Source organism: Lygodium microphyllum, chromosome 23 (genome assembly GCF_053477565.2).
Source record: "Lygodium microphyllum isolate KBCC chromosome 23, Lygodium_microphyllum_v1.1.10, whole genome shotgun sequence".
NCBI lineage: Eukaryota > Viridiplantae > Streptophyta > Polypodiopsida > Schizaeales > Lygodiaceae > Lygodium > Lygodium microphyllum.
Genome location: NC_141157.1, coordinates 108,068,420 through 108,140,508, shown reverse-complemented (window position 1 = coordinate 108,140,508; position 72,089 = coordinate 108,068,420). Strand labels below are relative to the sequence as shown.

Below are 72,089 nucleotides of genomic sequence, written 5' to 3'. Positions count from 1 at the left end.
TGACAAGTTTCTAGTCATTATGGTCATGAAGATAAAGGGAATTTTATAGTTCCCTCTCCTCAAAAAGAGCAAGGAGGTGAGGGTGATTGATGTCACACCCTCACATTCCCACAACATGAGGCAAAATCCCCAGAATGTTGCCTAACAAGAAAGGGAGGCTCGTGAGACAGAGGCTGAGAGAGAGACATGCAAAAAAGACAAAGGCATGTTAGCATGCATAAGGAAAATCATGAGCTGCTTGAGATGCTAAGTCCACTTTTTCATATTGTGCTAACTCTAAGAAGGCCACACCAGCAACAGCAGCTTAGTGTCATCTGCTTTAGTGCAGAGGATATTTGAGTCCTCTTAGACCTTCAAAAGGAGGTCAACGATTGTCTAACGATTGCAGTATTAAGGTATTATGAAACTCTAAAAATTTTGCATGTTTTCCTTACATGCATATGGCCCAAATATTAGTATTTATTTGCTTTTGCAACTTAATTCTTGTAAGCCTTCCCTCTGATGTTCAAGAGAAGATTTTTGTCATAGATTCTCTCCTGTTGACAGTTTTGACCAAGGAGAGAACATCATATCTAGATGTGTGCCTATGGTACCGAGATTGCAATTAGGATCTCCTACAATATCTGGTTATTGCATACCATGAAAGGTAAGGCCTTTTTTGTATGCTTCGTTTAAATTATCTCAAATACTTTTTTTTTTGCCAAACTTTATTGTCCTCCTTGCCTTGTAGATCTCATTGGAGCCTAATTGTTTATGATATTCCCACATAGAGATGCTTTTTAGGCAACTCAACTGAAGGATACCATGACAATGTGAAGCAGTAAGTTCCATGAGAGGAAGAGGAAGAGGGGGAGGGGAAGAAAGAAAAGAACTAGTTGTGTTTTCCTTTACCAAAACAGCTCTTTGGAAAAGCTAGTGAAGGGCTTCAAGGCAATGGTTCAAGACCATGAAATGTTGGATAACACAAGAATTATTCTTTGCAGTGCTTGGTGCGAAAACATGCTTTTCTCTTTTCTTGCAGTACAAACTTAGTGGAACACAAGAGTGAAGTGCTGATGCAGAAAGCGTTTAATGCGAACTCCACTCTGTTTCTCTCCACATTCTTAGCCTGATTTGAGTTCTAAGCTCGGTTCCTGGCTATTTTATGGTCTTTCTGAAGGTTTGTGCTGCGTTTTCTATTCGGCTCTAAGTTTGATTGGTCTCTGAGGTTCTAATGGTCCAACTGGGTCTTGGGGGTGGATTCCCATACCTCAGAGCGGTCTACTGTGGGGTCTAGTACCTAGCGGATGGGTAGAGCCTCCAAACCGACCACTATGCACGACCCTGCCTCGAGAATGAATATTGTGTCCTGCATCCTGGCCTCATACAGAAGGTGGTAGCCCTCGCTGACTGCCTGCCACCAGAAAGCTCCCCATGAGATACATCCAAGGCAGGGTGCTATACGGTGAAGGATGCGGCATGCACCTCTCCACACGAGCTGCGCCGCCTCACACGACCAAAGGCAGTGCTTTGGTGTTTCCAGAGGCTGTTGTGTGCAGCGCATACAACCTCCCTCTTGCATCTGGGCAAGATAACTTCCCTTCGCCAAGCCTCCATGTGCCACTAGCCATAAGAAATACGACACCCTCCTTGGCCTCCAACTATCCCATAGGCGGCGCCAGAAGGTCCGTTGGAAAGGCTCCGTGATGTCGTGCTCCACCCGGTGTCTGCTGTGTGACGGCACCAAAACCAGACTGGCTCCGTCCCTAATCCCCCTAGCCCTTTGTACATCCCCCACAATTATTCAGGGCACATTAAGGGCAGTGGGTTCGTTTCTCAACTTAATTCCCCTTTCGTGTGTTCCTTGTTAATGAAATTACTTCACTAGTTTATGCCTACTCACACACTCGAATGGTAGAATGTAAGATAAGCTATGCACAATCAAGCTTTTCACTTTTTTCATGCACCTAAGTGCCTACAATGCAATGTACAACCTTCAATGAAATCATTCACACACACACTGAGCATTCAAATAGTGTCTCTACTTGGAATAAGATGCAAGTGATCAGTTGATTTGGTCAACTCTTAGGTATGTTGTGTCAAAACATGGATCTAGGACATGGCAATGTGGAAGCTATGGAGGTTGAAAGGTGAAGACCAAACTCATGAAGACATAGATACTAACAAGACCAACTATCACACAAGTGAATTAGGTTCCAAGATTGAGACTTGGACTCATAAACACAATCTTGTGTGTGGACAATGACACAGACACTTTACTGGAAAGAAAACAATACTATCATTGCATTAGAAAAAGAGTGCAAGTACAATGCTTTATAGGAAACTGAATGGTAGCACTTCTCCTACTGTGCATATGGGATTCTAATCTTGAGCCCTCACTGCTCCTTACAAAGAGACTGAAGTAGGTGTGATTGCTAACATCTCAACACCCCTCCTCAAGTTCTGCCTTCTGTGAGGCTGAAGCCCAAAAGCTCGTCTTTTGGAAAGATGAAAAAATTCATGTAGATGAAACTGGATATAGAGGCTTTAGTGAAAGCAACTCTTGCAAAGTGTGGGTCATTGGACATACCAAATTTGAGGACCCCTAGGTGTGGTGTTGTGATCGTGTGCGTTTTTCTTTTTCTTTTTCTTTTTCTTTTTTTCTTTCTTTCTTTCTTTCTTTCTTTCTTTCTTTCTTTCTTTTTCTTTTATTTTATTTTCTTTTCTTTTTTCCTTTTTTTTTGGTGGGAAAAGTGAATACAATCAATGCCATACATTGAGACTGTTAGCCTTTCATTTGGATTGAGAAATGTTGGGATTCAAAGGCTATGAAAAATTGATAGTACAGAGATGATTGTGTCACCAACCTTGATGCTAGAGGAACTATTGTTGAGATGAAGAGAAACACTTGAGATTTTGCAAACCTCTTTGTAACCTGTGAGACATCAAACAATTGAGGTAGCACTTGGAGTGAGCTATGCATGGACAAGGGCAGAGCATCTCGCAAATTGAATCCTGGATGATGAAGAGATGTTCGCCCTTGTTGAGAGCATGGCTCCTGCCCGAACATAGAGTTTAGCCAAGAAGGAGGAGGTAATCGATGATTATGCTTTGACCATGCTCAGGTGCCATATGTGCTTTTTCTGCAGAGGTGTCCTTGGGTTCTCATCCAATGGCGTTTCCATCATGACTTTTGTTTCTTGGTATTCCTGTCACTTCCTCCATAATGGTTCTTTGTGGGGTTGGTGGTCTTGTGGTGACTTGGATATCAAACACTTCTAGACCTTGACCTATATCATTCTACATCAACTTGTCACTTCGTGAGAGTACATGCTCGCTTGCGTTAAGTACATCGGACCAATGCAATCATGTTGAGACATAATTGGGATGCCTATTTCATTGCTTGTTAAGGTCACATACATTAACGAGAGGTAACAGGAATATGTACAAGTGGGGATCTTGCCCCTTTACTCATCAAAAAACAAAATGTTCTGGCATGCTGACTTATCGTGCTACTTGTACATCACAGGGGTTTAGTCGATAGATACGAGGCGGGGTGAGTCCGGTTGGCTAAGCGACCGGGGTGGTGCTAGTGTAGGGCTCCCGTTAGGCTGGGCAGGGAACATGTCGGCCGGGACATGAATGGTGTAGTCCCGGGCCGCTACCATTTCCAGAATGTCTTTAAACAATTTATTAAATGTTGCCCTATCCCTAGTTTCCTTGTTTCTTCGTGAGCACCTGGTGCCCGAGCGTGCATTGGGGGTCTGTGAGCGTCCGCTCCCCTGGCCCATGGATTCTTCAGCCTTTGTCCGGGGTGGTGTCGCTTGGGGCCGCATTTCTTGGTGTACCTTTTAAGAGTGGGCATGTAGCGCACCGGCGGAGAGGCGTGTGCTGCATGTTCCTGTTGGCTGCAAAGAGCATCCTTGCAAGCTAGCTGCCCTTGGTTCTCCATGCTTTCCTCGCAGGGGGACTTGTAAGATGCGAATCAAGGATTAGGATTTGTTACATGATAAGACCATTCATATGTAAGGGATTACAGTGCAGGTTATCAAGCGCATAGGATGAGAAGGGAAGGGGTAGGGCATGCAGTGCTTGTTGTAGAGGGATGGCCCCCGTGATGCATACTTAGCCTCCTGCCATTAGTAGATCTTGGCTCATGCTGAGTTACATTTGTTGATGGTCATGAATTTAGGCAGGGCTCAGCCTTGGAAGGATAGATCGTGAAGGGAAGAAGGTGTATAGAAAAAGGGGCTGCACCCTGTCTACACCATCAGAGTTGTTGGTCAAGGCTTCCTATGGTGGTAATGTGGGTTGCATGCCCTTCACTTGGAGATGGGGATGGTCACACAGCTTTTAAATGCGTGATGAGAGGAGGACTTGAGGAGCTTAGCCTGTCAGACCCAACTCTTCTCCCTGCGCTTGACTATCATTGCTTGTGTGTATTGATATTGTTTATACATGGTGACGCACAATTCAATGTTTATTTATATACATATTTATGAATCCATGTCACTTCATGAGGATAAGAACCAATTGTAGAACTCGGGGTTGTACTGGAGTGTGACACAAGCGTCCAGCACTCGTGGCAGCTTACTCAGTACCAATAGATATTTTGTCACATCGAGTAGCATGGAACCTTGTCCAAGTCTACTGGCAAAGTGTAACTCCTCCTCAGTGAGAACCTTATCAATCAAAGGGCTCTCTAGGCTAGTTCCAGCTAAGTCCGTACCCCGAATGGCAGTCAGCACTCGAAGGGAAGTTGGTGCCACATAGGTTGGGTCCCTTTGGGATCGCCATTTGGCCAATCGCTCCTCAGAGACTGTCATGATCTGAGCCCCTAGTTTGGCCATTACAACGTGGCGTTCACACCAACGCTGCTCAAATTGACTCTGGCCTGCTGACAGTCGCTTTAGTTGCTCTATGTCTACGAGATTCGGTCGGCAGAGCACTTCATTGAACGTGATGGTTAAGCATAGTTCGTCAGCCTCCTCGTCAGAGATGAGTCGCATGCGTTCATGTAAGAGCTTGTTATAGTGCTCTTCAATATGTTCCTGCTCTTCCCAAGATAAAGGGAAGGGCAAGTAATCTCCAAGCTGCTCCTTAGGGATTGTGCCCATGTCTGCAAGGACGTAAATGCGTGCGAACACCTTGAGCTTAGCATCCAACTCAGTTAAGCATTCTGCGACACTTCTATGTTGAACGAGAGCTTGCTGGTCGCTATTTCATGCAAGGTTCTAGGAGGTTGCTTAGGCTTTAGCATAGCTGGGGGTTCAGGCCTATATGAGCAAGATTGGTCAACACTAGGATTGCTCATGCTCTTGGGGTTTCCTTGTTTCTCTTGAGGCTTCGTTATTGCGTCATGGTTCTCCTTGGGTGTGACTGGTGTGAATTCGTCATCCTGTCATGACAGTGTTGTATCCACTCTTGATTTGTCAATGCGAGTTCTATTGTCAGTGGATAGAGTTTTGCAAGCAAGCCATTAATGGTAATGACTGCTTTGATTTGTCGGAGCACACGGATGTGTCCGAGATTTCACCACTATTAGGAGAGGCATCAATGGGCTCATTGGTGGATGGACTCGATGCTTTATTCATCAGCTCTCACGCACTACTGTTGTTTTCGTTGTTTTCTCCTCTTTTTCTTGGTCAGTGTAGGTGCATCTCTCAATGACTCAGGACCCTGGACTAGGTCAACCGGTGATGTGCTTGGTTGGGCCTCAGCATTTCCCTTCTCTAGTGTGTCCTCATGGGACACAGCTGTGGCCTGCTGAATAGCCTTGCCCGGTTGTGAGGATACAACTGCCTCCCTTTTTGGAGAGTCTAGCTCTTCAGCCAACTCCCTTGTGTTTAACTCCTCCAGCCTAGGCTTTCGCCACTTTGAAAGTGCTGGAGTTTTCAATGAAGTTGGTTGTGACACCTCCTCCACAGGTAAATCACTAAGGACACGTTCCACAAGGGGCATTGTCACAGCCAAGGGTTGTGACTGCTGTGAACCCTGATTGGAAGTAGTGATGGCTAGTCCAGTGGGCTAGCTACTCTTGGTGGATTGCAGTGTTAAGTCCTTAGGTCGATTGGAAGTGGTCATGCCTTTTGTTGCCCTTAGAGCATTCACTTGAGTATCAGTTGAGCTAGCCACGGTGGATTGCATAGGCATATCCTTAGGTTGAGAGCTAAGGGTGGTGTCGTGTCCTACCTCTTGGACATTTGGAAGCTCTGATGTAGGTAGAGATTGGGATCGAGTAGCCGCACTTGATGACTGTTGTGCTTCGTGTGTCCGTTTAGGGGAAGAGGGTGTAGGAGACTTGGGACTCCTAAGTGGCTTTGACACTGGCTGCGAGATTTGCTCGTGACTGTTAGATGTTTTTGCTATTTGGTTTATTGAGCATTTAACCTTGCCATGAGCAATGTTGTGCCTATGATGCCTGCTATCCTCTTGGGGAATCAAAGGCTCCTTGGGCACTAGTGGCTTTTGCGTATCCTCAACGATTACACTAGGCTGAGCATCTACCCTCCAATTGGTCCCGTTGGGTTTCTTGTTTTCGACCCTGAGGGGCTCGATCACTCCACTGTTTTTGACTTGGGACTTCGTTTTTCGTTTAGATCTCCTCCTACGCTTCTTTGCTCTTAATACGTCCTGGCCTTCAGTCGGACAAAGGAGATTTAATAGGGAGTTTTGGTACCCAAATCCATCGATTGCCTGCATAATACCCTTGAGCACGTAGCAACGCTTTGGATATCCATCGCGGCGTTGTGCTGACTCTCCATCGATGCCTTCGTCTATAAGGCTTGGGCTTCTTTTGCGGTCTTCTATGATATTTGTAAGTCCAAAGTCTATCCTCGGCATTGTCTCTTGATCTTCTTGTTCCAGGCCTGGCCTCACTCACTGGTTCCCGTTGTTCGACTTGTGCTTGTATCAACTCTTTCAACAAGTCATTTCCCTCGTTTGTAGGCTTGACTGTTATGTCATCACCTTCCTTGCCTTTCCCTCGAGGCTCAATGAGGTCACCCTTGCTAAAGGTGGTGACTATCCTCACACCCGGTAGTGTCAGGTGTATCCTGTGTGCTATATAGTCAGCCTCACACTTGGTCGCCCTTTTGAAGGGTCTTCCTAGGAGGGTTTCTTTCCCACAACTAGCACTTTTTGGAGGAACATGTAATAGGATGGGCAAGCTTTCCGTTTCAATTGTCGCAAGGATTTTGCACTTTCCTATGAGTGCTTGTGGGTGTCCCCCATAAGGGCTAAGAGTTGCACTAGTCGGTGTGAGCTTTGCTTGGCCTAGTAGGGTCCATGATTCATAGGTCAAGATATTAAAATCAGCTCCTTCATCATTAGAGCATCGATAGTATGCTCTCTTTTCGTGGTGAGTTTGACCCTAAGATAAGTAGGTGGTACTATGTCTTCATCTTCCGAGTCTTGGCTTGTAAATTTAATCCTTTTGACAGATGCCCTTGAGTTCTCAACTACATGACTAGATGTGGATTCTCCACTGCTGTCTTGGATCGTCAGTGCAGTGCTATTCAAGGTACATCTCTCGTCAAGAGTGTCATGTCTAGTCATCTTCGCATTTGTAGCTTGCTGAAGTTGCATTTTGCTCTAACTAGACACAGTCTGAACACAATGTCTTTGTGTTCTCATGGCGTGGCCTTTTTTCCCTTGATGGCTAGTTTGGCCCATTTATGTTCTAGGGTCTCTGTTTCTCTCTGTTCGGGTATGGGCTTTTGGTTGCTCTTTTGCAAGTGAGGATCCATACTCGTGTAGAGCCATTACTACACTAGGGTTCAATTTAGAGGACCTGTCACTGCGCGTGTTTTCTATCCAACCTACTTGGGGGAGGTGCGGAGGGGGCAGAGCCCCCTCTGCGGGGGTCTGGGGGGGCAGTCCCCCTGGCCCGCAGGGCCGTTACAGTAAATACCATACGCAATTTGGAGGACCGTTTATAGCCAAATTTTGAACTACGTGCTCTAAATTTTAGCCCGGTGATGGATCTATGATGTGCCTTTAGCTCTACATAGCCTTTGGGGTCAATCTCGGGGTTTAGATGTGTAAAAATTTGTGTTCTAGACACGTGCCCGATTTTGACAGTTTTCTGTTTGATTCTCAGATGTCCGATTTTCAGGAGTTCGATTGGTCTAGTGGTCCGATTTTGGTCACGTATGATTCTGGGAGTCGGATCGAAAAAGTGGTCCGATTTTCGGAGTGGTCCGATTTTGGAAATCAGATCAGACAGAGTGGTCCGCTTCTAGTAGTCCGATTTTGGACTGTTTCGATTCTGACTGGTCTGATTCGGACAAGGGTAGGTCCAATTTCCTCGATCGGATGAGGTGTCCGATCGAACAAGTTGGTCTGAGTCCGAGTGGTCCGATTTCCAAAATCAGACGGCCTAGTCCGAGTGGTCTGATCAGACAGGATGGTTCGATCGGATGGTTGTCCGAGCGTCCTATTATGGACTGGTTCGAGTGGTCCGAGTCCGAGTGTCTGAGTATGGAGTGGTCCGATTCTGGGACTCGGATGGCCCGGTCCAACTACGTGGCCGACGGCCCGCAAATTGCATGCGATGCCTCTAGACTGACGTCTACTACACCAAATCATCCAACGCCTTCCAAATACGACGGCCCGCGAGTTGCACGCGATGCCTCTAGACTAATGTCTACTACACCGAATCGTCCAGCGCCTTCCAAATAGGTGCAAGACACTACAAGGGACTGCCAGACATGCTTGGAATCACTGTGGTGCTTGAATCAAACGACACTCCAAGGATCTGTGCCCCTATTTTCCTATTTTAGCCTGTTATACAGCAACAGAAGACCCTACTGTTTGCTTCTTTTTCTTTGTTTTTTCCTATCCTAAATACATATAAATCACAAAGCAATCACCTACACTACTTCATTCCACAACATAAATCTCAAGAAAGCAAAAAACCTACTTGCCAAGGAGATCGAATACCATCTTCAACCCCCTCACTTCCTACCTATCTCAAGCACCGGTTCGGGGAAAACCCTACTTCAATGCTCGATTCGAAGCGCGCAAGCACTCAAGGCTTGAATCCGTTTGTCCCGGCACAACGGAACCAAAATGTGGGAGCTTTCTCTAAACCGCCAAGACCCACGGACCGTTTATTACTTCAAGCATTCCAAGCCGAGCACTAATGGCTACCTCTCACATAACCGACGCGCCATCCATATCTACGGGTATAGTGAGCTTACCTCCGTGCCATTCGAGTTACCTCCTCTCCCGCACACTCCGATAGCTCCATGATCCAAGTGCAAGCTTCAACCAAGCTCCATCCTCAAGCTCCACGCTCCACGCTCCAAGCTCCATTGCCGCAAGCAAGACAAGAGAAGGAAAGAGAAGATAAGAAGAGAGGAGAAGATGGAGAGCTTCTTCTCCTCGATCCCTCACCCTCACACACTCACTCCCTCATACTCTCACACTCCCTCTCTCAAGCACAAGCTCAAGCAAGCAAGAAGAAGAAGAAGAAGAAGAAGAAGAAGAGGAGAGCTACTTTTTGCCACACACAAGAATAAGCTTCTCATTCACTTTTCAACTTTATATACAAAACCCTAAATCCCTTTTTGGGCGGTGATCCCCTTTTCCCCTTTTTTACATGGCCGGGCCGTAGCCTAGGCCCTTTTTCCCATTGTCCTTCTATCTTCCTAGCTTCCTTTCCACCGCCCGTCTACATTTATAAATTGCACGGGTGAGAGCCCGGCGCTCTTTTACAAGATTTCAGGGTGTGCCTTTTTATTTTAAAATGTGTCTTTCCCCTTTTGCATTTTCCTTGGACTTTTAAGGTTGCCCTTGCGCTTTTGGCCTCTTCTCCTCTTCTTTCTTCAATCAGGCTACCTTTTTTCGGCCTTTGCCCTGCGTCTTTTTCATTTCCTTTTGCTTTCTTCGTGTTGGGGTTAACAGGGGCTCTAAGCAAAAGCTTATTTGCAACTACATTAGACCTAGCCATCTTTCTTGCACAAGAGATGTGAGAACTCAATGAATAAGATAGAAAGTGAAACCCTATTTTATATAACCCTAAACTGTAAGGCTTATTCACATAGATGCACACTCTCTCTTTCTCTCTTAAACTATGAATTGCATTCACACTGAATACATTGTTTATCTTATTGTCTTAGCTCTCTTTGAACCCATTTACTGCCTTGTCGAAGCCTTGTTTCTAGCCACTCGGCATGCTTTTCTTTGGTACTTGAGGCTTCATAACGCACTCTTTAAGTGACATGACATGATTCCATCATCTCTATAGCTGATTTATCATCACTTTCATTTGCTCTCTTTTGTGAGAGTTTAGCTTCATCTGCTACTATAATCCTATACCATCAAGATAGCAATTGGATCATTGGATTGCTACCATTCACCCCTCCACCATGATCAGTTTTTCTTTGGTATATACCACGTGCTATCCAATGTGAATTTTCCATCCCTTGTGTGGAGAAAATTTCTATGCTTCCCTTTTCTGCAAAGTATGGCCCATGTGCCTCAAGGATATGCTACAAAGACACATATCACACATGAGTAAAACTATGCTCTATAGTTTATACAATTCATACAATTTTAAAATATTAACTTAGTACGCACCATACAATGTGTGATAGAGCTTTTGCCCCATGCATTCACCATGTTTTCGTAGAAGCTATGCAAAATTGATAAATTCTTGCTTATTTTCATTGTTAAACACCATCTTGTGAAGTAAGGGAGCCAATTTGATAAGACTTATCCAAACCTTAGCTTTGGTCAACCTTGTTTTTCCTCCATTACTTCGATCAGGAACTGCAAAATGTAACTTTTTTCATCCATCGTAGTCGTGTGCGACCTATGAACCATTACATTCCCTTCCTCGTTGATGGGTGCTTAGAGAAACTTCCTAGCCTTTGCTCCTCAAAAGCAAGGATTTTTTGGAAAGTTACCAGATTTTCTTGATCTCTTCTCATCTTTTTCAATTGTCACTTATTTCTTATGTAGCCCAATTTCTGATAGCACTCACTCCACATTCCTACAAGTTGCAATGGCTTCTTTTTCTGGTTACATCCTATAAGCAAAGCAAATGTATTCATATACAAGTTTCTCCATGATTTTGACAATAGTATGTAATGAACAAATATGAATACGATCCAATGGAATGTTGAACATGGGCCTCCAAGTGGGATCTTCTCTATTGTGCATCGGTCCAGCACTTGTTACCCTTTGCCAGTTCTTATTTCTGTCCTTTCCTTCCACCCTCTCTATCAAGCAATATAGGCATGGATTATTTGTATTTGCACCATTGGAGATTCCACACATGCATTTTAAAGTTTTCAAGTCTCCTACAAGATGCCATTCAACCAAGTATTGACCATACCCTTCAACCAAGAGCATCTCACCATGTTCCTGACGATCTTGGAATGCTTTTGCATATAAAGAAAAACTGCAGCACCTCAAATGTTTCCTTAGAAACTTCAAATGCAGCGAGCCACCACACATGGCACTCGAATTGAACACTAAAGTTCACTAGGTTATTCTTGAATTGTAAAGCTCTATTCATCATAGTTGCACTAACTCTTTCAAGCTTTACTCCTTTGACGATCTCACTTTCATCTAATTTTATAACAAACCATTATATTCCTCAACATACATATTGTAGTACATTACCATTGCCGACTGCACCTCGTACAAATCTAAATAGTAATTGTTGAGTTCAGTGAACTTCACCTCATATGCATTTTTAGTCCCAAGCTTTAGTGTTTCCATACATTGAACATGCATGGGATCTCCTATCAGCTTCAAAACCTTTGTATTAAGTTGTTGTCGAGCCTCTATTAACTTTAAAGGTTGAGGAAGAGGCACGATTCTATATCTCTTCAGCACACGACCAAACCCAGTCTTCACACCTTTAAATATCTTTGAGTAAGGTGTTGTGCTAATACCGGCCCTGTTACAAATTGATTGTGCATTCACAATTGAGAACTCATTTGACACATCTTTTAATGTGCACTCAATCACCTTTTCCTTTACAGCCTTAAACTTAGGATCGCTCAAAGCATTTTCCAATGTACTTGCCTTTAGCAATCTACTAATACATGATCCAACCTCACCCTCACCTAGGTTCTCTCTCTGAGCTACCTTACATGCTTTGATACATCGCTTCCACTGGCCGCTATTCAGAATTAACTCATTGATTAGCTTCTTCTTTCGTTTGTGCTCCTATGTTAGCTTGTTGTTGATCTTTCTCAAGTCGTCCAATTGTGCCTTTGCCTCCTCATATGAGATACCAATGTCATGGATAGTGTCCTGCATTGAAATAATTTGATTGTTTTATTGAAATTTAGTATCATTTAGCTATACCACTTGTCCTATGAGCTGTTATATATGAAGTTGATACGCAACGATCACATCATGACAATTTTTTATGGTTGCTTGGCAAGTTGTGAATACTTTGAATGCATGATCATTGAGCCGCTTGGTGTAAGCAAGCAAGCCATTTTCACCCTCACACACATACTTCAGCAAACTTGTGATTCTTGAGGAAGTTGGAGGTCTATTGTTTAAGGGGTCAATTGGATAGATTCCCCCATCAACCCACAAATCCACATGTTTCAATCCCATTTGCTTGTAACTCTGTAAAACTTGAGGGTTAACACTAGTGCGTTGGGTTCTTTTAAATAATGGCGTGTATTCAATCTCTACCTCAATATATAGCTCCTTCTTTCTTGTATTTATTTTACTATTAATAGAAATGAGGTGCCTACTCGATTATCAAAGAAGGTAGAGTGGAGATGCACAAAGAGGCACACAAAGATGCCAAGGGAAAGGAGGGTATAAATAATTCACTCTGTTAATGAAGGTTGCATAAACACAGAGAAGAGGTCACAATAGAGCCATGAGAGAGTATAGATATGGGAAAAAATAGCTCAAAGGGTATGGATGTCCAAGACTTTTCGTATTTTTTACATTTCTATTTTACCTTCAAAACCATTCCCAAAAAACGCGAAATTTGACCAATTGGTTTGTTTTGAGACCAAAAACTAGAATATAAAAAATCCCCAAAATATCTTTAAAGGAACTTTCAAATTTTCATTTTCCTTGTTCTTGATTAAAGAATCAATTACCTCATATCTACTAATCATTTTGCATTGAAAATGAAGCACCACATTCCAGTAACTAACTCCTTTTTTAATATAAAAATTGGTTGAAAAAGAATTCTTGAATGAGGAGAGAGAAGGAATCTAAGTATATCTTTGTAGGTAATATAAAAAAGGTAAAACAAAATTATAAAAGTGGAGAGAGAAGAGGATTATTTTACTATTCTTCTCTCCTCTTTTCCTTGTTTTAAGGAGGAGAGAGGGGGGGGCTAAAAGGCCCATTTGTGAGTTCATTTTTTTCCTAATGTCTTTACCATTTCCTCTATGGAGAGGGTCTACTGCTTGTGTATTTAAATGAATATATGTATCTTGTTTAGATACGTCAATACATTTTTCTTATGCCCTAGAATTGAAAACACCTACTTAACATTAGACTTCAATCATTGAATTTTCAAAAGTGCAAGAAATTTGGTCAAAAAAACTCTCAATTATACAAATTAAATACAAATGAAAGCTATTGAAAAAATTAACAAGTTTTGTTTAAATGCAATTCTCTTAATGGGAATGCATGTCGTACATATCAAAGTATTTTCCATGAAAGTTTTAGCCTGATATACCAATGTTTTCGATTAGAAGCACTAAAGATTTTTTATTTTCTACAAAAATGATTTCAAAGGTAGATTAAGAACTATACACTTTTAAGATTATCTTGGTCCCTTCTACTTTTCTTCAACTAGTATCTTGTGTTGGTCACATTTTCCTAAAGGCATTTGGTCTTGATCTTTATCATTGAGGAGAAATTGAATTTTTTGTAGAGGGTCCAAATTGCCATAATTAAACTAGCTTTTCTTTGACAAGACTGGTCTTAACAAAGCTATTAAAGATTTAAATCAAAACCCACATGAAACCTTTGAGTCAAGAGAAACACCAAATGTCTAGACCAATCAAGCATCTGATGTATGAGGGATTCGAGACATAAATACCTAGTGCTAGCCACCACACTCCTCGAAATGATGCTTCCTTCTTGTGATGGTCTGTGCTAGACAATGGAGAGAGAGAGAGAGAGAGAGAGAGAGAGAGAGAGAGAGAAAGAGAGCGGTATGAGGGAAGGGAGTGTGAGGCTTGAGCAACCCCATGTCTCCCCCCTACCTCCATGGTGGCCATGCCACATGGAGCAACCATCATTTTTGCCTCCGACATGCAAGGTTCTCTATCCCTACCCAAGTTGACATGACTCTTAGGAGTTGAGACTCGGGATTGACCCGTGTTGCTCCCACACCACCTTGGTCCAAGATGGTTGAAAGTGGATCCTTGTGAGCTCAAAACTCTTCCATGGTGCAATCTGAAGACTCCAAGTGCCGAGTTACCCAAGTGCAAGTTAGAAAAACGTGTTACCTGTGTTGTGAGTGATCTGCGATGTGGGAGGGATATCAAGGCGTGATGGCCTATGACACGACACAATGCAGAGGGTGCATGTTGTGACGCAATGGTGTCTTCTTAGCATATCTTGTGAGTTGGCTTTTGTTGCGTGTTCAAGACATGACAAGGTGCTACATGCCCACAAACCATGTTACTTGTGCGGGTTTCCGTGTTGCAAACCCGTGGGACTAGGGAACCAACATGGACAAAGAGAGGAAAACACTCTGAATAGAAAGTAAAACTACAAGATGCATCTAAACGCAAACAATTTGTCATGAGAGGCATCGATAAATGATGCAATCTTGTGAATGCCATTTACATAATATTTCAATTTTTAGACATTTGTAAATTACATCCCAAAATGAGCCACATATATGGTGCTTCAAAAATATCACTTAAAGATGCTTTAAAACATTTTTTCAGGCCCCGTTGCTAACCTCTCTCTCTCCCCTTTTCTTATATTGAGTACATGTATAATATACATACTTTAAGGAAGAAGTTACATGAGACTTTTGATATAAAAGATTTTGGTGATCCTAATGACATTATTGGCATGAAGGTACTTCAAGATAGAAAGCATAAATTTATTTTCCTATCTTGGAAACATTATTCTAGCAAGGTGCTCAAGCATTACAATACGAAGAGGGGAAAGATGTTGAGTACTTCATTGCCTCCACATGAAACTCGGTCGAGAGGATTATCCCAAATTCAATAAGAAGTTTGATGCACGTATAATAGGTACTTGGCCAAACATTTTTTTGCAATGAGAATTGTTAGTAGATTTATTATACTGATTCTAGCAAGAAATATTGGAAAGTAGTGAAGGGGATATTGCGATACTTGAATGGTACAAAGGGGTTGTGTACTTTCTGTGGGAGGAAAGGAATGTATACTACTAGGAGGTCTAGCTATAATATACTTGTTGGCAAGTGCTAGATGTAGATTTTCTTCAGTCTCTAGTCTATAGCAGTGTATGACCTTATCTACAACAAAAGATAAGTATGTTGTTGCAAAGAAGCCATATATCTTACTCATCTAATGGGAGATTTTGGTCATGCAAGAGAGGTTCCCATTCAACATAATGATAGCCAAAGTGTTATCCAGTGAGCATAGAATCCAATTTTTCATGCAAGGGCAAAGCATGTGATATGAACTATCATTTCATCAAGGAGGTGCTCAAGGACAAGTGTATGCAGCTTGTCAAAATATACATGGATGAGAACCTTGCAGATTTTATTATGAGGAGTATAACCTCCAAGCAGTTCATATATTGCTACGAGGTGATAGGCATTCGATGAAGTTGTTGTTGTATCATATTCTCCCTTAAAGACACATTGTCCTTTAAGTGGGAGGTTGTTGGGTTAAGGGCCAAATGCCTACATGCCCATTTACACTAGCACCAATTAGTGGGTATATACATATAGATAGATGTATCATTCTTTGTTCATTAGATAGAGGAGAACAAGGAAAACAGTAGCTTGTGCGTTCCACTAAGATTATGTGTGCTCTCTCTCATTCTCTTCCATTGATTCTCTGTTGCCTCCATTCCTTTACCCTTATGTGCATTTTTATTTTACCTAGAATTAGCATTAAAGAATGTGATCCAAATTTGCATTCCTTACATCTCTAGAAAGTTCTTTGTAATTTCTCTAAATGCTCTAGCATAAAGGTGATCCACAAAGACTTCGAGGAAGTTCATCAACATGCCTAAGAAGATTGTACACATCAATCATTGGAAAGTTTTTGGTGCATTCCTCGAACGCAAAGGCACAACTATATGCACAACACTCCCCATTTGATAGTAAAGGTTGTTTTTTGCATGTCATGTGGATGGAGATGCACTTGGTTATATGGTGAGAGTTCATCTAAGAAATTTTATGCTTCTTTGCCTACTACTCATTCCAATATATGCCCTATGTAGAGCAAGCATTAGTTGTCTTGCTTGGCTATTACATTTAACTTTTGATAATTGATGCACACTCTTATGTTTTCCTTCTTAAATATTACCATGATTGGTGATACCTAGTTAGTGTACTTTGTCTCATAAAATAACCTAGCTTTAAGGATCTTTTCAAGCTCATCTTGAGTGGCTTGCATGTCTTGGGTTCATACCCTATGGTCTCTATTTAATAGACTTTATCTACAATAGTACGAGGATTATGTATATTACCATATAATGTGATGTACATTTTAGATCCAAATGGTTCCATATGGGAAACACATTTTTGAAAGAATATCTTTCAATTCAAGCTCCAAAGTTGTAAGAGAAAGCACACTTAGAGCATACTCTTGAAGTGATTTCTAAAAATATGCTACATGAGGTGGTTCCCACAAAAGCTTCGTAGGGCTCTCTATGCTCCCCCTTTTCAAATGTTAAGAGAAGCCTAAAACTTGGGATTCCCAAACTACTGAAATTTTGCAAACTATCCAACATCGTGAGATTAGGTATCATGCTTATTATCCATTTAGATTTATACATTATTACATGTATATAGATTAAGTTTTAAATGCAGATTAATTGTGAAGAAGCACAATATTTTGGAACGGATATTATACATGCAATTTAATCCTTGCGCTATGGCAACAATGCAAGCACTTTTCAATTGAATCAACCTTGAAACTCAATGCCTATCATAGTAGATACATAGATCTAGCTCTAAGAACTGTGTTGTCATTATTATACTTGACATTTGCCTCTGTTGAGTTTATGCAAGGTGTTGCCTTAGAAGTTGATTTTGTTGTTATTGATATTGTAACAATTGTCATGCATTTGTTTTCAAATTCTCCTTATTGTTTTCATAATTTGAAAATGTAAGGTGAGTTGTCATAAAATTTATGGATGAACATTTATGCAACCAAAAAAAGATAACAAAATTTAGCTTACACCCTTCCTATGTGCACAATAAAAATAAACATGCACATAGACTAATTGCGTTATCACTTACACACTTTCTATTTGACAACAATCTAAACAAGTTCATAAGAAAGTCGAATTGTAGTGATGAGTACTGATACATTTCAACACATCACCATGGTGAATTCTTAGCCTATAAATGGTACCATAATGCAAGCCTCGTGAAGTTGCTTTAACCCAAAGAAAATGAAGGAGCCAAACAAGTCATTGATGTTCATCCTCATATGTGCCAATGCTCGCAAATTTCATACATGGTGAAAAACTTCCCTTCAAACTTGGGAATCCCAATTGGCCATCTTGGCTACTGACAGCCCTGACAAATTCTTGTGGTAATGTCAGTTATCTTCTTAGACCACCCCAATTGTTGATCTTCACCCGTTTTCAAAAAAGATGCAAGGAGAGACTCTTCACCCAAGGATTTTAAAAAAAGTGAAAAGAGGTACTCGCTTCAAGGTCTTACTAACACGTAAGATTGTGCTAGAGCCCTTTAGGGTGGTTACATGCATTAGAGCTATCAAATTGTGTACTTGTTATGAGCATAACCAATGGTGAAGTGACAAGTTCTTCTCTAAAAAATGGTTACAAAGTAGGATGGTTGGATCATTTGTGCAAGTTGCAACCATCATCACATGATGTTTGCCCAAGCAATGAATGACTTATTTAACAAATTACCCTCAAGATCTTGATTGTTTCAAAGGCCAAACATCCAAATTCATGTAGATGTACAAGTATGTATATTAACTCTAGATCTTTGATTTTGTTCAAGAATCGCTGTGTGTTCTTCGACGAGGCATGGCTGACAATGGCAATTTTAAGCAGAAACATGGTTGACAATGGCATTTTAAGACTGAGATGATGGTTGAGGCTGCCGTCCATAGGTGAGAACCATCATGTAGTCCTCGGCAGCACTGGCATGAACATGACCCCATTGGTGGCCTTTCAATGCATCCTTGGAGAAAGGCATAGAATTGGAACGTGGCATGGTGGCGTACCACATGCCTCGAACACTTTCGAGGGGTAGGTGTGAAATAACCGGTTGTCCCCTGCAACTTATCTCCACCTAGCATATTGGGAATCATTAGCACGTCTCACTAAACCATGCAAAGCTTAGGAAACCTACACAAAATATCCAATTGTAATAGCTTATCTCCAGAACTCATCATGAAAAGCCTGACAATCACAAGCTCACTTCTGGCACTTTCATAACTTACAGCTTGCATGGAAGATCTAAGCTGGGAATAACCTAATAGTAACCTCATTTGGTATTAACAAACCACAATCTGGCAACACAAACGAATTCTCCCTCCACTGTCAAGTGCTGTACTGGTGACTGACCTCGTTTTCATGCTTTAAGCCAAGTTTTTTAACAAGGTACTTCTTTACAATTGAAACAGGCAGCTTCCCATCTCTGCAGGCCAACAAAAAGCCACTGTTCTGACATTTGAAATGAAACCACCCCAAAAGCACATCAAAAGATCCTTAGCCATTTTCACCTATTCACATTCAAAGAAAAAGTAATCTACCTTCCTTAATGGATTCCAGGAAGAGAATTGGCGAATGATTCAATTATAAGGAGATAAACCACTAAGAGATTATGCACTTCTGAAAATCATATTTTTAGAACGAGTTTCATGACCTTTACAAAGTATGCATTGACCAACTGTTGATAGCTGCAATTCAGTACATTATGATAAATCATGAGTATTCCTTGCCACATTAATTTTCAGATACCAATGCCCGTCTAATGCAAGCCTCTAAATTCATAATCCCCCCCCCCTAAAAAGACAACTCAAAAGGTCTAATGCTTGCAAACTTCATACACCCATAATGCAAATTATAAACATATATATTCATAGATTCACCATTCCCATACTGCAGCGGGAAGCTTCTCAATGGAAGGGAACCATTAATATGCAAAGAATGGATATACAAAGAGTCCTGGGCTGCAAAACACAGCAGATAGCAGCCTTCAGCAGTAGCAAACAGTCCTGAACAAGCTCAAAGAGATCATCAGCAGTCTGAACAGTAGCAGATCCACCAGGTGATGAGGAAATATGATAATTAAGACATGCTGATGGTTGCTGGGTAGGGACGAGGCAAAACACAGCAAGCAAGGATGTTGATTGGTGGCTAAAATGATGGCAGATAATGATGGCAATAAAAGCCACAAGCTGGAGATAGGAGAGCAAGGAGTGAGGATGCCACAACTGCCTTTTAAAGGATATTTTGAGTATTTTGATTTGCCACTCTATAAAAAATGTTTTTTTAAAATAAATCTTTTTGGATCTATTTTGAGGAACTAAATTAGGCCATACATTCATGATAATTTGAGATTGTTTTTGGACTTAATTTTCCTTGTTTAACGCCTCCTCAGGACCAAGAAGGTGCCCAAGGGGAGAGAAAACATAACTCCATCCTCATTTATAGGAAAGGTCCCACCCAAAAGAGAACAAGGCATCAGACCAAAGGTGTCACTCTCGACTACCAAAGGGCTGTTGGGTGGTGTATACATAAACCATCGGATGCACCGACCGCCAAAGTCCCTACTACCCCCAAGGATCCGCAGTCCCCCCAAACAACAGCAATAGCAACAGTGCGGCCATGACCCTCCAGCCCAGCTAGCTTTTGATGCTATTGGTCGCATCATTGCTCCATGGGACCATAAGTATCTAGGTTCTTCTTCCCACCCTGAAGATGGACCCTCCTCACGAGCTGCACCTCAGAGGCCCAACCCTTTTGCGGTGCTAGGAAACTTCTTTGAAGATGGTGTACTGGGGACATTGGCAGCAAAGGCCTAGGCCCATGCAGCAAAATATCATTAGCACTCTTGAGCCTGTGTGTCTATCTAGTCATGGGATGCCTCTTGCACAATTCATTTTTTTGTGTTTGTTGAATCCATCCATAGTGACATGGGATGGGTTTTGGGAATTGGAATGGGAATGGGGATAGGGACTAGAATTGCCATTCCCTGTCACACTATCAGAGGGGGCTTTGACAAGGGGATGGGATTGGGATGGTTTGAGGATTAGGCTAGAACTGGGACAGGAAGCTAGGAAATGGCCATTCCATGTCACTATGAATCCTGTAACGTACCGGCCTTGATCTCTTGATGGATAACGTTTTAGTAGTCGCCTAGAGTTTACCTTCTAGCCATCGCCATCTGTACCCTAACCAGAATGATCGGATTTTGTCTGGTTGGTTAACCCTAGGTCTACCCCGCGGGGGAAGTATCTTGCCGTTCCCCACGGAGGACCGACCTAAAGGTTCCGAATTGACCTAACAATCACCTATCAACAACTAGCTCACATCCGGAGGTGTCCTTTGAGAGGCTTCTTGTCCGAAAGGAGCGATTGTCATTACCCTTGGTTCATGGAGTACAACGCTTTTTTTCCAGTAGCAGACTAAGGATTTATGAAATCCTTTGTAGTGCTCTAGCATAGCCGCCGTACCTTTCCCCTAAGATAATTTACAGTTCGGGTTCTAAGACCAAGCCCTAGGTAAGTCAGTGAATCGGCCATTCCTAGAGTTTCTTTCTAACGTTTGTTTTTGGAGAAACCTCTCGGCTAACCAAGACCACCCTGCCATAGGACTGGATTCATTGGGAATCCATCCACCCGCTTCCCTCTATGGAAGTTCTTAGTTATCTAATTACCTACCACAATACCTGAAACATATAAAAGCAACTTCATTAATTAAAATCCTTTTATGCAGACTTGTTTGTTTACGTAATTTACTCACGGACATACAATTAGAATAAAACAAATTCATTGATTATATTCCATAATGTATGTTCTCCCATCCATACAGGAGAAAAATTACAATTTCTCATGCTGGCTCATCCGGTGCCTCTGCATGTCACCAAGATCAAATCCATCTATAGCTAGCGTTATAGGTGTCCCAAGTAGAACTCGGGCCATACAGGGGACCAAGTAGTTTCTAGGTGCGAAAAAGGGATTTACTAACCAACAGAGCCCCCCTGGCATCCTATCCACCTCCTACTTAATATGATCCCTGCTGGGAGACCTCTCGCCATCGGAGCGGGTCCATGCTTCCGCGGTGGTAAAAACATCTCCTCTTGGTATGGGGATTCAGCACCTATCCTTGGGGGAGGTATAGGGCTCCTCAATTCTTATCTGTTCAATACTTAATTCAATCAAGATCTAATCTAGAAAATCACAAACAAGATTTATGTCTGCAAGTAATTATGACTTCAATTAATCATGCAACTTCAAGTGATGCTTAATTCTAGTAGCAATCGACACTTGAGTTTCACATAATGAAATCTTCCCCTTGGAATTTAACTAGGGATATCTAGATTTTGGGGTCTTTAATTTCCCAGTTTTTGTAACCAAGTTTCTTGGCCTTAAGTCAGTATTTCTCAAAAGACTTATCAATTTGAATATAACTTTTTTAGAAAAACCTGTGGTATCGCGATTGGTACGGAGGTAGCCATCAAATCGAACGTGGGGTTAAATAGGAACATGGCATCTGCTAGAGGACTGTCAAACGCTCTGCAGAAAGGCACAGGACACAGCGTACCAAGGGAGGCAGCTTCGGAACTGGATCCTGGGGATGTCAATTGATGAATCCACTTTCAAGACTGCTGGGTGTTGCCACCTTTTCCACAGGCAACTTCCCGCCCAAGGGTGGTGGCCACCTTTTCTTGGAACGAGGCCTGCTATGACAGGGAATTGCTTCCTTTTCTCCCATAACAGATTTTTTTCCTTTTTTTTTTCTCTTTTCTTTTTCTCCTACTCCCGAGGGTGTTTCCACCTTTTCTCGAAGAATAGGTCGGCATGACAGGGACCTAAGTCTTTTCTCCCATGACTGATATGTATATATTTTTTTTCTTTTTTTTCTCTCTTTTTTTAAAAAATTTTAGGAAAGGAATGGTAGAAAGACCATATGTCAGAACCAACCTCGACTGTCGCTGGTGGAAAATAGAGGATAAGAGATCAGGGCTGGAAGGTGGGGCTGAGGGGACAGAGGGTTGCGTCCACCGTGTTCAGACCTACTTGCTTATTCGACTCATGTGGTCCCTGTTGATGACCACAATGTAGTGCTAGAGGAGCTAGGATGCTATGTAGATCAAAGAGGACATGTGGCTTTTGCTTCTCCCACTTGTTGGAGGAGAGAGTCACTTGTGAAGCCTTTATTTTGGTGGCAAAACTTTGGCTACGCACTGGGGACCCTTCAGCCCTTAGCCATAAGGATCCTTGCCCAAGATTGCTCTTCGGGTGTATATGAGAGAAATTGGAGTTCCTATTCTCTCATTCACACAAAGATTCGCAATCAGCTTAGCACACGACAGTTAGAGCGGCTAGTCTATTGCCGCACGGTTATCCGCACCTGTAACTCCGTTGGTGACTCCCGTGCTTGCAAATCCAATTGTTGCTTCCACGTTAGTAGGGCCATTTGCGATTTCCGCTTTTGAATTCCTTTTCTTCAAGGCCATAAGAGAAAGAAAAACACGGCAGTAATACTAGTTGGCAAGGATGCTTATCGATGATGATGATAGATATTGCGGGATTTAATGATGTAGGCCTCGCGGATGATTCTTCTTGCCTCGTGGAGAGCAAAACTTCACTCTCTCTAGTAGACGAAATAGAGATGAGAGTAGAGGTATGATAGAATAGGATAGAAATCTTCAATGCCTTCTCTTCTTGGATCAGAGTAGAAGAGAATGAGAGATCTTCAACGTATCCCCTTCCTTGGGTTGAACGGAATGATGTCTCTTCATCTCGTGGAATAGTCTCCTCCTTCTCGATCAACGTCTCGTCCTCGTCTCTTGTCGCTCTTCTGGTCATCCCCAAGCCCTCAATTTATAGTTTTGTAGAAAGGGGGGGGGGGGGGGGGGGGGTAGAAGAGAGGAGCTTGCTTTTTTAGCGAATTTCGATGACATCATCGATGACAAAGAGAGAACACTTTCTTTTAGCGCTTATGCTTTTTTTCACTATTTTCGTTTTTTTCTGCCCTATAACTTGTTTGGATCATAACTTCGTCGTATGAACTCCAAATATAGTTGTTTGGGTACTCAAAATGATTGGAATGCATCTGATCGACAAGCTCTCGTAGGCAGAATTGTGAAAATCCATCAAAAATAGACAAAAATGACGATTTTTGTAAATCACATTATTTTTATCCATCTTTTGTCTTGGACGACTTATTCCCTTCAAAATAAGTCATAGTATATATTTGGATCCATCTAAAGTGGGAATTAAGTCATCTAAACATGATACCTGAGATTTTATACTATTCTAGTAAACCAGTCCTACTTCTTGTAAATCCTCTAGAGATTCTGCAGTTTTTTCATGTGTGGACGTGCAACACCACGTATATGCACATTAAAATAAAGTAACTAATGGGGACATTACAAATCCATTGTACTTGGTTCATATATGATGGCCTAGAGTCACACCGTGTTTGTAATCTTATTCTCCTATACTTTTTTTTGTAATTAATATAAATAACCCATGATGGGGAGAGAGAGAGAGAGAGAGAGAGAGAGAGAGAGAGAGATTTCTAGGAGGGCATGGTCTCTTGGCATACGACAATCTTTGTTGCTTCTTTGCCGTGACTTTTGTACTCTTTTAGCCATCTGACTTCTATAAAAGAGAGCTGAGTTTATACGTGATGGCCTAGAGCAATATTGTAATCTTGTAGTCTTGTACTTTTTCGGTAATTAATACAATTACCTATTAGAGAGAGAGAGAGAGAGATCTTGTTGGTACAAGGCAAACTGAATAGAATAGATTGATGTGATAGGTGATATGAAAGTACAAGAACTAGGGCCTCAATATATAGGCCTACGTATTCACCCAAACATTTGACCCTTACTAAATGCTGAGTGGTGCAGGAGGTGTTCACATCTAAACACATTGTAACATATACTAGGGTGTCTCCAAACACACAGATGATGAAATAACTAACAATCCCCACTTTAGGTCATGGGTGGCTAAACCCATGACACAAAACATAAAAAAGAAAATGGGAAGAGGGTCTTATGAGAAGCACCGTCTAATTCCATACAAAAGAAGCACCCCCTCAAACAAAGATATAACTCCTTCAGGAATCTAGAAAAATACTAAGAATAACAATTTATTTTAGATTTAAAATATGGGCAAAGTAACCCATACTTGAATGTGATGGAAAGATCTTAGCACATGTGTGCATGGTCAATGTCTAGTTCCATGCACTTTTTTTTTTAAACGTTTTTAAAGAAAATAAGTTTTAAAAAATAGTTGTATTTTTGTTCACCATTGTCAAAAGACAATGATTGAATTGTGACTATCATTGTTTTGTCAGTGGTCGATACAAGCTCATCCTTTACTCTGGTGTAAGACATGGCATCCACATAAGTTTGCATGTTGTTTCTCTTGCTGCTCCCCTTTCTTCTTGTTGCATCAGTCCACTGTATGACCAATTCACTCACAGTAGCTGCACTTGAGCAGACAGTTTTTTGTGCAGAAGGCACCAGGGATTGATTTGTATCTTTGCTTCACCATTCTTCATCCATGAGAATGGCGACCATCTGCTACTAGGGCATTTCCCATGCTACCTTGAGAGCTATAATAGTGTCTTTCAACTTGTCTTCTTCTGTATACTATTAACAAGTCTAGCCTTTTTGTCATCATCATCTAGACAACTTTTTAGAGTGGTGAGTTGTTCAAAGAGAAGATAGAGGCCATCTAAATGTTGTGTAAGAGAGTTATATGGATTTTAGGCAAGGCTGTAAAGTTGCATTCTAAACATTATTTTGAATTATTGATATTCCCTCCGAAATTATTTTCTAGATCTTCCCATATCTCTTTGGCCATCTTGGTGAGGTGAAGATGATGAAGAGGGTTGTCCAAAAGAACGAGCACAATGATGGCAAGTGTGCTCTCATTATTCTCTAACAAGTCTTGATGGAGTCTAGGATTTCCCCAAACATTTTCTCGTTTGTTGGTGTAGACTACCTTTCATGGGTCTTCTTTCATAAGAATAAGCTTGATGTTAGTTTTCCAGATTGAGAAGCCAACACCTGAAAATTTTTTCTGGTGATTCCATGAATCAGCATGCTAATGGAGGATGACATTTTGCACACAGAACTCCCAACAACTGAGTGATGTTCCTAGAAAATTTGCAGTTGCAAGTTGCTAGCAACTCAACAGAGTAGCAGTGCTGCATATAGAAGGGCAACATCACCACTCCAAAGGCAAAGGTGGCGACCAGCTGAGGTGCTAGAAGTAAGGCGATATTAGTCAAAGTTGGGCAATGCTTCTGGAAGAGGAGGTGGTGCAAGACAAGTGTCGATGAACTGTCCAAGTGGTGGTGGAGCAAGCAGATGAACAGAGCTCAGTGCTGCCGATTTGGGTGGTAGCGAGGGGAAGTAGGTGACACTACAGGGCTAGGGGGTGAGTTGGGATAGTGTGACCTGAACAGCTAACATACACCACTAGGCTAGACCAAAGGGCAAGTGACATGATTGCAAAGCTGATGGGGTGGCGCTGTACAGGTGCAGCTGGAACTGCATGGAGGCAAAGCTAGAGGGCGTGATAGGATAGGCTAGACACCTGGTGGTGGAAGCTATGGAGCAATCGCAACAAGCAACAGTTCAAGCAAGCAAGGCAGTGCTAGAAGTAGTAGCAGTTGCTAGACAGCACATGTCAGAGGCAGTGCTAACGGTGGACAGCACAATGGCGTAGCTGTAGTTGATGATGTGGCAACTATGGAGGTAGTGTACAACTGGCACTGGTGGAGCTGAAGATGGCAGCGGCCGGTAACATGGCTCTGATACCATTGTTGGGTATGCAACCATGAGTGAGGAGCAGCTATGGAGGATGCAGCTCCATGAGAGAAAATGAAATGAAATGAAATGCTTTATTAATGTCTATAAGAGGCCAAAATGACCTATGAGATCAACAGTTTCAACTAGAAAACCATGGTGTTACAACTTTTTAATAAAGGAGAGAGAGAGAGAGAGAGAGAGAGAGCTAGGACCTCAATATATAGGCCTAAGTATTCACCCAAACTTTTGGCCCTCATTAAATGTTGAGTGGTGTAGAAGATTTTTCATAAACAGAGAACACACACAGCACAACACAGTAACACAATCTAATGAATTCTAAATAAAGGGAGGAGTGTAAAGAAGAATGAAGAATAATACAGAGTGGCCTCAACCCTCCTTGTCTCAAGAATTAGGGGTTAGTGAGCTGATGGAAGTAACAAAGGTAAATGTTGCATCTATTGTGGTCACTGAAGAGCTCTCTGACACTGAAGAGATACTTATTGTAGCCTCATGCAATGATGTAGATATTATGGCAGTAGCAGGTGATGTGCACATCACCAAAAGTGAGGTAATTGATGCTTTACTTTCAGCTCATGATGGGCTGTCCCAATCATGGATAGTAGACAACGGTGTCTCTTTTCATGTTACTCTCTCTTTGGAGTCATTTTCAGAATACACTACAGGTTGCCTAGGCAAGGTTTGCTTGGGCAACAACTACACATGTGAGATAGAGGATGTAGATACCATTCACTTGGCACTTGAAAATGGCCAAGAGCTAATTTTACAGGATGTCAGATATGTACCTGGCATAAAGAAAAGTCTATTATCAGTTTGACAACTTGATGCAAGAGGATATTTTACTACATTTGGTGGTGGATCTTGGAAGGTCCATAAGGACTCTATGCTGATTATTAAAGGCATCAAAAAAGGGACTTTGTACTATTTGCATTGTAAAGCATTACCTGGCAAGTTCTTGGCTGTGGCTAAAGTTCATTCACAAATGGAACTTTGGCACAAAAGACTTGGCCATATGAGCCAAAATTTTTTAATGATTGCATATATGGAAAACATGTGTGGTCTCCTTATTACTCTGGTGTCGTTAAAAAGCCCAATGCTCTTAATTTAGTACACTTTGATGTGTGCACTACGCCTATTTTATATGGGGATGCACAATACTTTGTTACTTTTATTGATGCTTTCAATAGAAAGTCATGGGTGTATGTGTTAAACAGCAAAAAGGAAGTGTTGGATGCCTTTAAAAGGTTTCATACTTTTATTACCACACAGAAAGGGCTTATATTAAAAGCTATAAGAATAAATAATGGGGGCAAGTATGTTTCTAAAGAGTTCAAAAAGTTTTGTGAGATACATGGCATTAAGAGAGAGTTGATAGCCCCTTATAATCCTACATCAAATGGCATGACTGAAAGATATAATCGCGCACTTTGTGAGAGATTCAGATGCATGCTGTCCATAGTTAATCCCCCACAGCAGTTCTAGGGAGAGGCTCTTAAAGTTGCAATTTATGTATGCAATCGCTCTCCCAATTGTGCATTGGAAAATTGGCATTCCTGAAGAGGTTTGGTCTAGCAAACCTGCTTCATATGACCATTTGAATGTCTTTGGTTGTGATGCTCTTGTGTATGTTCCTGTAGATCAAAGGACTAAACTAGATATGAAATCCATCAATGACATCTTTATGGGATATGGAGATGAGGGAGACATGGGTTATAGAGTTTGGCTCCCTCAAGGTAGAAAGATGGTACGCAGCCTAGATGTAGTATTTAATGAGACAAAGTTGCTAAAACATACTACATAGGATGACTTTGACAAAAAGAAGGTCAAATTTCAGCATGAACAGCCAGCCATTAGCTGAAGATTCTATTCCTTTTGATGCTGAAAATGAGCAACAACCCATTGTGCTACAACCAGAAGATAATGGACAGCAAATAGATGCACAGGATGGAATAGGACCGCAAGAAGAACATGCTGAAAACACGTTATAGCAGCAAGGAAATGCTGAAAATCAGCCATCTAGTGATGGTGTGTATATACCTGAGGATGTAGGCCCATTACCTAATAATACAGATCATTGGGTAAGAAGATCTACACATGTCAGAAGGCAGATGAGGATGAGCCTCTGACATTTAGAAAGGCAAAGTCATGTGAAAACAAGAGGAATTGGAAGCTTGCTATGCATGGAGAGACGAAGTCTCTATATGCAAATAACACATGGGAGCTTATACCTTTTCCCACAGACAGGAAAGCTATCCCTAATAAATGGGTTTACAAAGTGAAATGTATTGATGGGAAGCCTAGGTACAAGGCATGTTTGGTTGCTAAGGGCTATACACAGAATCACCACATACAAAGCTTAGCAAAGCTAATCGCCCAAAGGATGATGCAGCTACTAGTGCTATGAAGGGCATACCTTATGCATCAGCTTGTGGATCTTTATTGTACGCCATGGTTGCAACTCGCCCTGACATTGCTCATACAGTGGGAGTTGTTAGTAGATTCATGTCTAACCCTGGCAAGTCACATTGGGAAGTAGTGAAATGTATCTTCAGATACTTAAAAGATACACAAGAGAAGTATATATGCTATGGAAAGGGTACACTAGAGTTGCACGGATTCTATGATTTGGACATGGCAGGAGATCTTGAGACTAGAAAATCTACTAGTGGGTATGTCTTTACTTTGAGTGGTGGGGCTATCTCTTGGTGTTCAAGGTTACAGAAAATTGTGGCACTGAGTACTACAGAGGCTGAATATATTTCAACCATAGAAGCTTCTAAAGAAGCTATTTGGCTTGGCCATCTAGTCAAGGATTTTGGTCTTTTTTCACATACTCCAATGCTTGGTTGTGATAGCTTGAGTATAGTATGTTTGGCTAAGAATACCATGTTCCATGCACATACCAAACACATAAATGTTTGGTACCACTTCATTCAACAAGTCTTGGATGATGGTCTTGTCACACTAACTAAGATCAAAACCCAAGATAACCCTGCAAATATTCTCTAAGAGTCTTGCAAAGGCTCAACATGAGCATTGCATCTGATTAGTGGGAGTTGGTTAGCTTAAAGGTACCACTTCAAGCCTTGAGTGGGAGGTTGTTGAGTGTAAAAGTCCCTTCATCTCCGTGTATAAAGTTATACGGGTGTGAGCACACCCTTATTGTATCCTAACATATAAATACATTCTTTATTCGTTGTGTACCATCACAATCTATTACACCTATCTTTGCGTTCACTCTCTCCCACACTCAACACTACTGCTCACACTTCTAACTTGCACTTCTATTCCGCACTCTCCACTTCACATGCCCATCCTATGCCCTTTTGTCCTTGATGTCCATTTTTGGTAGGAGTGCTTTACGATGCCTTCAATATCTCCTCACTATCATCTTTTGGTCAGGCCAATGACTTGGTCCATCCAATCCCTACCAAATACATTCGGTGTGACTCGTTTGAGGCCTCTTTGGCTTGTCCTTTCTACCTATGTCATTCAAGTTCTCAACTAGAGAGGGGGTTATACTACTCCATTGGTTGTCTTCATCCACAAAACTTCATCGACATTGACATGAAATTTTATGCTTCTTTCATCTTCGTCCACACCTAGGACTTGAGAGGGGGTGTTAGTAAATTTATTTTATTGTGTCTAACTTCTTGTGTTCATCTCCTACTTGTGAGCCTCAATCTAAGTCAAACAAGGACACATTTGGAGCTTTGACACTGTTATTGTCTATCAATCTCTCTTCTATGACAATTGCCTTCATTTCAAGCACATTAAGTGGAGATTAGGGTTTCATGGCCTTGTTAAGACATATATTTAATCTTAGCCTTGTTAAGCCATACATGTAATTTCCTTTGTGGGTTTTTATGAGAACCAAATAGTTTTCCAATAATTGTGTAATTCATTATGGCCTAAATTTTTACTACTTAACACCCACTGATGCATCGCGATGCAAATTAAATGGACCCTTGCCCTCAGATAGTTTTTTTTTTTTTAATTAAAGCATAGTTATAAGTTATTGTACAACATTTTTGTCCAGACTCCACTTGCTCAATGACAAAAGATGGATCTTTAGAAGGCTCTTAAGCATACTTTCATAGCTTTTAATATAACTTATATCATACAAAGTGTTGGTTAGGGTTTATAGCGTACTCTCTATTTTATTTGGGGATATTTTGCTTATAAGCAAATCAGTGGAATTTTCTTTACATGTATATTCAAAAACCCTAACCACTCAATGCTATGGAGCACGCAGTAGATTTACCTACAGTCAAAGTCTCAAACCCTTTTGCTGCCCACATGATACTCAATGATCAATAATAAATGCAATTTGAGAAGCATATCAGTGTAATTAAATCAAGAGCCTTCCCTTGAACAACCCATTGCACTCACTTCTAGAAGATTGACCTTTGTATTTTACTTATTTTCATCCCACATGGCTTTCCCACACAATAGTTCTAACTGTTACTAATTAAAGACGTGTCCACGCATGGGATCGCTACGGTCACTTGTGGTTGGAGGCTGCTGTCTATATGTATCTTGATATGTGACGACCTCCCACAATTCTTCACATGTGTTTTAAGCAATCTGATAGTAAGTTAGATGGCTGACCCACAAATATTGCCACGGTAGAACAGTCATCAATCAAATCTCTACACTTCATTGGCTTTGAGTTCAATTTGCTTCCCCTCCTAATTCCTCTTACAAATGCAAGCAAATTGGCCACAATGCTTAGCACTTCCCTGAGTATTCTCAACTCACTCAAAAGGACTACTTGTCTTGTGTGGTGGCTTCACATGTAATTTCTCCTCTTAAAACCACTGCATCCCTCCAACGAAGTCAAATAGGAAGGAGAAAGGTGGGCAAGAAAGCTAAAGCTAAGGTGAAGATCCATAGATGGTTTCTGTCCCCAAACTTTTCTAGATACTATCCCCCTCAAGATGGGATTTATTCTGGACTCTATGTAAGGATGTTTGTGATGTTTTTGGCGGGACAGCTGAGCAACATTGCATGTATGTCTACATATATATATTTATGTCTGTATGTAGGGCCTAGGCAGGCAGGTACATACTCAGACATGTCTGTACAGACTTATGTTTCTGTAGATAAGTGTGCACAACATGTGCTTGGTTGTCCATATGAGTACTTCCATATGTTTTACACAAGTTCTTCTTTCAAAGAGTGCCCACAGAAAGCATCATTGAAGGAAAAGTAACTAGAAGTATACTCTTACTTGATACGAAGATAGCGGCTGGTTACTTGTGGAAGAGCTGCTTCACCAGTTCTGTAGTAGAGATTAATTTAGACCATAATCAGCTCTGTCACTACAGTATTGTACTTAGAAAACCCATTTGGTTTGTAATAAGTAGACCAAAGCCCTAGAATAGCACTTAATCCATATGATTTCAGAGCTTTTTTAAGAATGATGGTCTTAACTGATTATCAGCAGCTTGAAGAGCAAACCAGAAACCTGCATTGTGTTTATCCTGTCTTGGAATGCAAACTTGTAATCTCTCCTGTGAGTTAGTGGATTTAAGAAGAGAGAACTCATTGGTGGTCACCACCTTTATCAGAGGTGGAAGATTTTGTTGCACTGGGTCAGAAGTGCTGGTTATGTTTTCCACTGAAGGATGAATCTCTGTAGCAACAACATTGTTGGGTCTTGTTTTTCCTCTCCCTCGGCGGCCCCGGGGGACACAAGGATTTTGTGGATCTGAATGCTTATTCACTTGAGCTGCTGCAATTTCTGCAAGCTGTGCTAGTGAAGGCTGTTGATTCGAATATTCTTGTTTCCTCTCTTTCATCAGTGGCACTGTCAGATTATGATCATCACAATTGCAGGGCTCTGGGTTAGTGCAACCACTAGAACAAGGTCCATGCCAGTTGGAGGCCTTGAATGTCTGGCCCTGCATAGAGACCTTTGATTTCTCGGCAGGATATGAGCCAGACTTTGACAATGGGTTCTTGCAAAAATCTGTTACCCTTTCCTGTTCTTGTGAGCCATGAAGTAGCAACCCTTTCCTATATTGTGCTGAATGCTGCACTTTGCGTGCCTGCAATGGTTTTGTTTCAACTTTCTCTGTGACATCCTCTGAGGCTACTTCCCTTTTAGCATCGATTAGACCTGGTTGGACTTTATCTAGAGTGTTTCTCTCTTGGGTATACTTTCCGCTTCCTTCATGTTCTGCTCGATCTCTTTTGGCATCATTTTTTTGAGATTTCACCTTCTTTATTTTTCTTTCTTCGTGCTCGTCATCTGTGCTTTTTTCTCTAGTTGCTGTTTGTTGTCTAGATGTTGACTTTGTTTTCAGGCTGTGTGGATTAGCACAGAGTAGGGCTGCACCAACTCCAAGAGATAACAAAGACCGTTCTTTTCTTTTTAAAGGTGAAGGAGCAACCTCATGAATATTATCAGCCAACTTCCTTTTCCTCAGCTTGATAGGAAACAACTTTGCTTTAACATCATCCAATTGATGGTCGGCTCTGAAGCAGTGAAGGCCTAATTAGCATTCAGGTATATAACATTGAAAATCAAGAGTTCGAAATGCTGCATTTGGAAGTCAGACAATTTGCAGACAAAACGCCATAGTTTGTTTTTCAATGCTACTTTCAGCTCCATTGCCTTTTTCTTAGTACATACAAACTCTGAGGAAGTACCTTAGTTTTTCCAGGGGTGAACCTCCAAGGTTGACGTTACAAATTGGGCAGCAATCATTCTCTTCATCCTCAAGATAGTCATAAATGCAGTCCTTACAAACTACAGGAGCAACCAAATCACATTCAAGTTTCACATAAATGCTCTCAATACATCAACTGAATCAGATGATACACATGACAGTTCTCTCTATATGTTGTTTGAACTAATGGCCCTCTCTTATATCTTCAGAGGTAAAACATAATTGGCTTTTGCAAACATGAAAAGGATGATAGTTTTCTCTATATGTTGTTTGGACTGATGGCCTTTTCTTATATCTTCAGAGGTGAAAACAAAAATATCTCTGAACAGAGAATATTAATAACTGTCTGCAGATGTCATACATTATCAGGCACCTCAATACTTCAATCAAGGCAGCCAAATAGGTTTACTTTCAGTTTGTCGGATAACATGCAGAAACCATCTCTTAAAGGCTGCACAGATGTTTAGTGTCTTGGTTGGTATAGGTGATGTTTCAAAGAGGTACCATCCCTTGGCATATCCAAGAGCCATTGATGGGCAACCATTGGATTCCTTGGACTGGAGAAACAAACAATAAGGATGTGATTGGTACCATACTTTCTTCATGGCTACTTGGTCTAGGAAAGCCCTTTCGCAGCTCATGCCATTCCAATAGCCATTGATGGGCTTTCTTGGACTGGATAAATAGCAGGAGGACGGTTTCTTAGTGAAAGTTTCCACAGTTGGCCATTCCATCTTGGTCTAAAACTGGCACAAGCAATAAGGATGTGCTTGGTATTTTCTTTCTCCATTGCTATTTGGTCTAAGAAAGGCCTTTTGGGAATCATGTAGTGGAAACAAGGCAATAAAACGCCACCATGGGTCTCATGCACTGCTACCAAGAACAGGGAACAGGAACGAGAATGGGGAACATGATAAGAATAGGAAGACCCCATCGTGGGAACAGAAGAGAATGGCACATTAAAAGATGGGAAAATTTAAGGAATTTTTCATAATCCTGAAATAAACTTCACAAGCAATCAAAGACACTATAAAAGTGCACCCTAAACATCATATTACACTATTCAAAACAAAGGGTGCATCATAAATTAGGACCAATCCATGCTGCAAAATATGTACATACCATAAAAAAAGTCTAGAGAATGAAGACTGAAGAGCCATAAATCTCTGAAGGCTGAAGTACATATCATGCAAGAGCAGAAAACGGGCTAAAACAGTCACTTGTTGGTAGCAGGCAGGCTAAAATGCAGCATTCCCTACAATGGTCTCTACAATCAGAACATTGTTAGGAACAGGACAAGGAACTTTCCACCAAGCCGGAATGCATGTGGGCAACTGTTAGTATGCATTTGACAGTTTTGTTGCATGAAATGCTACTAATAGTGAGAGAGACTTGGATAGATGCTATAGGACAAAGCTGGACTGAGTTTGAGGAGTATGCACTCAGGAATCAACAATGAATTTGGGGCTGATTTGCAGCAGATAATATTAGGGTTTGAATCAGGCACTGTTTGGTGAATCAGGGTGTTTGGTCACAGGTAAAATCCATCATGAAACTTGATTAGTTAGGCAAGCAGCCTGACCAAGGAATTTGAGACTGATATGTAGCAGCTAATACTAGGGTTCCTAGTGGGGCATTGTTTTGTGTGTTAAAGTGACTGGTCACTGACGAAGTCCATCCTGAACGTTGATCGACTAGGCAGTCAGAATGTGTAAGGCTCCATGCATAATTTGTCGCATAAAATGCTATGGTTAGTTAAAGCAACCAATGGTAAATGCATTCAAGAATAAGGACTGATTAGAAGGAATTTTGATCAGTTTTTGTCATGTGATAGATTATTGTTCATGGGGTTTCAGCATCATTTTGTGCTAAATTGATTAGGGTTTGCATGGCTTGTTCAAATGTATCAGATGTACTTGGTAATTGACAAATATCCACCTGTATCATTCGGCTTTTGTATCCTGAATTGTGAACCTCTTCAATGAGAACAAAGAAGTACCAAAAGGACACCAGGGTTTGGGGCTTCTGTGTCATCTCTTCTGGATGGGAGCATTTGTAGCTCCACTGTTTGTGAGCATTTGATTTGCTCATTTACTATTTTTGTTTATTAAATTTGCAAAGTTTACATTCACTGCCCAGTGGTTTACTGAAGGCCAGTTTCATGGTTTCATTGCTAGGACATGTCACATACCACACCTTCTTTAAGAAGGTGAGCTTGTGGTTGTTTCAAGCGCAAATACAAAGTACAAGGGAAATTGGAAGAATCAACAAAATATCTCTCACTTCTTATAACTGAGATGACAAATACAAATCATGAGAAGAAAGGCAATCATTGTATGATTTTGAGTCACTGGATGATCACAACAACATGGGATGACAAGCAGAAAATAAATTGGATTGGATGTCTGTCTGTTAAGAGAAACCAAAGCAACTTGAAATGAAGTAGAAGCAAAGGCATTGTTCAGAGCACAGCTGGTTAGTGTAGTGGGTTTTTTGATTTGTTAAACTTACCGAAACTCCTTCCATGCCTACGAGGAAAAAGGAAGCATTCATAGTGTAAGGAGTCCAGCAACTCTCATAAGCAACCATCTCTACATATGCCTTTCAACAGACAGTCTTCAAGCATGAAAAACACACAAGCTACTCTATTCCAGGTCTACTTAGGAATGCATACGACGTACAATAACACATGCATGTAGCATAGCTTGCTAAGTTGGGACGCCCTCCAAATATGCAAGGAACCAGGGCTGGTTTTGGGAACCTTGTTACAAGTATTGTATATAATGAAAATGCTAGTATAATTCCAAGTGGGGCATCAAGAAATTCCAACATTTAAGAAGCTGAAACAAAAGTTCTTTTCATCCAGTGGAATGTGTATGGGAACAACATAATGCAATTCGGATTAGCATGATATCAACTATGTATGCATGTGTAACATGTCCTATCCTTCACACATTTTAGTAGTCCATCTAAAAGACGTTGCCTAGCACTCCCACGGAATGTCACAGGATTTTTTGGTTAGTGAATTTTGAGTTTACTCTGCAACAAAACATATCGGCCAACCCTGTTAGGATCGACCTGAATCTTACTCAGTTTCTAAGGGTCAAGTCATTCCATAGTCTTCTAGCATCGATCTCCTTTGCGCATGAAAAAGTAGTTGCACATCAGAGTTTAACATTGCAAGGGTCATTATTTGATGGTAGTGACATATGTGATTTCCTCTCAAAGATGAAGGCTTTGGATCATATGTCACAAGACATTGGGTCTATTGCACTTTTTGCCTATTCCACATAGACCATGGGAGAGCATTGCCATGGATTTAATTTTTAATCTTCCTAAGACACCTACAAGGAATGATAGGGTATGGACTATTATTATTATATATAGGTTTAGCAAGCAGGCTCATTTCATTCCAATGAGGAAGAAGATAAAAGAAGATCACATGGCAAGGTTGTTCAGACAGAACATCATTAAGGATCCTCTCATTGCCTTGGTCTAGACAAAGATCTGCTAAGGAAAGGAAAGTTAGAGGTAAAGTTTCTCGTTGTTATCTAGTATGCATGTGAAGTGGATAGAAGAGTGTTACTTAGCAAGTTCATCTCAACTGTTGCAACTTTACTTGGAGGCTTTTTAGCTACTTTGGTTGTGGCTTGATCAAGCTCAATGGAGCATAGTGCTAGACCATTGCTTGACGCTCAACAAGGAGATAGCACCTCCACACCCTTGATTTAGATAGGATCAATGTCACAAGTGTGTGAATTTACTTTGGGCCCTTGCAATGATAGACATTTGCATTAACAGTGTTCGACAAGGACAGGACTTCAGAAATTCTTGATTTTCAAGGTTAAATCCAAAAGGAACAAAAGAGTGGTTTTTTACCTTTTGTGAAAATTTGAACCCTAGTTTGGGCAATGCCATTTTTTATGAAAGTTTGTATCAGAGCTTTCCACAGTCATTTTAAAATCTCAACCATCGGGAAGCCAAAGAAAACTTTGGATGAGGCCAATGATTAAAACAATCACTAAATCTAGCGTTGAATTTTTGCATGGCTCTATGGAAAGCAAAAACTCTCATTTTTATCTTCATCTCTCTCTTTCAGTTACATGCAAGCTGTTGGAGCCAATTCTGGCTGAGAGAAGGCTGAGCTTTGCCATTCTAGAGCTGAGGATACCATTTTTGACAATACAAGTGCCTGAAACAGCATTGTGGCTGCCAAAAATCGCAGCCCCATTATCTGGAGCAATCATCTGATCAGCAAGGGAAGCTCCTAGCTGTGTGTATGCATCTCTGGCACGGGATTTACTGCCTTGAATTAGACTAGGGCTGGATTTCTCCCTTTTTCCCTTGTCTGGCAAAGAAACTGGCTGCTCAGTGCTGATTAGGGATTAATCGGTCATGATTAGGGTTTTGACTGATTCGGGGAAAATCCAGGATGATAATTCATAATTTGACATCACATGCAGATGTACAGCAATAATTGGGTGTGCATGCAATGTTTGCAATCATTGTTTGGGATAAGGTCCGCATCATGATACATGTGGGCACCTATTAGTGCACATTTGGCAACACTTTTGTTGCATGAAATGCCACCATTGGTCAGAGCAACTGTGGACAGATGCAGTAGGATAAAGTTTGATGGAGTTTGAGGAGCATACACTAAGGAATCAATTGCAAATTCAGGACTCAGATATAGTGGCTAACATTAGGGTTTGCAGTGGGGCATTGTTTGGTGAATCATGACTGCTTGATCACTAGCAAAGTCGATCCTGAACCTTGATAGGCTAGGTGATTAGCATTCCTAAGGAATTTGAGATTGATTTGTCATGGCTAATATTCGGATTTGCAGTTGGTCATTGACAAAGTCCATCCTGAACCTTGATCAGCTAGGAAATCAGCATGTATAAGGCTCCATGCATGAGGAATCAAAACTGTTTCACTAACCAATTTACCATTGGTTGGTGAAAACAACCAATGGTAAACCCAATCAAGACAAAGGACTAATTAGAAGCAATTCCAATTAGTTTTGTTGTATCACAGGTCATTGTTCATGGAAGCAACAATTGCCAAAAGCATGAAGATGAAATTTGGAAGTGGATGCATAGAAAAGGGGCAGAAATGAGGAATTACTGCTGTAATCAGAGTTTTCAGCACTCTTTTGTGGCTGAAATGATTAGATTTTACTGTAGATTCTATGTTGGGTTTCAGACAGGGTGTTAAGCTACCTCAGATTTTAGCCTAAAGTTAAAATGGTGTTAAGCTACCTTGGACTTTAGCCTAAACTTAATCTCAAATAATTCTAGCATGATGATTGGCTTAAAAAGTTCTTTTAAAGGGATACATGGATGATGGGTTGGCCACACTTTTCATCTCTAAACCTATCCTTTTCCATCACTTTCTTTACCAGCTTGCCATCACCTTCAACCTTGATCAACTCACCACTGCTAGCCATCAACACCCTCATTTCAGCATGCCAAAGATGGAAGTGACAACTCCTACTGCTCCTTAGCCTACCTTGCTGCTGGCATCATTGTTTTTCTACTCTTTCTGCTGGTCCAGCATTGGGGGGACATCATTCCAGCCTCCATAGGTGCCCAAACAATTCTGTTGCAGATTGCTCCAGCATGCTACCAGTTACATCATCCTACTTGTTACATCCTTTACAAATTCCCAAAAGAAAGTGGAGTAGCATTTCTATGGATTTTGTGGTAGGATTACCTCGTACAAATTGAGGTCATGACACAATCTGGGTTGTGGTCGACCAATTGATGAAAATGGCTCGATTCATTCCTACAAAAATGACCGTGAAAAACCACAAGTTGGCTGGTCTCTTTGTTGAACATCTTTAAAGACTTTATAATTTGCCCGATGAAATAGTAACTGTTGTGGATTTTGTAGTAGGATTACCACGTATGAATTGAGGTCATGACACGATCTGGGTTGTGGCTGATTAATTAATGAAAATGGCTCGATTCATTGCTACAAAGATGACCATGAAAAGCCATAAGTTGGCTGGTCTCTTTGTCGAACATCTTTATAGACTTTATGGTTTGCCCGATGAAATAGTCAATGGCAAGGATCCTCAATTCATTGACCATTTCTGGCAAACAATATTCCAATAAGTGGAAACTCGATTGTCCATGTCTTCCTCAGAGCATCATGAAACCAATGGCAGACCGAAAGGACAAATCAAACCATGGAGGATATGTTGCATGCATATGTCTCCCATAGGCAATCTGATTGGGAGTTATAACAGTGCTAATCATCTACGATTATGAGCTGATGTGATCATGACCTAGCGTGTTCATAGCTCCCAAGCTCGAGGGTGAGCCTATTTGGCTCTATGGCTAGGAGGTGAGTCTTGTGTCTAGTCCCTTTTATTTCTGGATATGGCTTGTGTTGTGTCTCATATATAGGTTGGATTCTAGGGGGACTTTTCACTACTGCTGTATTTTAGCTTCAATTACTCTTCGACATCAAAGGATTGTTGCGTTTTGGAGCCCACACTTGTTCCATAGCCTAAGCTAGTACAGTCTACTACATGATTGTTCACAGCCTATTGCAGTCTACATGATGCATCAAGTTGCAATAAATACTTTGCAATCCCTATATTATTTAAGATTCTTCAAGAATATCGAGTTTGTCTATGCAACCTGAAGGTCATCTCGGGGTTAAGCATAACAATAGGAGTGTTATGTAAATATGCTATTGCATTGAGCCAAATGGAAGAATAGAGATAAGTCACATTTATAGCAACTCCCTCACACTTGATATGCTGCACAAATACCAACTAGACATTACAATCATGTTCATAGTTTTATGAGGACACAATGGCAAAGAAAACATGGAGTGTATAAACACACAACACACAATGAACCCATATGAGAACACAAATGAAGAAGAAGAGAATGCAAAATGAATGTGTAATGGATGAATGATTGAGAGGAAGAGATACAACTAAGTGTGCTCAAAGAGTTGAGGCTGTCCAATAGCCATTGTCTCTTGTGGGAGTGGTCTAAGGGAGAGTGTCGGAGAGTATCGTCCTCCAATAATGAATCTCAAGTGTAGCAAACCACCAATGACAATGAACAAAGGATGTTGAGGGCTCAAAAAGTGCTTAGAGGATTAGTAATGTTGCTTATAGGCTAAAATCATCTCCATAATGGCGGATACATAATGCCTTTCATATAAGCTTATTGAGTCCTTTTCATGGTGATGTATCTGAGGATGTATCTACTGAAATTTAGTCAGAGCTTGAGGAGCTAAATAAGATTTCAATACCCGAGTAGATGTTGGCACATAAAGAGAGAAAGGTCTGAGGTAAAGTTTCCAAAAGGTATTTGGTGAAGTTTCAAAACTATTCACCAATGGATGCTAAGTGGATGGAAGAGGATGACTCGGTAAACCATCCTCAATTATTGCAGCTTTACTTGGAGGCTTTTCAATTGGAGCTAATTTTGGATCAAGCTTAGTCATATTCAATAGAGCAAGGGTCCAGAGCATTACCTAATACTCAAGGGAGAGGTGGCACTTTTACTCTAGTGATGGATAGATATTGTGTATTAGTAGATCTCGTATGTATTTAGCCTACATCCAAGGTATTGTGCTAACAGTATGTCTACCATAAGATCACTGCAGCTCTGAAACTATACATTTGCATCAATATGCATGCATCAATCTATGATCATCAAAGATTGATTATCAATTGCTCGTTTTCAATGGATGATCATCCCTTATCAAAGTCATTCCCTAGTTTTGTGGACAATGGTATGTTTTTATGAATGCCATTAATAGTTCAGCCATGGTTTATGCACAGTTTATGCTTCGCTATGATTGTTTAGCTAGAACAATTGAGATATGCTAATAGAAATGAATTCTATGAATTTCTACAATAGTTTTGGATTCTTTACAAGTCTTGTATTATATTTATGCTGGCTGAAAATTTTCAGCAAGTGTTTGACATTAGCATGGCTAAGCAATAGTGGCCAATGTTGTTTACACTATGATGCCTTTTGGAAAATTCCAATGTAGTGTGTTTTGCTTTGGCACATTGCAATGCAATTGAGAACGATTGCAAGGATCTCAAAGGAGAGGTCTATCATGAGGATAGCCCGAAATTGAAATTGAAGAATTTCAAGGAGATTCAAGAGGCCAGCTGGCCAATTTCAATTTCGGCTAAATTTGTCTCGCAAGGAGCAAGGTGAGGGTCAATTCCCTAAGCAAACCGAGGGGCAAATTGGTTTACAGGTTGGCTAATCATTAATGACTCTAAGGGTAGGGCAACAACCAAGGAAGAGTGGGTGTTCTCACCTAGGGAGGAAACACTTTTGGTAATATGGCCAAAAAAGAGGAACCCATGGTCATGATGTGCTTCAACAAGGACATTCATGGCAAGTAACAAGATTAGCGTATTTCCACCAACAATGGCTTGATCAGCCACAACTCAGGTATCCATGCCACATTGTCCAATGTAATTGTCATTGTTATATGTATTATGATGTTACAAGTTTTTTGCAGACTTTCTACTATGGTATGGACATGATGGGGGTTCCTAGAGGCTTGTATGCCTATCATCATGTATATTTTGCTGTACTCATTGCCCATGATCTGAGAGAGGATGTTAGTCTTATACATGTCATGGTTTTAGGACACTTTATTAGGCCTTTAGTCGAGTGCCTATACATTGGGCAGGTGTAACATATCCGCTTGTCCACTTGTGGGACACATCTTAGCAGTCCATCGGGAGGGAAGTCTAGAAAGCGCCGCCTGGCACTTGCAAGGAACGTCACAAGGTTTGCGATCTAAGTCTTCCCGAGTCTGCTCCGAAGCAAAAGTATCCAGCCGTTCCCACTTAGGACTGACCTGAAGTCAAGGTTTCTTTCCTATCAGCCAAGACTCTAGGTAGTAGCTAGCGTCGAGCTCCAAATGAACCACTTTGCGTAGGAACAACAGAGTCCAAGAGAATTTATGCTGCACTTGGTTCATGGAGAATGGGAAACGAGAGGGATGCAAAGCTCAACCTCTCTGCCCATAAGGCATAGTCCCATTCCGCTTCCCTAAAACAACATAAATTGGGATTCTAACTCAACTGACTCTAGGTCTTCACAATATCGTTATCACGTCTTTTGAGAAAAGTTCCCAGCTAACCGGGACCACCATTCCGTAGGACGGACCCAAGTCACGTCCACCGCACTTTCCTCGGGTTGCTTAGTTATCTACCACATTATGTTTGACATGCAAAAGCAGCTTCCTTAATTAATCAATTTACACACAGGTTCCTTCACACAACTTAGGCACTGACATTAAAAAACAATGTTAAGCAAGTTCCTTTTTCAAATATCTGATCTTTATTTATCATAGTATTGGAATACATCAAGTATCATGCCCGAAGGCTAACCCAACAATCAACAGGATTACTCCTCCAAGTTTCGTCCGTAGACTAGTACACGGACCTCGAGATCCCATCTCAAGTCACGTCGGCCTCTTGTGCAGGATCCGGAGGCAAGGAATTTACAGCCAGAGCCTTCCCTGGCACCCAAGCGTCCTACCGCTCCAAGCAGCACCCACGAAAAGACCTCTCGCGACAGGTTCGGTCCATATACCCGGCGCGGCTAACAACCCCCTAGATAGGGCCAAGCAGGTAGTCGGAGGTAACTAAACATGCCTCTCCCTCTAGGCTTTTAACCTGAAGCATTAAGTGTTTTGCCTTGAATTAGTTCCTTGAGCAAAGAAGTTCAAACAATGTACCTAAGTGTACAATCACAATCATTTCAGTAGTCGTTCGTACAACCAATTGCTAAGGTGTGATTCCTTCTTCTCGAATGCTCCTAGCATTCGGTCTTGGATCGTTTACGACTTGGCGAGATTCCAAGGGCTTGGCAAGCTAGGTTGCTTGTTTTCCCCTTTTTCTTTGGGTTAGGGTTTGTACCCTACCGACCCTAATTATCATTACCTTAGGTCTCCTTGTAAAATAGATCATGGACAACCCCGTCGTCCTCGGTTGGTCAACTTGCTGGTTATCTCCTAGATCCCTTGAAGTACCTATGTACCTTTATCTTTGATCTTAATTGATCAAGATTGTCTATCCCCTTGATCATAGTTGGTCAAGATGGTTCTATTTAGAACAGTTCCTACTCCGTGTTAAGTATAATCTTCTTAAGCCCTCTTAATAATGCTCACATGCACTAAGCTTTTACCTATCCCTCTTGAAGTCGCCAAGGACTTTGATATGGGACTTATGGATCTCAGTCCCATTTGGTAAATTACAAACAACGTTGAATTTTTCCAACAACTTTAATGCACGCAACGTAATGCCATGCCTTCATTTCAATGCTTACAATTTTAATATAATCCATACGATATTTTATGCCACACATGTAAAGGTATTTTCTATGCATGCAATCTTAACATTATCCTCTATGTAATTATTTACACGATCTATAACCTTCTTGAATGATCTAGTCTTTATAACTTTATGTGATTATCGTATGAGTCTAATTGCACTTTAATTCTGCAGTCTATTACATGTACCTTAGAATCCATCTTGCGATATGGAGATGCACTTTGTTTCTTTCGATGTCCTCTGAAATGTATTTTGCAAAAACTTGTGCAAGAAGCAATGCACTTTATGCAAGAATTCATGCAAGAATTTTTTTGGATAATTTACGATGCAATTACCTAATCAATTTCACCTATTATGATGTCATATTACAATGACATTTATCTTGTTTGTTACAAACATCACAACTAAATTCATACCAAGGCAATTACCCATCAATCGCGCAATCAATGTGATGCATGTGAATATGACCTTCACCATGATAATTATAATCTATGATTTAATAATAGAGCAACCTGGGTTTGGAGTGATGTCTTGATTCCAGTGGTATTTACGCCTGATGATAGACCATTCGTGGTTGCGGTACCGTCTTGATTCAAGCCGCCATCCACTCTTGCGAGATTTTCGGCTATCCTTGTAGATCTACGCTTTGGGGCCATACTCGAAGATGCGCATCAAGAGAGAGAATTCTCGCACTCTCCTATGGAACTTTTAAGTAAATTCTTGCAGTCTCTCCTTGAGTGGAGAAAAGATAATGAAAGGGGGATGTATTTTCAGAAATACTAGAGGGGACGTTATGACCTCTCTTTAAGGAGAGGAGAAGAAGAACCCTCCAAAAGCTTTCCTCTCTCTCTCTCTCTCTCTCTCTCTCTCTCTCTCTCTCTCATTGCGATGATGATGAGGAGAGGGAGGAGGGGCTTCCCCTTATATGGTGGGGAAGGAGGTGGTTTAGGGGGGGGGAGACGGCCGTTAATGGCCGCCACCCCTCCACCTGGGGGGGTGCATGCCTCCCCTTTCTCACTCTTAACTCCCTCTCTCTTTCTCTCTCTCTCTCTCTCTCTCTCTCTCTCTCTCTCTCTCTCCCCGACATGCTGTCAGCGGGGAGAGAGAGGGAGAGTAAAAAAATTAAGAAGGGGAGGGGGCGTTCTTATGCACGAGGAGGTAGGCAGCTCATTTTGGATCTGAATTATTGTCTAAGGTCTTGTCTTGAGGTATATATATGCTCCTCTCCACTCTCAATTGTATCATTGCATCATCTCACATCCTTAGAGAGAATGAGACTGAAGGCACCGCTGTTGGCCATCAATGTTGACACTCTGGGGGTATTGTATTGTACATCTGAATCTTCTCTTTACAAATTCCATTGCCTGTTCATTCTAAGTTTTTGTTTTTGTCTCTTTGTCAGTGTTTACGCTTCTTCTTTTCATACTTCCATTCATTTTTGCATTCTCACACATAGCCGTTTGAGATCTTGGTTGAGCAGTGCTAGCTACAATGCACTACCCACTGAGGTAAAGGGGGTCATGCTACACAAAGCATGGATTTTCATTTGGAGGGATGTCTATAATCATGGGCGAAAATTCATTCCAAATGCCCAACATATACATACAATGCAAGTGCAAGGGGGAATGAAACAAGTGGCATGCTCATGCAGCAAGATGCCACTTGGACAATATGCTCGTAAGGGAATTGTTTACTTGTCTAAGCACCCTTTTGAAATGGCAAAGTGATGTAATGCAATGCAAGGTAGATACAATAGGGAAAGGATGCCAATGTTGAAGACAAAAAAGACAAGCCAAAACTTGAACATATCATGTGGGGAAAGCAACCCCCTATCAAACCATGGATGTCAATGCTTGAGGAGAAGGAGGAGGAGAAGGAGGCTAGAGCTAATGTAAGCTAAGGTGCCTGGTACCTAATGAAGAAGGTCCTGGAATAGCATGATGAAAAAGAGGAAGGGAGACGTGACACCCATCAATTGGAAGAGCTAGAAGAAAGATTTCGCTACCATGGTTTTTGGGACATGTACTAGCCAAATGATGTAGGAATGCCTGAAACTCAACCTAGGAGATGGCTCCAATGCTAGAATGAATGCAAAGGCACAACCACCAAGGTAGCATTCAACTATGAACATAAAAAGAAGAACCTACCGGAGAGGTAACCAAAGTAGAAGGAGAAGCATCTCAACTGGAAGATCTATGAGGAAAGACAGCCACTGTGGTAGCTAGAATTATGCTTGAAACTCTGTCTCAAGAGAGAACATGCAATCTCGATCTCCATGCTGGTCAAGAATGTGAAGGCATGCCTAGCAAGGCAAGGCTGAAAATCCATGCCTCCAGCCCAGTCGCAGGAGTGGTAGATTCCCGCAATGTTAGTCCTTTGGTGAAATACAAAAACCCAGCATGTAAGTACTACCGGAGAAACCAAAAGCTACATACCAGTGATGCATATTGAGATTTTTTTAACCTAAGCTAGATCTGAGAGAGTGACTGCAGTAGAAGGAAAGAAGAAGTAAGACAAGTAGTAAGTAGTGGAAGAATGAAGAGGGACAAAGGAGGGCTTAGCCTACAGAAGACTAGCCTAGTTTAGCCTATCATAGCCTAAAGAGGCCTAGAAAGTAGTTAGCCTAAGGGACCTATTGCCTATGGACCCAACTTAAAGATCTAGCTACTAGTCTAAAAAAAGACAAGCTTAACTTAGCCTAAAAGAAATTAGACAGACAAGCCTAGGGATCCTAAGGGTAGCCTAAAGATCCTAAAAGTACAGCCTAAAGGGGGATGAGAGCTGAATTAGTCAAACAAGATGTACAGCAGTGACCGGGCCCATTGATGAACCCAAATACCGGGGGGGTGGAAAAGCTATGCTACTGCCCTGGGAAGTACCCCCCTACCACTGCCAGAAGGGGCTGAGATCTCGATTTGGGAGAGTGTGTAATTTTTGGTGTTCATAAAGTACCCTTCACCTTTGAATGACAGTTGCCATCAAGATGGTTTTTAGGCAAGTGCTCCCAAGCAGATTACCTTTTAGGTGTTCCCTTACCACCCCTATTTCCCTTCAATGAGGTAGGCAAATGATCAGCAGGAGGGGGGTTCCCTCTTTCTGATCAACTGGGAAGAGTGGTGGAAGGTGCATGAATGGAATCCCCAATACGACAGCACCAAGGGTCAGAGTGTGATACACTTGCAGGTAATGGGGAGGTGCATATTGTGCAGTGGCATTCCCAACAACAAAGCACCAAAGTGCAAAATGGTACAAACCTAGGGATCGTAAAGGAAGCTAAAGAGGACCTAAAACCTACATGAGCATCCTAACTAACTTGTGACAATATGAGATAACCTATAGTGGGTCTAAAGAAAGGCTCTAAACACACAGATTGTGCGAACATAAGTAACATACAGTGAACTCAAACAATAATGCAAATGAAGAAGGGAATGAAGAATAAATGTTGCTATAGATAATATGAATGAGAGGAAGAGATACAACTAAGTGTGTTCAAGAAGTAGAGGTTGTCCAATACCCACTATGGATCATGTAGCATGCTAGGTATGTGACATCTGTCTAAATGTCACAGAAACGTGCATGCACATATCCGTGTATGCATGTATCCCATCTTGTTTGTGCCTAAGCGTATTTGGGTAGTGAGGAGATGGTATGGAAAGAGAGAAAAGGGTGAACCAGACCCCATAAGCAAATAGCATCTCATAAACTTAGAGTATTTAAAGAAGAGAAGGACCTATTATAGCTCTTCCAAGGTGGGGACTTCCCTCTCTCTCTCTCTCTCTCTCTCTCTCTCTCTCTCTATCTATCTCTCTCTCTGTGAGAGAGGAAATCTCATGTCTCTAAAAGCTTGTTCACGTTCAGGCTTGCGTTTATTTTGATTCACTTTTTTTTTCTTTTTTCAACAGGCTGTAGTAACATTGGCCTTGGGAAACCTTCTGAAGCTATATGCAAGCTATGTGATTGAGCTATCCATATCTTTTAGTTCGCTAGTGTCCTATAATCTTGAAGAGACTGCAGCACAAATGTTATACATAGGCTGTTGAATAAGTTTTGGCCCTATGAGAATTCTATGAGAACTACGATCAGAGCATTATGATCTGACAAATTAGTTTTGGTGAAGTACACATGTCTCGGATATGAAAAACCTTCAACATACGTACACTGGCTAGCTTGGCAGATGACAACTTTTAATTAGCACTAAGGAGTAAAGATGTAAGCACTAAGAAAGCTTCTCTGGTACCATCAATCCCCTAATATGCACCATGGTCATCCATTGTCTAAACAGAAAACCAGTAAAAGGTGTCTGCTCATTCGCATGCCAAGATGCACCACGCACCCCGAGGGATGCTCCAATGTGTTGACATTTTCGTGACTTAAATTGTTGGGGTAAAGTTCAAATAGCCCACTTTCTGTTCACTAAAGAAGAAGCTCAATTGGCAGTGGGCACTCACATGTGTGAAGGCATTCGGAGATGGTTGTGGCCTCATGCACGAGCTTAGAACAGAGGGGACATTGCAGGCACACAAGCACTGAGGCCTTGGGGACCTTTACTAGGGTGCAAGTCATGATGATCCTGCTGCAGCAGCTTGCTCCTGCTCAATATTCAGCACTCCCCGGAGGAACCATCATGTAATGGACGGCAGTGTGTGACACGGGAATTGCACTCCTCAAGTGCCCTTGATACCAATCATCAATTTCAAGTTGCTACTAGTTTGGTGAAGCCTGCGAGAGGAGACAAAGGAGCTTAGCTTTGATTAATCTCATGCTTTGAATCAATGCATGACAAGTAGGCTAATTAAGCCCGCAAACTAGTACACTTGCAACACAACTAACGCAAATTAGTACAGTTGCAGCAGGGTTAATGGTGACTTTCATCGTTCTGATGGATAGCGTCAAGATGGATCGTGAATGGGAAGAAGAGAAAATACCGTAGTCACGAAATGCAATCGGTCAGTTAGCAGTCATAAGGAATTTCTTGAATGTGTGTGTATGTGTGTGTGTGTGTGTGTGAGGCCTCCGTATGGTCCCTTGCAGGAAAAACCAAGGCGAGCCCACGTCCAGATTCGATGAAAGGCTGATAATCAACGTGAGATCAAGATCTACGGTGTGTGTTCTTGTGTGTGGGTCGGAAGAGAGAGAGAGGGAGGGGGAGAGAGAGAGAGAGAGAGAGATTGCGTAGTTAACGTTCTACGGGCTTTTTCTTGGTGTGTGTGTGTGTGTGTGTGTGTCTCTCTCTCTCTCATATTCGTATGGAAAGCTATTGTGTTGATTGTCAATGTATAAAGTGGTTGAACGGCTGAGTGGCAGCCAAAAAAGTTCAAAGCACTCGTGAAAAAAGACCAATTGAGATCGATCCAGTCCGTCAATGACAAGTGTTAGAAAGAGATCCAAGTAACAACTATCACAAAGAGCCTGGTGCATAGACCTTGAACTGTAGCCATCACAAGCACTAACCTCAAAGGGTGAAGTTCCCATACCGCATATTGCCTAGAGCATCCAAAAGCGCACCCAGGAAATGACTGTGGCATGCGGCTTCAATCGACCCAGAAAAGTTCCAAAGAAAAGTTCCAAACAACCAAAAGAGCTTGCCAAATCCAAAAGATGGAAAATGAAGTCTAATAGAGGAAGATGCTCACAATCCAAAAGATGGAAAATGAAGTCTAATAGAGGAAGATGCTCACTGAATAAGCTCTTGCATGCGAGTATAGTTCCCAAAAATGAGTGGAGAGATATCCCTACAAGCACCACATTTACAACAAGTGGTAAGCGCAATCCTTCGAATGGCAAGCGTAGGACCTAAAGGAATTGCACCAACCATATATCACCATGAAAACCCCACCTTAGGTGACCTTAGGTGGCAATTTATTAGCCTAAAACTTGTAAATTGCCTTCAATGCCATTTAATAAGAGTTCCAGCACAGGGAATCATCATATAATGTTATCCAGGGTCATATGCACTCTCCTGGTTATCTCACCATAAAGAGAGTAGTATGTTCACTCTCTTATCCGTCATGTAAAAAAGAGAATAGTATATTCAATGGCATTCAATGCTCCAATCCTGTAATCTATCCTCACTTTTTAGAGGAGAGAAACTAGCAGAAATGGTCTAATCATTATAGCAAAACAAATTCCAAAGAGGTCTATAGTGATGACCCAAAGCACATGTCCTTTGAGCTTGAGGAAAGGCACATGTATCATGAGGAACATCACTCGCTTTGAAATTGCCTCTCATGCTCCAAAAATATGCCTTTCTTGGTTCTACAAATACCATTAAAGGACTATCAAAGACTTTATTCCAATACAAATGCTCTCCATGCAAATTTCCTTAGGCATCAATCTTACACATCCGTTTGATGTCAAAAGGTACTCCACTCTAACTATAAAACAAGTTTGTGGCAAAAGGACAAGCATACATGATGCCTAAAAATGACCCAAAATATTATCCTCTCTCTCTCTCTCTCTCTCTCTCTCTCTCTCTCTCTCTCTCTCTCTCATATGTGCATATTTAGATAGCTCAAATAGAAACTTGCCAATTGAACACTTTCTAATTCACAACATATGGATTGTGCTACTTTCATGCACAACTTTGTTTAATTGTATACTTGTCCTTTAACATGTTTCCCAATGCCAACTTTCATGCACATGTTCCTACAAGAGACACTAGGGTAAAATGTAAGGGGTCATTCGAGATTACTTGATTTCAATAGATGGTGAATATTTAGTTTATTAAAAGCCAAAAGTTTAGATTACAATCTAGGATAGTGTTGGTCTTGAACCCATTAATTGGATCATTTGTTGTATTGTGCAACTATATCATCTATTGTCATGGGTGGAAGAACAAAGCCTTCCACTATGAAACTACCATAATGAACAATCATTTCAAGTATGGAACTCCATAGCTTGAAATCAATCATTCTATCTAGGTTATGGCTCTCATGGCACAAAAGAATACCATTATACTTCTTTCTAACTCAAAGAACTCTTAGTAGCCTCCTATTTTCTCTCTCCTTCCTTTTAATTTCTCTTTATCCACTCACTCTCATTGTTCACTTTGCTTTCCTAGTCACTATTGTATTAGCATACCTTGTTAAGCTATTTCTTGAACTCCATGGTTCAAGTTTTGTTATGTGTCAAAACATGAAATAAATGGAGTGTTTGGAGTTACTATGGTTGCACTATGAATGCTAACTACTTTCGTACACTCCATAATGAAGTCCAACATGAAGTAAAAGCTATCTACATGAGCTTACTTGGAGTTACTATGGTTGCATTGTGAATACTAACTACTTTCACACACTCCATAGTGAAGTCTAACTTGAATTAAAAGTTATCTACATGGGCTTACGATGAGTAGCATAAGTCTTTATTGTTTTGGACTAACATATCAAAGGCAAGAAGTAAACAAGGTGATATAATCACAAGGGGAACTCTTATTATCATCCTATTTTCTCTCTCGCCCCTTTTAATTTGTCTCTATGTACTCACCCTAATTGTTCTCTTTGCCTTCCAGGACATTGTAGTATTAACATGCCTTGTTAAGCTATTTCTTTGGCTCCATGCTTCATGATGTGTTATGTTTCAAAACAAGGAATAAATGAAGGGTTTGGAGTTATGATGGTTGTATTGAATACTAACTAATTTCACACACTCCATAATTAAGTCCAACATGAAGTAAAAGTTATCGACATGGACTTATAATGAGTCACATTACTTTTTATCCTTTTGAACTAACATATCATAATCACAAGGGGACCTATGAAGGTAAGAGTAAGGTCAAAGGTTTAGTAAAGATCAATAAATTAACTCAATGTAAATGTAGAAGATGATAACTAGAAATTCATTCTAAAGCAAATAGCATAAAATTAATTTGAGATAGAGTTTAAAGTAAAATAGTCAAATTACATACAATTTTTTTGTGCTCCAATCTTAAGTTTTTATTTTACAAGTAAAATGGTAAGATGTATATTGAGCCTTTTTAGAATTTTCTTTATTATATAATATTTTTGGTAATTAGTCTAGAGATGTAGTCAACAAGTTAGATATGTGCATGTAAATATGTATAAAAACTTTTTAAACAGGAAAAGTGGAGAAGGTCAACATTCTAATGAATTATTTACTTAATCAATAAGATGTTTTAAACTAAATTTGTCTTTGGAAATAGCCAAAAGAGGAGGCTCAATCTTATAACATCCAAAATAGACCCTATTAATCACTCAGGCCAAGAACCATAGTCATATAACATCCAAAACAAGGTGATGTAATCACAACCGCCTATCAAGATAAAAGTAGAGGCTAGTGAATGTGAAGGAATCATCTAACTATGGACAAGAGTGGACATTTAAATGATAATTATAGAGAAAAAACACATAGTGATACATTTAGAACACAAAAATAGGTAAGATAAAAATCCAATCCTATTATGTTTCTACAATAGATACTAGTGGCATAAACACTCGAGCCTACTATGAGCAACATGAGCACTCTTAAGTAGTAAATAATACCTTTAGGTGTGTGATACACTTTCAAAATCAAATCTAATGAGACTAACCACATATACTTTTGTAGCTAATTTTGATTTAATATCTTAGAAGTTAATTGCTAGTTCATACTAAGGCCCAATAGAATTCTCTATTATGTAATCTTAAATGTAATATTTAGCCTTTATTTTTGACAAACATGTTTGTATGTGAGTATAGATGAGTAATATTATATATATATATATATATATATATGCACGCATGTCTACATATGTATAATTTGATTATATCTATATGCATTGATATTACTAACCATGAATGCTTGCAAGGTAGTTAAATCTAAGCTTATGCATAGTTAGTAGTAGTAAAAGCCCTTTCAAGGTTAGTGCTTAGGTGTATGCTATAAAACATGTATAATGTAGAAGGGGTACCATTATAATGCCAATTACAAAGAGAGTACTTGAAAAGGAAACTAGTAGAAACTCTATACAAAACAAACAACTATATATATATATATATATATATATAGAGAGAGAGAGAGAGAGAGAGTGTGTGTGTGTGTGTGTGTGTGTGTGAAAGAGAGAGAGGCTTGAAGAAGAGACGAAGAAGGTCCTACCACTAAAAGCTTTCTAAGGATATGCACAAAGTGTAAGAGTCTAGTCATGCCCATGGTCTACACTACTAATAGAGGTATATATGGTAATAAGCCTTTGCCAATAGCAAGGTCGCACTTTGTGAGTGGTTGTCAATTGATTGGACCAAGCCACATGCATGTTAGACCCAAATCATATATACTTATTTTAAAGACTAATCAAATGAGTGAAATCTCCATAAATCCACTAGCATGGTGTTAACTACATCCTTTTTCCTTTTATTTTGGGGGGGAGGGGGAGGCAACTAGGGTTAAGGTGGCACACCCCCCAACTCCCCACCAAGGCACACAATGCATGACCATGGGATTGGTGGGGGAGGTGGCATTCATTCCCCCACTAACCTTAGGTGTGACATATCCCTAAGAAGGAGGACCAATTAGAATTTCTAGATTTTCAAATGTTGTACAATCAATTTTATATATTTTTCTCTCAAAGATAAATTCAACTACCCCACACATGATTACAATGGTCTTTATTGTGGTAGGCCAAAAAGACCCTACAAACTTCACATGGGTATACCACTTGTGACATAAGAAAGAGAGTTGCACATGAGAAAAATATGACAAACCTAAGCTCATAGAGAAGTGTCCAAGGAGAAAGCAATTAGCATCTAGTTCCTACAAACAAGTTAATGCAATGAGCATGTTAGCCTCCCAAGACAATATACATGCACACAAAGATTGAAACTTTATAGCACCTAGATAATTACATATTGAAATGAAATAGACTAGTTGGTCTAACCTACATTGCCATATGAAGGTTGTGCATTCATGCTTTGAAAGAGGGAGTAAGAGGATCACTGTGGTAAAAAAACATACACCAACATTATTGGGATATATATATATATATATATATATATATATATATATATATATATATATATATATATATATATATATATATATATATATATATATATGTTTTTGGAATGTTAGGGTTTTTAGATATTTCTTGTATGCTAGATAAACTTTGTGGAAGGGATCTTTTGCCATAGTAGCACCAATATTTGGTTAACATCCTAGAATGTAACAAAATTATTTACTATTACCCTAATATAATCTAGTATTCTTTCATGTCTAAGTATACACATGATGACAAACTTATTTAATATAATGACATGAAAGTACTAATGCTTAGGCAAAATCTTTCACACTCTTTTTATTTTATACTAATAGGGTAAGGGGGCTTCTCCCTTGAAGAGCATACCCAAAAAAGGGGATATGACTACAAAAGTTTTTTATTTGGCTTTGCAACTCTCTTATAAGCTCTCTCTTACCAATACCTAATGATGCAAAATTTGTCTTTCTTTCTTTCTTTTAGTAGCTTAATCTCTAGGTTGCAAACAAAATTAAGGTCCAAGCTTGTGTAGCCTCGCATTACACAAGTGAAGGCCTAGTCAAAAAGGATTGTGCAAAATCTTTTACCTTGTTTTGTTTTTCCTTCTTCTTCTTCTTCTTTTAAGTGGATGGGAAACTATTTGACTACCAGAATACTTGTCCCCTTACCCAAAATAATAAAAAATTTGTAAGGGTTTCTTAATAACTAAATATAAATAAACAAATATAAATGCTTTCTAAAACAAGTTAAAATTCAAACTAGCATGGCAATTATAATCAATAGCCATAGGAAACTTTTCTTCATTGTACCATACATTTCTAAATTTTAGAATAAGAAGCATTGACAGAATAATCGTCCTCTCATCTTTCTTTTCATGTCTATAAATGAATAAGGCAAAAAGTGGTGCAAAAAAAAAAACACAAACCAACAAACTACTATTTCCAATAGAATATATGTAGCTTAATGATTGACCAAAATAAGGATATGAACTAAAATAGTATAAAGACGAAGCATCAACAAAAATATTGTACATAACTATTCTAGATCACATTAGTTTTTGACATAAAGTGGGATAATTGTTACATCTTTGAGCACAAGGCACTATACTTTTCCATATGACTTGACTTTATGTTTATAGATAACTACCATTTACATTTACAAGTTGTACAAATGTAAAGGTCTAAGGTTCTTTTTGGTTGACTATAACATGGACAAACCTTCATGTTTAACACATGGGCACATTATTGTTAGATTTTACATGGGAGTCAAACCCAAGATGCATATTGTACACGATACTTTCAATGTCAGCACATATTTTCATAGAACATTTATGCCCAAAATCTTATAGATAAGGGAATTTTGGGAAGGGTACCTAATAACATGGCTCTCTCTCTCTCTCTCTCTCTCTCTCTCTCTCTCTCTCTCTCTCTCTCTCTCTCTCTCTCTCTCTCTCTCTCTCTCTCTCTCTCTCTCTCTCTCTCTCTCTCTCTCTCTCTCTCTCTCTCTCTCTCTCTCTCTCTCTCTCTCTCTGCTTGGGATTGTGGATATGCCTCTAAGACATCTAATATAGATATGTAATGGCATAATCAAGAATAATCTTGCAACTCACAAGACGCTCGCCTTCAACCACAAGGGTTACACACACACACACACACGCGCGCGCGCACGCACGCACGCACGCACGCACGCACGCACGCACGCACACACACACACACACACACACACACACACACACACACACACACACACACACACACACACACACACACACACACACACACACATACACATACACACACACACACACACACATGATGATGATGAGAGTTGTGCCATTCTTTCACAATAACAATAACAATACAAATAATGCATTTATTTCAAAAAATTAGAAAATACCATGATTTCTCTTTTATTTATTTCCCTTAAACAAAAAATCCATGTAGGTAAGAAACCTACCATGCCTAAGTTTGTAGACTTGGTGTGGAGAGGACTAGCCATGGAAATCTTACGACCATGCTTGTCAAGCCTAGGCATGTGGTCCTTGTGACTCCCAATGTAGAAAAGAAAGATAGAGAGTTGTAGAGAGAGAGAGAGAGAGAGAGAGAGAGAGAGAGAGAGAGAGAGAGAGAGAGAGAGAGAGAGAGAGATCCATAGGCTGCCATATGTAGTGAAGCTTGTGGGAGTCCCTGTAGTCCCTCTAAAAATGGAGGGACTACAAGGACTCAGTGAAGTCCTGAAAATAAATATGTATTATGTGGGCTAGGGAACTTGTGTAGGTCAAGTATTGACCTCCATCCAACTTCACTTTTGGGACTTGCCCAAGTCTCAAGACCTTGGCATGTCTTGGCTCTAAGAATGCTATCTCTACCTACAACACCTACGTGAATCATATTTATACATTTATGCACCCATATACATATATGAAAGTGTATGTGTATAGTCATATGTTAGTTGGCTTGCCAATGCTAAGGTAGAGGGGTCAATTGTGAAACATAGGCCAATAATGATACACATTCTTGGTGCTAGCAAGGCCCAATTATGATAAAATAGTTTGCACTCACACATAACACAAAGGTGTTTGAGGGAAAAGTGGTTTATGTCATGTGAATAGGCTCAAAGCTCTGGATGAGGGTTCAAATCCATGTTTTATTATTGGTCTCATATTGTTATTAGTTTGGTTGTTGCATGTTGACAATGGGAGGTCTTATTTTATTCAATGCAATTTCACTTTTCATCTACAATACGGCATCGATGTTCATCATGTGCCCAATTTTATGTTTCCTTGCTTCCCCTTCATGTTGCAAACATGTGTGAAGTAAAAAGGCAACAAACTTTTCACTGTTCGATGCGAGCGTCATGGTTGAAGTTACCTGTTCTACCATTTTCCCCTCTACCCTAGCCACACTTCATACAACACCAGGCGCTTCACACCTAGATTCCCTTATGAAGTGCCTAGATTCCCTTAGTGCTTCACATCAATGGTGTTACTAATAGTTAGGGTGTTTCATGTCTTAAAACACACTTTGTGTAGTAAGAGGGTTCGTACATAGGTATCATATTTTGGTTCTATAGCTAGCATACAAAAGCGTGCCATATTTAGTAAGGGAAGAGATGCTTTGGTTTTTCTCACCCCAACTTCTAGTAGTCTAGCATCTATCACCAATAAATACATGCAATAATCATACACTTGATAACATGTTTTGAGGATAGGGCTTTAGGTTTTTTTTTTTTGTGGGTGCATGTTAGGACTTAATGTTTCAATGGGGAGGGGGGAGGCAACATCAAGCCTTTGGGAGATGGTTAGGTTACGAGATCTTACTTTTGTTTTTTGTTTTTGTTTTTTTTTGTGTGGGGGGTGGAGCCGGGTTTGTTAAATATTTGGTAGGTCATTAAGGTTCCTTTGGGGGGTCAGGTCATGGGGTTTCGCACTTTAGGGGCCAAGGGGCTAGGTTGATGGGGGAAGGTAGCTAGGGTTGTTGGATGGGCCAAATAGGTTTGGAAGGGATGGGATTAGCATTTTAGGGGGAGCTATTTGGGGGCTTGAGGGTCATGAATTAGAGTTTTGGTGACACAATGGAAGAGGGTATCAAGATTTAGGGAGGTTAGTCTTTCTAGGTGGGAAGTTAAGGTTGATGGGGGTCACACACACACACACACACACACACACACACACACACACACACACACACACACACACACACACACACACACACACACACACACACACACACACACACACACACACACACACACACACACACACACACACACACACACACACACACACACACACACACACACACACACACACACACACACACACACACACACACACACACACACACACATGTACATAGAGAGAGAGAGAGAGAGAGAGAGAGAGAGAGAGAGAGAGAGAGAGAGAGAGAGAGAGAGAGAGAGAGAGAGAGAGAGAGAGAGAGAGAGAGAGAGAGGCACATTTACTAAAACTCCCATTTGGGGGCTTAAAGAACTTTTTGCAAGTTATTAAACATGAATCATGAGTTTCATATGTAAAGAGAAGTAGGGAATAGAATCAAACTTTAAACCCCAGTACACCTATAGTGCATATCTACCAAAAAGTATGCTTACTATAGAAAATGTATGCAAGTCTACATGATATAAAGTTAACAGTATAAGTTCTTATCATTTTCAATAAAGCTTGTACAATCTTCTTTATCTATAAGCCTTGAAAGAAAGGGAAAGTTTTAAAGATGGCCGTAGCATGATTCTCTCTCTCTCTCTCTCTCTCTCTCTCTCTCTCTCTCTCTCTCTCTCTCTCTCTCTCTCTCTCTCTCTCTCTCTCTCTCTCTCTCTTTGCACACTTTATCAATTTATTGGGCGATCTCATCAAAATAAGATTAAATCTTGAAATTCAACATGAGAAGCTTCTCTTAAAAGGCAAAAAAGTTATAGCAACATAGGTATAATTGGTATTAGGCAGATTACATCCTTTGAGCATAATTGGTATTAGGCAAACTACATAGGTATTAAGAAAAATTGCATACCCAATGGAGCATGAATGGAGCTCAAGTGAAGAAGAAAGTATGTCATGCTCCTAGAGTAAAAAGTTAAGGCCTATAATCCATACCCAAGCATATAGACTTCATTAGAAATATGATACATAATATGACTCATATCCTTAGGAAATTGATTAGACACATATAATAGTTATTCTTCTAGAGAAAGTTGGGTAAAAAGTACTCACATGGTTGGGCAAGAAAGCCCAAGAGAGGCTATATTAGTAATAGAGCAGATATTGGAGCTTGGGTTTAGATGAAAGTATGTTGAGTATATAAAACTCATTGAATTGTTGAAGCTATCACACATTGCAAGATCACTTCACTTATACTAATAACTATACTCTTCTAATGTTTCCTTATGCATGGGAAACCATTGCTTATTGTTGCAATCTCATGTGAGTTAAATATGAGTGAGAGAGAGAGAGAGAGAGAGAGAGAGAGAGAGAGAGAGAGAGAGAGAGAGGTCCAAGGTCGCGGCCTGTGCCAAGGTTTCTCATCCACACCCACTTGCTAGCAGGCCTGCATCTGTGCGTGCTTGCATCCATAATTAGAGGGTGGCTTGGTGAGCCAGGATGAGGACCTGCAAAGTGAGTTTTAGCGAGGCGTCCTATTTTCCCATCGGGCCTCTCAAGTTTGCCAAGCCATCCTCGAGCAATCCGCCAAACAGGCCGATGCCATTTTCAGGCTCGCACGCTCATCAGCAAGATGTATGCGGCGGCGCAGGGTCCTGGACTGTAGAGTAGCAAGACAGACAGCGTGGCTTCTTGTTCAGAAGTAGCAGCGCCCACCATGACTTCTTGTACTGGCTTGATATAATAGACATGTAATGGCTTATAATCTTGTGACTTACACCGGATGCTCGCCTTCAACCACCAGGGTTTGACGCCATTGTTCAAACGGATAAACTCTGAGAGAGAGAGAGAGAGAGAGAGAGGTGACGACAATCATTGAGGTTCCTTCACAGTAACAATAACAATACCAATACCAATATCGCGTTTATTTCAAAAGTTTAGAAAATACCATGATTTTGCTTTAATTTATTTCCAAAAAATCCGTGCAGGTAAGAGCCCCGCCATGCCTAAGTCTCTATAGACTTGGCATGGAGGAGACCAGCCATGGAAATCTTACCGTCACGCTTGTAAAGCCTAGCATGTGGCACCCATGACTCCCAGAACAGAAAATAAATTGTAAAAATAATAAGTAATATAACAAACATTGAGAGAGAGAGAGAGAGAGAGAGAGAGAGAGAGAGAGAGAGAGAGAGAGAAGCTACTACATAGGGAAGCTTGGGGGAGTCCTTGCAATCCCTCCAAAAATAATGATGACGGGCCTCGTGGGGATTGGTCCTTGGTCGAAGCTAGGTGTATGATTACGGTGGTGGAGGCTGAGAGTGGATTGAGTGGACAACGGGGCCTTCGAAGTTGGTGGTTTGCAGCATTTGTACTTGCCTGAAAAGAAAAGAGAGTGCATAGACCTAGGGGTGTGTTTATCTTACCATGTGGTGCCTTGTGCTCGTGCTAGTAGAACTAGGAGTTGGGTCGACCATGGTAGGTCTAGGTGTTGTCCTACAGTTTAGGACCCAATTCGTGCATAAGGGTGGTGTGGTGAGTGTGGCTTAGGGAGATAGGTCTAATAGCAAGTGAAGGTGACCTCCTAGGTAGGTCCTGCCCTTAATGTACCCTAAGCATAATGTGGGGGATCAAAATGGGCTAAGGGTTTAGGGACAGAGCCGTCCGACCAAAGCCATCGGATGTTCCTAACTTGAGGACTCCTAGGTGTAGTGACTGTGGATTACATGGATCGAGATTATTTGGTTGCTTGCCCTGTGATTTTTTATTTTTTTATTTTTGTTGAGAGCCATGCAAAAAGGATGGTAAGAGGGCCACGCATATCATCACAGCCTAGCTATTGGACAACTATCTTTGCCGATATTGAGATAAAAAAAGAGTGGTGGGAGATGGTATTCTTGTGAAATGGGTCTTATCTTAATAACCTTCTAATAAGGAGCCACATCTTGCTACCCCCTTTCAAATCTTGGCCCTATGTTTTCGAATGGCCTTTGCCTCTCTACTTCCCTGTGCTCTAGTGGCTTTGCTTCTTTGGGCCTTGCAGTTTGCGGTTGGAAGTGCAACTCGTATCTTAGAGCCCTACGGGTGATCCTCTAGCTTTCTCCTCAATGATTCAATGGCCTTCTCCTCCTTAGATTGCGTGGTGTCCAAGTGAGTGTTGAGGAAGGCATGTTGTTGGGCTTCCAAAGTCATTTGTGCAACCTCTGTTGTGCTTGCTACTAACACCCTGTCGCCTTCTGCAAGGGCTAGCCGGTGCACTAAGTCTCTCACCCTTCCTTCGCTCTTGTCCACCCATTCATCTACTTTTTTCTTCATTTCTTTCAAGCTTTCGTTATGCTTGTAGGCTAACGCCCTTAGCCTCCTCTCTCATTCCTTGATTTCTCTTTCTAAGTATTGTTGCTCTTCAAGCTCTGAGAGCATCCTCTTTCCAGATCTTCTATGTGCTTTTGATGCCATTGGCTACTCTCTTCTTCTGTTGCTGCTAGCTGCTTCATGGCATTTTGTAACTTTTCCTTTTCCTTTTGTAGGTCTTTATATAGCACTACTAGCTCATCATAATGGCATTGTAGGCTCATGATGCTTTGTGTTTCTACCGTGAGCTTTGCTTGCCACCTCTCTTATTCTCCTCCCTTTGCCTCAAGCTTCTCCTTTAGCTCATTTATCTCTCTTTGATACATGGCTACTTGACGGGTTCTTTCTAATTGAGAGATTGCCATTGTCTCCTTTTCAGCCTCAAGCTCAACGATGGCTATTTTCTTGTCTTTTTTTTCCTGCTCCAACTGTGACAGGAGTTCTTGAACATAGTCATTATAGTTTGTAGACAACGGCAGTGCGGTGGGGCCAGTGGTTGTAGATGCTTCTATCTTTTTCCTTTTGGGGTCCCATCTGGATTCTGCATCCGTAGTTGCCTGCATTTTTGCTCCTGTCACAAGGGTTCCTCCACTTGCACCTTGAGTTGTCTCTTTATTGACCAAAAACTACACCCAAGCCACAAGGTTGTTGGCATCCACCATGGTAGAAGAGCCTTGGGTGGGTGCAAAGACTGGGGTGGTGAGTACTAGGACCAATGGAAAGGGGTTAAGTGGAACCTTGCCCTTGCCCTTTGCTACTGGGGGTGGTAAGCTTCTGGGAGCTTGGGAGCTTGTGCTTGGGCGTTCTTCTTCACGAGGATTCATGGAAGCCAGCTCCTCCTCTTTGGAGGGCTACTCCACTGAGAGACGGATAGCTAGGGCTATGTCTTCTTCCTCTTTCTTCTTGAGCTCCTCGTCTTTTTCCTAAGCTTTTCTCTTTCTCTCCTCTTCGGTTTTCTTAGATTCCTCTTTTATTCTTTTTGCCTCATTCTTTTCTTTTCTCTTTCTTCGTTCTTCAATGCTTTTGGACTCATTGTGGGCTCTTCGTGGGTCTATTTTCTCTTTCTTCCTACTCTCTTTTTCAATCTTCTTTTGCGTAGTCTCTTTCTTTGCTTTCTTGGCCTCTCCTTGGTCAGATTGCACTTCTCGCCCTTCTTCTTTGTTGCTCTCCGTCTTCTCACTAGATTGCTCCTGTTCTTGGTGTGGAGGGGACCTATCTGGTGTCTCACTGACTTCCTCGTATTCTTGTGCTTCCCCTAGTGCCTCTCTTATGATGGCTGTCAAGACCCCTCCCAAAGCCAATGGTAGAGGCCTTTGACAAAGATGACTTCTTAGCTTTGGAGGCAGGGACTCTCACCCCGCAGGTCTTCCTCCTGTGGCCAGTGCTTTTGCTGAAGTTTCTATTGTTTTCCACACAAAGCCGTTCAGGTTTACTCCGTCTAGGGATTTGGTAGCGATACTCTCCAACATAGGCACCTTGATTTGGCTCATCAGTGCATTGTACCTATGATTGGAGAACAACGCATGGACCATCTTCACCTGCAACACCTAGACTTCTAGATCCGGGATGTTTGCGAGATTGATACTGTCGTTGGTGTGAACTAAGATCTTGTCCATCCCCAATATATCATATACGTAAAGGAAAAGGAGTGGTTGCACACATTGAAATATGGCATAAATGTATTGGACATGCAAATGTGCAAAGGCTGAAATTAATGCAGTCCAGAGGATTGGTTACAGGGTTGCCTTCTTTTAGAGTTGTAGAATTTCATAAAGTCTGTGAAGCATGTTGATTTGGTAAGCAGGCAAGACAACCCTTCTCGCATGACAGAGAAGTGAGCAGAAATATACATGATGTAGTGCATATAGATGTTTGGGGGCCTACACAGAATGTATCTATTGGTGGCAGCAAATACTTTTGGGCCGTCTCTTGACCTTGTTGGGGGGCAGGCCCAACACTCTCTGCACCAATTCAGGGCTTAGCTTGATCTCCACCTGGCGAGTTTCATTTTCATGACGTACCCTTACGGTGCTGCGATTCCCGTGGAAAGTTCAAAGGAATTCTGTGCATTTCTCGTAGTCCATAGCTTGGCCAAATTTGTCCAGGTACTTCTGTAGATTGCATTGCTCTACATTTAATTTTTTATGGCCGGTTCCTCCATGGCCACGTCCTCCAGGTTCAGGATATACCTAAAGCTGAACTGGTTGAAGGCCCTTGTCTCCACCGAGAGACCATATTTAGTCTATTCCTCTTCCAACAATGCAAGTTTGTTACTCTTCTCTTGTCCTTCCATCGTAGGTGCATCCCATAACACCATAGCTCACTATCAGTATCCTTCAGATCATTTTTGCAGAAAGACATGTAGGCAATGGAAGAAATGCTTATGGACACTGAAATGCTTGAATAGAAATATAATTTTTTTCTTTAAATAGTCCATGCATTCCTCAAAAATTTCTGACACTTTCACTCAATCATGAGTTGATTTTTATGCATTCTTTTCTATTTTTGAACGTTGATTGAGGTTTTAGGATTTTAGGGTTTGTTTTTATGTTCATTACCTTTTATGTTCAATTATGTTTCATACTATTCACACTTGCTTTCGGAATTCAGTTAGACGTTTTGAAGTTCAAATCATGTTTCCTTTCTCTTTCCCATCTTACCCCCTCCCCCCACCGGAATGATAAAAATCCTTTTAGGATTGGAGGATGAAGGGTTAAGGGCATTTAAGCATGTGTTTGCTGTGCTTTACTTTGTCATGAGCCAATCATAGAAGTTTGGGTTATACTCCAAGTGGGTATGATAGTCCATGTCATGAGGTCTAATGCCTACTGTTAACCCCAACACGAAGAAAGCAAAAGGAAATAAAAAAGACGCAGGGTAAAGGCAGAAAAAAGGTAGCCCGACTGAAGAAAGAATAGGAGAAAAGGCCAAAAGCGCAAGGGCAACCTTAAAAGTCCAAGGCAAATACAAAAGGGGAAAGGCGCATTTTAAAATAAAAAGGTGCACCCTGAAATCTTGTAGAAGAGCGCCGAGCTCTCACCCGCGCAATTTGTAAATGTAGACGGGCGGTGGAAAGGAAGCTAGGGAGATAGAAGGACAATGGGAAAAAGGGCCTAGGCTACGGCCGGCCATGTAAAAAGGGGAAAATGGGATGACCGCCCAAAAGGGATTTAGGGTTTTGTATATAAAGTTGAAAAGTGAATGAGAAGCGCATTCTTGTGTGTGGCCAAAAGTAGCTCTCCTCTTCTTCTTCTTCTTCTTCTTCTTGCTTGCTTGAGCTTGTACTTGAGAGAGGGAGTGTGAGAGTGTGAGGGAGTGAGTGTGTGAGGGTGAGGGACCGAGGAGGAGAAGCTCTCCATCTTCTCCTCTCTTCTTCTCTTCTCTTCTCTTCTCTTGTCTTGCTCGCGGCAATGGAGCTTGGAGCTTGGAGCGGGAGGATCGAGCTTGCTTGAAGCTTGCACTTGGATCGTGGAGCTACCGGAGTGTGGGGGAGAGGAGGTAACTCGAACGGCATGGAGGTAAGCTCACTACACCCGTAGATATGGATGGCGCGTCGATTATGTGAGAGGTAGCCACTAGTGCTCGGCTTGGAACGCTTGAAACAATAGGCGGTCCGTGGGTCTTGGCATTTGAGCGAAAAAAGGTAGCCCGACTGAAGAAAGAATAGGAGAAAAGGCCAAAAGCGCAAGGGCAACCTTAAAAGTCCAAGGCAAATACAAAAGGGGAAATGTGCATTTTAAAATAAAAAGGAGCACCCTGAAATCTTGTAAAAGAGTGACGGGCTCTCACTTGTGCAATTTGTAAATGTAGACGGGCAGTGGAAAGGAAGTTAGGGAGATAGAAGGACAATGGGAAAAAGGGCCTAGGCTACGGCCGGCCATGTAAAAAGGGGAAAATGGGATGACCGCCCAAAAGGGATTTAGGGTTTTGTATATAAAGTTGAAAAGTGAATGAGAAGCTCATTCTTGTGTGTGGCCAAAAGTAGCTCTCCTCTTCTTCTTCTTCTTCATGTTCTTGCTTGCTTGAGCTTGTGCTTGAGAGAGGGAGTGTGAGAGCGTGAGGGAGTGAGTATGTGAGGGTGAGGGACCGAGGAGGAGAAGCTCTCCATCTTCTCCTCTCTTCTTCTCTTCTCTTCTCTTCTCTTGTCTTGCTCGCGGCAATGGAGCTTGGAGCGTGGAGCTTGAGGATGGAGCTTGCTTGAAGCTTGCACTTGGATCGTGGAGCTACTAGAGTCCGCGGGAGAGGAGGTAACTCGAACGGTATGGAGGTAACCTCACTACACCCGTAGATATGGATGGCGCATCGGTTATGTGAGAGGTAGCCATTAGTGCTCAGCTTGGAACGCTTGAAACAATAAGCGGTCCGTGGGTCTTGGCGATTGAGTGAAAACTCACACATTTTGGTTCCATTGCCGGGACCAACGGATTCAAGCCTTGAGCGCTTGCGCACTTCAAATCGAGCATTGGAGTAGGGTTTCCCCCGAACCGGTGCTTGAGATAGGTAGGAAGCGAGAGGGTTGAAGATGGTATTCGATCTCCTTGGCAAGTAGGTTTTTTGTTTTGTTTGAGGTTTATGTTGTGAGATGGATTAGTGTAGGTATTTACTTTGTGATTTGGATGCATTAGAGTAGGAGAAAATAAAGAAAAACAAAGAAAATCAGCATTAGGGTTTCTGTTGTCAAAATAGGGAAAGAGGGTTTGATTTGCTTGCCGATTTGCATTTTGGAGTTTATTGGCTATTCCAGGTATATACAACTCTTCCCCTCCATCCATAGCTTTGATCTGGAGATATGTATGACAGGCCGTGACCTGAATCGTGTGATTCGGGCGATTTATCATCGCGCCGACAAAAAACATGCCGCGCTCGGTGTGTCCGAGTGACGACGATTCTGGGCCGAGTCCCAGAATCGGCCCTCGGCCCACTACCACTCGGACCACTTGACTCGGCCCACCTGATTCGGCCCTCGGCCCGCCTCGGCCCAAAAACTCATTCGGCCCGTCCGAGCGACCAACTCGGCCCTCAGACATCTAGACTCGGATTGGCCAAATTTGACATTCAGACTAGTCACATTTGGCCCTTCCTACTCGGTCCTCGGACGGTCCGAATCGGGCATTCGGCCCCTGTAATTCGGACCTGTTGGGCCGAATTTAGATTTTCTCAAATTTTAACCTGAAGACAGTGAAATTGGCCGAGAAACCATACAGAGCCGAAACCATATCATAGATCGATCACTGGGCTGAAATTTAAAGCAAGTAGTTCAAAATTTAAAGCAATCAGTCCAAGACAGCAGTGGAGAATCCACATCTGGTCGTGCAGTCGAGAACTCAAGGGCATCTGTCAGAAGGCTTAAATTTACAAGCCAAGACCTGGAAGATGAAGACATAGTACCACCTGCTTATGTTAGAGTCAAACTCACGGCGAAAAGAGAGCATACTATTGATGCTCTAATTGATGAAGGAGCAGATTTTAATATCTTGGCCTATGAATCATGGACCCTACTAGGCCAACCAGAGTTCACACTGACTAGTGCAACTCTTAGCCCTTATGGGGGACACCCACAAGCACTCATAGGAAAGTGCAAAATCCTTGCGACAATTGAAACAGAAAGCTTGCCTATCCTATTTCATGTTCCTCCAAATAGTGCTAGCTGCGGGAAAGAAACCCTCCTAGGAAGACCCTTCAAAAGGGCGACCAAGTGTGAGGCCGACTATGTAGCACAGAGGATACACCTGACACTACTGGGTGTGAGGATAGTCACAACCTTTAGCAAGGGTGACCTCATCAAACCTCAAGGGAAAGGCAAGGAAGGTGCTGACGTAATAGTCAAGCCTACTAACAAGAGCAAGGACTTGTTTGAAAAACTGATACAAGCACAGGTCGAACAACGAGAACCAGTGAGTGAGGCCAAGCCTGAAAAAAGAAGGTCAAGAGACAATGCCAAGGACGGGCTTTGGACTTACAAATATCTTAGAAGACCCCAAAAGAAGCCCAAGCCTTATAGACGCAGGCATCGATGGAGGGTTAGCACTACGCCGCGATGGATATCCAAAGTGTTGCTACGTGCTCAAGGGTACTACGCAGGTAACCAATGGATTTGGGTACCAAAATCCCCTGCTACACCACCTCTATCAGCTGAAGGCCAGAGTGCATCAAAAGCAACGAAGCACAGGAGGAAATCTAAGAGAAACTCTAGGTCTCGAGGCAAGAAAGCAAACATGAGTGTTCGAAAGAAAGAGCCTCAACCTAGCATGCTTAATAAGCAGATGTCATATGTAGCCATTGAGCGTGCACAAAAGCCATTAGTGCCCAAAGAGCCTTTGATTTCCTAAGGGGAGAACAAGCATCATAGGCACAACATTGCTCAAGGCAAGGCTGATCGCTCAACAAAGCAAATGGCACAATCGTCTAATAGCCTTGGGCAAATCATTCAGCCAGCGCCAAGTCCACCTAAGAGTCCTAGATCTCCTACATCCTCTTTTTCCAAACGGACACAGGAAGCACAACAGCGGTTGTCAAGGGAAACTGCTCAATTCCAATATCTATCTCCATCTAAGCTTCCAAATGTCCAAGAGGTGGGACATGACGCCAGCTTGTGATGGATCAATCAGCTTGTGCAAGAGGTTTTCGACCATTCCAGATATATATAAACCTTGTCCCTTGTCCATGCTTGCATTTTGGAAGTGTATGTGACCTAACATGCCATAAATTGTCACCATGAATCGAATTGTTGCCTTCACTATTGTTGCACCATTGGAATCAGACCAAGTTGACAGAGTCTAATTTTGGGAATTGGACTCAGATGTCCGATTCTCGACAATCAAACAGTCCGATTCTTAACAATCAAATGGTCTATTTCTTGACAATCGGATGCTCGGATACTATTTGCACTGTCCGATCGGACACATCAAGAATCAAATTTGAACCTCGTGTGATTTGGACTATTAGCCATCAGACACTCGAACCTTCTAAAATCAGACTGCCTGAAAATCGAATATCAAACCACCCATGCTTGGATGTCCAATTTTGAGAATCGAACACTGAGAATCGGAACTTAATGAATCAAACCAAAAGCTAGGAGTGAAAATTGACAAATCCAATGCATCCCCAGTGAAGCAGAGCACTTTTCGTAACAGGGAAAACTTCAGGCAGCCCTTTAGACATGTCGGACAGCTCATGGAGCCTCCTAATTGCGCGTAGTGTGACCTAGAGACTTAGAAGCAATGCTAGCCAACTCGCTAGCTGTCCACCCTACCTAGAGCTACAAGTCGACCTGTAGACCTCAATTATAAATTGATCGGGCTGAAAGACAAAGTAGAGGCCCTAGAGACCATTGAGAGCGGCCAACAGTTAAGTCTAGAGCCATATTTGGCTGAGAACGTAGAAGGGAGTGCGAGATCTACATTTGTCATCCTGCATTCGCACCCCATACGGAATTGCACTGGGGGCTAGCACAAGTGGTGGTTTGTGGGGATTCTGCACAGACCGATTGTTTGGTGGGCTTGCATGATGGAAATGGTCAAGAGGTTAGAATTGACTAATGATGAAGAGCTGACGATGCATTTGATGGAGTGTTCCGTATCTCCGATTGAAAACCTTGCATATGTGGTCTCTCCTTGGGGGTAGTGCTAGTCTTCTTATCGTGCACAAGATGTAGCTGGATGAGTTTGGGAGACACGTCAAACTCTAAGCAAGCTGAGAGTAATGTCCTGCACATGAGGATCTAAACTGTGTATAGAGTGTGGATTAGATAGTATGTGAGTGCCCATGCATACTTAGATCTTACGTAGTTAGAAGACTATTGGTTTGGTGCCTCGTAGCAACTTGTGGAGGAAGCAAGGGTTCAATGAGGGAGAAAAAGTTGTCAATGGTGAGGGGAAGTACACATGAAGGTGCATGAGACATCATTTGTGCTGTGATAACACAATGTAGCACGGTTGAGCTTAGCGACACCTTACTTTCGCTAGTGGGTAGCTACTTGTATTTTCTTGATGACTACGATGTACTTTCCATGGCTGTTCGTGCGTTGCTTACCACGATCGATTGCAATGGTATTAAGGTGGAGTGCAAAAAGGAATCGTGCAAATGGGTCAAGGTGATAGGTCTAACCATAGGCGAGACAAGCTCCCTAGGTATGTCCTGCCTTGGATGTGCCTTGAAAAATTGTGTGGGATGTGTAGAGGGCTAGGGGACTAGGGATGGAGCCAGCCGACCAAGGTCACTAGGTGTACCTAATTTAAGGACCCCTAGGTGTCGTGCTGTGATTGTGAGTGCATTTTTTCTTTCTTTCTTTTCTTTTTGTTTTTTCTTTTTCTTTTTATTTTTATTCTTTCCTTTTCTTTTCCCTAAAAAAAAAGAAAGAATAACATGAGTACAACCATTGCAATACGTTGAGACTATTAGCCTTTCAATTGGATTGGAAAATGTCAAGATTCAAAGGCAGTGAAAATGGATATTACAACGATGATTGTGTCCTAGCCTTGTTGCTAGAGGAACAATTGTTGAGATGGGAAGATACATAGGAGATTTTGCAAAACCTCTTTGTAACGTGAGATGTTGGTACAATTGAGGTAACAACTGTCGTAAGTGCCAGGTGTAGAGTTTAACCTAGAAAGAGAGAGTGGCTACCTGATCATGCTTTGAGCCATGCAATGTGGGCGATCGACAAGGGTGATTTTTGCTTTCGGTGGTGAGGCTTTGTCATGGCTCTTTGTGAGGTTGGTGGTCTTGCGGTGACTTGGGCATTGAACACTTTCATACAAAGACCTATGTTGTCCTGAATCCACTCGACACTTCGTGACACTATATGCAAGTCACATGCATCAATTATAATAAACAGATGCAACACAAAAAGATACTTTATCAAAATCCTATGGTACTGACTGCGATGCATATCATCGGCACTTGTTAAAGACATGACATGTATTAGTAGTAGGTAAGGGAGGTTTGTATAGTTGGGGGGAGTTTTCCCCTTTAACCACTTAAGGATAAAAAGTTATGGCAATATGGCCTTTGTTAAGCAGCTTATAAAACATAGGGGCTATTCTATTTTTATGAGGCGAGGTGAGTTTGGGTGGTCGGGTGACTGGGGCTATGCCAGTGAGGGGCTCCCATCAGGACGGGCAGGGAAGATATCGACCGGGACCTGAATGGTGTTGTCCCTAGCTGTAGCTGTTTTAAGAATGCTTTTAAATAATTCATCAAATTTCCTCTTGTTTCTAGTAGCCATCTCCTCTTTTGAGCACTCGGTGCCCGAGTGTCTGGTGGGGTCTACATGGCTGGGGTTCCCACCCCCCGAGCGTTCCCTTGGGCCTTCTTTTTCTTGGCCTAGGAATTTTTTGGCTTGCATCCGGGGCAGTGCTGCTTAGGGTCTCTTTTTGGTGTGTATCTCTTAAGGGTAGGCACATAGTGCTTTGGCAAAGGAGCTTGTGCCATATGCTCCCTCCGACGGCGAATAGCATCCTTGCAGGCCAGCTACACTGGGTGCTCCATGATAACTACTGTGAGGAAACCTGCAAAAAGTGAACCAAGGGTTAGGCCTTGAAGCAAGATGGAATTATTCACATGACAGGGAATAACCAGTAGATCATCAAGTGCATAGTGGTTGTTGTAGAGGGACGGTCCCCGTGATAATATTTGTAATGCTTCAACCACAGGGCGTATTCCAGTCAGTAGTAGATCTTTGCTCACCCCAAATCACATGGATTGGTTGTGATAAACTGGGGTAGGACTCATTTCCAAAAGGGGAGATCGAAAGTGGAGGGAGAGCTCATTAAAAGGGACAGTGCCCTATGTACACCCTCAAAGGTGTTGGTCAAGGCTTCACATGGTGGTCATGAGGACTATCTGCCCTTTACCCCAGAAGCAAAAACAGTCACATGACTTCTAGACATGTGGTGAGAGAAGGATCCCAGGAGCTCAGCCTATCACACCCAAGCTTTTCTCTCTGTGCTTGACTATCATTGCTTGTGTGTGTGCTTGCCTGGGTATTATTTATTCACAGTCAGAAAACACATTTTACATTTATGTACAATTTATGCATCCACGTCACTTCGTGAAGATAAAGACCAGTTGTAGAACTCAAGATTATACTGGAGTGTGGCACATGCATCCAGTACTCATGGCAGCTTACTCAATAACAATAGATATTTTGCAACATCGAGTAGCATGGTACCTTGTCCAAGCCTACTCACAACATGTAGCTCCTCCTCAATGAGAACCTTATCAATTAGAGAGTTTTCTTGACTAGTTTCGAATAATTCCATACCCCGAATGGTAGTCATCACTCGAAAGGAAGTTGGGGCCACATAGGTTAGGTCTCTTTGAGACCACCAGCTCACATCTTCAGCTTCAACTTCAAATCTCAGTTGGACCTTGTGGCAGCCATAGCCAGACTGCACCTACCCACCTTGGAGCTCTTGGATCTCTCTCTACAGGCCATATCTTCAGGTGATTCCTTTTGGACGTATCTTTCCTTGCTCAAGACGCTTCATCCTAGCACTTCAATCGACGACATTACTGCTTTCTAGCTCCAGCATTACACAAATCGAAACGCGCTGTCCTGTCTGCGCCTGTCCACGGTCGTACTGCTGACGCGAATCGTACAGTTCGAAATCGACCCTGTGAGCATAGGGCTTTTGAAGCTCACTATGCAAGCCTACTCCCCATACAATATCTTGGGCAATGGTGAACTCATTGAGCTGCACGAACTGAAAGAACAGTCGGCTGTCTGAAACCCTAGAGGAAGCCATATCCAAAAATTTGAAAAGCTTGGTAACCTTGTTCTTTTTCTCATTACCATCATCAACAGTGATTTTGATCACTGAGGAATAATCTCTGAAGCTCATTACTAGTCTGGAAGTGTCCAAGGAAGCTCAAAAGCCACCCACGAAGTTCCTGAGAGGAAGCAGATCAAGTACCGACTAGTATCCATTAACACTCAACTAGTGTCAATTAACACTGATTCTCTTGTGTCTCTTGACACATTAAAATACAATTTTTTGCTGGTTAACTAAAGATTAGCAACATGGCAGAGCTTGAGCAAATAGCAAAGTTCAATGGAGAAGGCTTCCATGCCTGGAAGGAAAAGACCATGTATCACCTAATGCGGAAAGACTTGTGGGACCTGTTTGAAGATGATGCAGATAACAAGAAGGAAGATGATGAAGACGGGTTTGTTGAAGAAGACCAGTTCAAATCCAAAGAATGGAAGAAGATGAATAATAAGGCACTAGGCATCATTGCCTAGGGATTAAGTGATGATGTGTTACATCATATATCTGGCATTACAAATGCTAGAACCGCCTGGGAGGAACTTGATAAAATGTTTGGTACTCAAGCAAAGAATTCAAAGGTAAAACTTCTCATGCAGTTTTATAAACTGGATATCAAAGATAGTGCTTCTATGACCATACACATTAATAAGTTTAAGAGTTTAAAAACTCAGCTTGCATCTCTTAAAAAGAATATTGAGGAAGATGAAGCAATAGCCGTACTGCTTGCAAGTGTAAACAAGGATCCATATGAAAATCTTGTGTCCACTTTGAGTAATGTTCCAAGCCTCACACTTAAAGATATTGAGCACTCACTACTCGATGAAGAAGGCAAAGTAAAAACCAAGAATGCAAAAGACAATGTCTCATCATCTAGGGACAATCTTTTGTACACCAAAGGAGCTGCTGGACCTAAAGGAAGAGGTCGAGGATTCATCAACAACAACAACAAGGATCGGCTTACATGTCACTATTGTGGTAAGACTAGCCATGTAGCCAGTGAATGTTTCCACAAGAAAAGAGCCCAACAATTGCAAAGTGATCATCACCAGAACCAATTCATGGAAGAAGAAGAAGAAGAAGAATATGCTTCCGCTACCATCAACAACTCTGACAGATTGTTTTGAAGAACTTTCATTGTATCTTTCATATGTTTTTCCTTAGTGAATCTGATTTGTAAAACCCTTGCCAAGATGTAAAGTCTCAAGCTTTAAC

At 41.4% G+C, this 72,089-nt stretch overlaps 1 protein-coding gene across 3 annotated transcripts; it reads right to left on the bottom strand.

The window, feature by feature from the left end:
• Positions 1-17,548: 17,548 nt before the first annotated feature.
• LOC148016600 (E3 ubiquitin protein ligase DRIP2-like) lies at positions 17,549-48,361 on the bottom strand. Of its 3 annotated transcripts, none has more exons than XM_087663689.1 (7): positions 48,106-48,360; positions 47,629-47,899; positions 32,822-32,921; positions 31,601-32,647; positions 31,398-31,448; positions 18,712-18,784; positions 17,549-18,436 (listed from the first exon to the last, which is right to left on the bottom strand). In XM_087663689.1, exons 2-7 carry the CDS (start codon positions 47,741-47,743, stop codon positions 18,218-18,220), a joined length of 1,605 nt encoding a protein of 534 aa, XP_087519815.1. In that variant the 5' UTR covers positions 47,744-47,899; positions 48,106-48,360; the 3' UTR covers positions 17,549-18,217. The 3 variants fall into 3 exon arrangements, 2 of the variants coding, with proteins under 2 accessions (XP_087519815.1, XP_087519816.1); XM_087663690.1 differs by lacking the exon at positions 48,106-48,360 and adding an exon at positions 48,023-48,103; XR_015688029.1 differs by having other exon boundaries at positions 18,302-18,436; positions 18,588-18,784; positions 48,106-48,361.
• Between the last annotated feature and the right edge of the window lie 23,728 nt (positions 48,362-72,089).

Excerpts from the sequence above, each read along its gene's own strand:
- LOC148016600 (XM_087663689.1), bottom strand. The coding sequence starts at position 47,743 with ATGACTTGCACCCTAGTAAAGGTCCCCAAGGCCTCAGTGCTTGTGTGC. Across the intron at positions 32,922-47,628 it reads CTCCGAATGCCTTCACACAT|TTTGTAAGGACTGCATTTAT; the intron begins GTGAGTGCCCAC and ends TTGCTCCTGTAG. Across the intron at positions 31,449-31,600 it reads CTTCAAGCTGCTGATAATCA|AACTGGTGAAGCAGCTCTTC; the intron begins GTTAAGACCATC and ends TCTCTACTACAG.